Raw genomic sequence first — 60,948 nt, 5'->3', positions numbered from 1 at the left:
TGCAAATGCCCTCCTTTTTACTGCTCTCCTCTTCAATTCTCGGTGCTACTGGGACTGACTTTGGGCTATTCAATGTTGCTCTTTCAAAATAGGTTAATTATTTTTGCCTCTTGTGCTTGATCTTCTTCTAACAGCTGTCAATGCTCTTATCTGTGATCCCCTATGTTGGACTGTGGAGGTGTATCTTGGGGGGAGCAGTTAGGTTTCCACCTGACGATGTTCTTGTCTGGGAAGATGGATTACAACTCCAGTAACTGTCTAAACCAATGACTGCTTATCTCCATTATACACGCACATTAACACAAGAAGATAGAAGTAGGAGTTGACCTACAGGCCCCTTAAGCCTGCCCGACTACAATCATTGCTGACCTCAACTTTTTTCTCCATAACTAGTTCTCCACAACCATCAACCCTCTACCCCCCCCCCCCCCCACCACCCCTTTCAAATGTATCTACTTCTACCTTAAATATTGTCAATGATCTGGCCACAGATCTCTGGGGTAGAGAGTTCCAGAGATTTGCCACCCTCTGCAAGATGAATTTCTTGCTAGCTCCATTTTAGATACCTGTCCACTTATCTTGAAACTATATCCTTGTGGTGATACATCACAAGCCAACTGCAGGGGTCGACCTTTGTACCTGCAGGAAGAGCACTGAAGGACAAGGCAACACCCGGTCGGCTGCCAATCACCCTTCGGGATACAAGCTACCTTGAGGTCAGTCTCCGAGCCAGCACAGCTTCTCTCACAACCAGCTCTGTGGAAGTTTGTGTAGAAGAAAGCCTGTTGAACAGCCTTGATGTTTTGTGTCTGCTTTTCTGCTCGATAGCGCATCACAATCCTTGCGCTCAAGACTATCTTTCCCAACTATTGCTTTGACTTTAATCAAGGTTCCTGCCAAATTTCACATTCTGGGGTTCAGATTCAGGAATCTCGTGAATTAACAATGACCTATTCAAATCCCAAGACTCAGGTAACTTGACAGCCAAGTTAAAAAAAAAATCGGGAACATGAATAATGTCAAGCATGGTGCATTTCCAAGGTTTATGGATGCCATATACTTCCACTGCTCCTTTAATGCAGTAAGAGGTACAAAAGCAGGCCAGAAATCATACTGAACAAGAGGAAAGAACTGTATAGTCAAAGAGGAAGCTTGTAAGAAGCAGATTAAAGGAGTAGGAGAGAGAGGGATTGTGAAGGCACGCCACTGGAGGGAGAGTCAAGGGAGCTTAAGAAGAGGTTAAATGAAAGAAAAAGTGTGCAAGGATCTCCAAGATGGGTTTGAGTCAGACACAAGAGTTTCAAGATAAGGGACCAGTGCATAGTGAAGAGAGTACACATTATGGAAGAGGAGTTCTTAAAACACATTAATGTAAATAAATCACCAAGGCCTGATCAAGTGTATTCTCAGACATAGTGGGAAGAGGTGGTGTCTCAAGAAAGCAGCCTCTATCCTCAAGGGCCCACACCAGCCTCTTCACTCTGCTCCCATCAGGAAGGCGGTACAGGAGCCTGAAGACAAGCATCCAGCGGCACAAGGGTAGTTTCTTCCCCTCCACCATCACATTTCTGAATGGACAATGAACCATAGAAACTACCTCACTTTCTCTTATTTCTTTGAACTAATTTTTCTATTTTAAATGTAACTTTATAGCAATATTTGCACTGGTGACGTTGCTGCAAAACAACAAATCTCGTGACACGTTCATGACAATAAATTCTGATTCAGATGTTCTCTGGGGTCACCAGCTTAACATTTAACTTCCCTGTCCCCCTACCAGCCTCTGGTCTTCCTGTTGGTGTCAGTCAGCTTGAAGAAGACAGTGGTGTTATCCAGAGTGTTATAGTTTCAAAGGGTAACCCAATTGCCCTTGCTGTCAGTGTATTCACAGAGGTACACGTAGGCAGGCTCTGTAAATGTGACCTGCTTCTCCATACGGCTTGCAGCACTTGGTTCCCTTGCAGTCCTTGGACCAGAGGCCTTCCTGATTGTATTTCCTCCAGATGACTGCACTAAAGTGGACTGATTTCTTGCAGTTGCAGAACACCCTAGACGGCATACATCATATTACTCCCATTGCAAACACTGAGGGCCAGTGGATGTGAAGTCAAGTCAAGGCAAGTTTATTGTCATCCCATTGTACAAGACAACCCAACGAAACAGCATTCTCCGGTCCTCGGTGCAAAACATGCAAACGCACAACCAAACATAACACACTTAACAAACAATATATATGTAGAACAAGTATTCATATATACAAATAAATAAATAAGTATTCCTTTGTACATATGAGAGTCTCGGACAGTTAGTATGAGCAGTTCCTTTGGTCTATCAGCATTCTCACTCCCCGTGGGAAGAAGTTGGTTCTCAGCCTGGTGATGTTGGCTCTTGATACTCCTGTATCTCTTCCACAATGGGAGCAGCTGAAAGATGCTGTGTGGAGGGTGGAAAGAATCCTCAATGATTGTGCATGCTCTCTTCAGACAACGATCCAGATATATCACTTTGATGCAGGGTGAGGGAGATGTCAGTGATCCTTTCTGCCACTCTTAGGGTCCTCTGGATTGACCTCTGACCCATTTCTCTGCAGCAACCGTACCATACTGTGATACAGCCTGCCAGGATGCTCTCAATGGATCTCCTATAGAAAAGGATGGCATAATGGTGGCCAGTAGCCTTGCTCGCTTCAGTCTTCTCAGGAAGTGTAGTCGCCTTCCTGACAAGTGAGGAGGTGCTGAGTGTCCACAATAGATCACTAGTTATGTGAACTCCAAAAAACATGGTGTTCTCCATTCTCTCTACTACAGAGTTGTTGATGTGTAGTGGAGGGTGGTCGTACCTGGTCCTCCTGAAGTCCATCCTTTACATCAACCCTCGGTGTGCCTTTGGCCTGGTGGTTGTTCATCCACATCCCATGTTGTCATGACGATTCCAGCTTCTTTGCATCATCTCTGACATTTGTGGGTAGACCAACTAAAGGAGAGGTTTGCGAGCTCCCTAAAGTCCTTGATCATTCCCACAGCAACACTCAAAATGCACTGACTGTCACCTGGTTTCATGGGTTCCACTCTCTATGAGTTAAATAAGTCTTTGGTTTGGGGACTGGAATCTTTCCAGAGTTCATGAGTTCAAATCTTCCCAAACTACGTTGTAAAATTGAATTCAATAAATCAGGTGATTTGCTTACAAATCCAGGGAAGATGACAGGGAAAGCTGCCAGATTGTCATAAAAAGCACAACAGACTGTCACTCTCTTGGGAGAAGGGAACCAGCTGTACTTACTTCTTCTACCAATCACTCACACTCTTTCTAACCTCTGTAGGTCCTTAGATGCTTTCTATATATATTTATGTTGGGTTGCTATGTGTATATGTTGTTTGTAAGTGGGTATACTGTGTGAATGCACTCTGGTCTGAAGATGCACGCTGGCCTTTTTCAGCAAGCAGCTGCGCCCGCCGGATCTCAAATACAACGCTTTCGACCGAGAGCTCCTGGCGCTTTATTTGGCCATCCGTTATTTCCACTACTTCCTCGAGGGCAGGCTGTTCACAGCCTTCATGGATCACAAGCCCCACACAAGCACTGGCGATGGCCAAGGATCTATGGTCTGCCAGACAGCAGCGCCACCTCTCGTACGTGTCTGAATTCACGACCAACATCCGACACAGGGCCAGCAAGGACAATGTAGTGGCGGATGCGCTTTCCCGTCCAGCTATCAACACTCCCGCGCCCAGCCTGGATTATGAGCAACTGGCTCAGGCACAGAGGAACGATGCGGAGACACAGGCCATTTCGGGCCTCAAACTCAAGGACGTCCAGGTGCCCAGCAGCCCAGATATATTGTTCTGTGATGTCTCAATAGGCACGCCACGCCCGGAGGAGGGCGAAGGTCTTCAGTCTGATCCATGACCTCGCTCACCCAGCGGTAAAGACAACTGTACGGATGGTTGCAGAGTGGTTTGTGTGACATGGGCTGAAGAAGGAGGTGGCGGAACTGGCCAGGAATTGTACTAGGTGCCAGACCTCCAAGGTCCAACAACACACGCGAGCCCCCATCCAGAATTTCGACCCGGCAGTTCGCAGATTCCAACACATCCACTTTGATGCTATCGGGCCCCTGCCGGTGTCCAAGAAGGCTCGTTACCTCCTTACGGTGGTGGATCGGGCCACAAGGTGGCCAGAGGCCGTCCTGATTAAGGAGGCCTCCACGGAGATGTGCGCCAGGACGCTGGTCAGCCAATGAATCGCCTGTTTCAGAGTCCTGGCACACATCACTAGCGACAGAGGGGCGCAGTTCACATCTGCCCTGTGGACTCAGGAGGCGAAGCCCCTGGGGGTCAAGCTCCACCACACCACAGCATACCACCTGCAGTCCAACAGGTTGGTGCAGAGGATCTACAGGCACCTGAAGGCATCGCTTATGGCCAGGATCTCTGGACCAGACTGAGTGGACAAGCTATCTTGGGTCCTCCTCGGGATTAGGATGACACCCAAGGAGGACCTGCAGGCTTTAGCAGCGGAGATGGTCTATGGTGCACCACTTTCCCTGCCAGGTGAGTTTTTTGGCCCAGACCATGACACCACAGCCACCGACAAAAACCTGCTGGTGGATCTACGCAGGCGACTGGCCTCTCTAGCTCCTCCACTCCTGGCACGCCACGGCACCCGCCATTTCATCTCCCCAAAGAGCTCGACTTGGCCCAGTTCGCTTTCGTTTGGAGGGGTCCACAAGGTGCACCGCTTCAGCGACCGTATGAGGGGCCATACAAAGTCTTGCACCGGTCCGGCAGAACCCTGGACGTTGGAGGGAGAGAGGAACTTTTTATGGTGGACTGGAGCTGGCCGCCAAAGCGACAGGACGTGTAGCCCGTTCTGGGGGGGGGGGGGTTGTGTGGTGGTGCACATCCTCATGGTGAACCGGCCCCGCTTGTATCGCCACGGGGAAATGGCGTCGTCAGAGGTTTCTCTCTGACTCCAGCATCCCTTCCAGCGTGCGCCCTGGGCAGCGATTATGATGTCACAATGCACCAGGTGACTGAGCTCCTGCTGCCCTTAAATGGGCGCGCTGAATTTGAATAAAAAGTCGTTAACGACCCTCAACATGGTGGCTGTGTTTCTTCCACTGCTCACACCGCCGCACCAGCACGGTTAGCGTAGCCCAGTGGTTTTCAACCTTTTTCTTTCCACTCACATTCCACTGAAGTAATTCCTAGGCCATAGGTGCTCCATGATTAGTCAGGGATTGCTTCAGGTGAAATGTGTTGTGGAAAGAAAAAGGTTGAAAACCACTGTTTTAATCGTCCATAATTGCTTCGTCTTGTTCCATCACTCCGAAGGAAATGGGCCAATGACAATTTTCCTCAAGCAAAATGTTTGGGTTCTCACATACCACCTGAAGCAATCCCTGACTAATCACAGAGCATCAGGGACATAGGGATTCCTTCAGGCGGTGTGTGAGTGGAAAGAAAACAATTTGAAAACGTAGCAGTTTGTGCAACACTATTATTACAGTGCCAGCCTGATTCAAATCCGGCGCTGTCTATAAGGAAGTTTTGCGTTCTCCCCATGTCAGCGTGGGTTTCCTCCGAGAGCTCGGATTTCCTCCCACACTTCAAAACATGCGAGGGTTGTAGGCTAATTGGGGTATTTGGACAGCACAGGTTCGTTATTGTGCTCTATGCCTAAATTTAATTTTTTTTTTTAATTAAATGATCGCCAAGGTTTGCAACTAAAAATAAACTGAGCTGAACATACATAGATAGCCATTCAAATTGCATTCCTGCAGATATCACAAGCAGTACTGATAATGTACAACACTGCAAATCACTACATTACCATCAGTTCAAAAATTATATTTTTACATGATCTTTTTAAAGTTTATCTTTCAGATGTTTTAAGCCCCTGAACTGATGATTGGAGTGAAATAAAGCCTTGCATTTATAACACAACTTTCATGACCACCCCATCTCCCTTAGAACCTTGAAACATAGAAGGTTGAAAGGCGTGGTCAGCGTAGATGTAAAAAAGCTATTTCCCATGGTGGGAGAGTCTAGGACAAGAGAGCACAACTTTAGGATTGAAGGGCATCCACTTAGAACAGAGATGCAGAGAGGGAGGTGAATCTGTGGAATTTGTTGCCACAGGCGGTTGTGGTGGCCAAGTCATTGGGTGTATTTAAGGAAGAGATTGACAGGTTCTTGATTAGTCAGGGCATCAAAGCTTCTGGGGAGAAGATGAGGCAGTGGAGCCGAGTGGAAAAATGGATCAATTCTAGATTGAATGGTGGGACAGACTTGATGGGCTGAATAGCCTATCCCTGCTCCCATGTCTTTTTTTCATCGTAACAGGCTATTTCAGCTCATGAATCCGTGCCGCCCAATTTAGACCCAATTAACCTATACACCCAGTAGATTTCGAATGGTGGGTGGAAACCAGAGCCTCTGGAGCAAACCCACGCAGGCACAGGGAGAACGTATAAATTCCTTATGGTCTTATGATCCTTGGTGCTGTAATACATAAAGAACAACAACCAACATGTGCACCACAAGCTCCCACCAACCGCAATGGAATTGCTACCCAATAATCTTTCCTTTAGTGATAGAGTTTAAGGGCTCACAAAAAGACCAACACGTTGTAAAGAACTCACTCCTGTTCTTCAAAATAGTGCCAAGATATGCGTTTGTAAATGGCATATCTCAGTTTAAGGTCTCAGTCAATTAAATCCATTGTTATCTGGCTGTAGCAGAGAAGAGCCCACAAATGGCAGTAATATCACTGGAGATAAGACTGACTTGCATTGCTACACAGAACAGAGAAGAAGTAGAAAATCTCATGATATGATGTGAGAGTAAAATCTTGAGTCTCAACGTGGAAAAGGTGAAGATGATCGTAGACTTCAGGAGGACCAGGAAGAACAACCTCCACTCCACATTAATAACTCCATCGTGAAGAGCACTAAGTTCCTTAACTAGTGACCTATCATGAGCATCCATCTCCTCATTTGTCAAGAAGGTGCAAGAGTGACTGGACTTCCTGAGAAGACTGAAACGGATAAGGCAATTGGCCACCAACGTGTCAATCTTCTACCGGACCTCATTTGCGAGAGTCCTGGCCGGCTGCTTCACAGTGTGGTACAGTTGCTGCAGAGAAATGGATTGGACATCAATCAACAGGACTGTAAGAGTGACAGAGGGGATCGATGGAGTCTCCGTCCCCCCACCTCGCTCACCAAAATTGGTATGATCTACCAGGGTCATTGTTTGAAGAGGGTGTGCAATATTGCTGAGGACCCCTTCCACTCTGCACACAGTTTCTCCCGTCGGGTAAGAGATGCAGGAGAATCAGAGCCAGCACCACCAGAATGAGGAACAGCTGCTTCTCACGGGCAGTGAGAACGCTGAACGACCAAAGGACCTGCTCACACTGACCGTCCGAGACTCTCATATTTATGAAACAACATTTATTTGTATGTATGAATACTTGGTCCTGCATTTGGTATTGTTTGTCTGCACTTGTTGTCTGGTTGTGTGTCTGTGTGCTTTGCACTGAGGACTGGAGAACGCTGTTTCATCGGGTTGCACTCGTGCAAGCAGATGACAATAAACTGGACTTGATTTGAAAATATGGTGCAGTTACCAAACTTTCAAGGATATTTATGGATTAGCTTATCATCTACACTTGAAAAATCCCTATTTCCACCAAGATTTTTATTAACAGTGGTCCATTGTGCTTTTATGTCCACTGACTCTTGCTCTGGTGGCTTGCCTCACTTCAGACTCCCTGCTGGACACGGCATAAGGGTTGCTCGTTACGTTCCAAGCCACTTGTCCTCCTTATTTATGGAATAGCTTCTGACACTCTTCCTTTCTCTTTATTGGAACATTCCTTCAAATTTTTTTTGCCACGCGGCAAATAAAAAAAGTCTCTAGTAAAATAACATCAATTCCTCATTCTGAAATAATATTTTCCCCAAGGCTCCAAATTAAATTTCGGCAGGCTTTCCATGGGGTCCACATGCTGTGAGACAGTGCAGTCAAAGAGAAATAGTTTTACACGTGAGGCTGCAGTAGGACAAATGCCTTCAGTTATGTTCAAGCAGAAAATAAAAAATGATGGATTTGGATGAAGAATTCCGGAAAGCTTGTGTGGGGCATCAGTATGCTCTTGAACCAGCTGGATAGGTGCTACATTTTACATTTTAATATTCACTTAGAAATGCAGGCTCAATGGTTCATGTAGCAGAAATGTTGCGCTTCCTCTTGCAGATCTAGCTTCATTTGTGGCCTGCAGAGGATGGAGTGAGAAGACCTGGAGGTTGCATGGTGGCACTGACAATGGATGGGATCTCACTTTATCACGAATTACAGCAAAAAGCCTCATTGATAACAGTGAAGATTTTTTTGGGTGTATTTCATGGATTTTGGATTGCTGATCACAAAAATCACCTTAAAATTTTCCTGTCATGTAACGTTTATAAAAGATATGACAGGAAATCATAAAAATAGGTTACATTTTAAGTCTACTTCAAGCATGCAAAACCATGAAAGGCAGCGTGTCCTTAAAAATTCATTTGCACTTCCCTGCTGGTCTTGGTTCAGTCAGTGATGAACTTGGTGCAATCATAAAAAAGCGGTATCAGAACAACTGGAATCCATCAATGCAGGAGAACTGTTGTTGGATGCTGACAAGAGAGGCATCAGATGCTGAGTACAAATAAATTTCAGCAGCAAAACATTTTTAGGTCAGTTGAACTGACACATCGTTATGCGATTAAACATGATAAATTCAATACAAGTTAATTTAAAGTTTTTCCAACTTCCTACATGATACAGCAAATCTGACATTATCTTTACGTTCCCTATTTTTTTTCAGGATTGTTCCCTAATGCTTAAGATGCTAATAAGAATTGGAATTAATTTCATTAACGACCTGTTATTGAAAGAATCAGGGCCACAAATCCAATCACATTTTATGTATTTCCTTAATGTTTATTTTGCTATTCAGATGTTTTCATGGAAGAAGATAACAAAGTGCAATTAGCTGGTTTACTTAAAGAACATGGTTATTATTTTACCTCCGCTTCTCATTCCTTGTTGAGTTTTGATTACAGTAACAATAAGATTCTGCACAAGTTGGAGAAGCTTGGAGATATTTTCTGATTGATGACATTTAAGACTCTATGAACCAAGTTCATAGAAGAAATCATCCAGCTGGTTCAAGATAAATTCATTTAGGGGAAGGGGAACAAATATCTTTCTATTCAAATGATTCATGGCAGATCATTACTTTAACACGTGAGCTTCACTTTGGAGAGGAGCAGTCAGATGAGTCGTGGCTGTGCTTTTTCTTTGCCTCTGGGTCTTCACAAGCAGGTGGAGGCAGCTGCAGTAAGGTTCCATGAGGGACACTGGGATCCCCAGTGACAATTATCCAGTGATTCGAGTCTTCTTCAGCCCGATGGGTGTCGAGAAAGGTATGCGTAGTGATTTCATGCTCTCTTCCAAACATTGTCCTGCAAAAACATCATAAAATTTGGGGGATTTTAGATATGATTATTTATTCTTTTAACATATGAAGAGTATTAACAAAAATAAAATGTTCTCTCAAAACTGGGCTCACATGGTTTCGCTGTTAATTGTTATTTGTTTGAATAATTTGGGAGGAATTAATGCAGTCAGTGCAACAGATGGTGGCATTTTAATCACGATTTTTAATCAGTGCGGGTCCATTTTTTGCACTGAAGTACAAGCTGGCTGTGCTGACAGAAATAGACGGGTGAATAAATCCCAATCTGATCCTTCCCCTAATTGTATTTCTTTATTCCTCGCTGAAGTTTAAAGGGCTACCTTTTTGGGGTGACTTGGAAGTCACAAGCAAAGTTCTTCCCTAATTGCCCCTGAGAAGGTAATAGTGAGGCACTCCTTTGAACCACTGCAATCCCTGTCACTCCCACAATGTTGTTGGATAGAGTTCCAGGATTTAGACTCCATGATGAAGAAGCAATTCCAAGTCAGCATGATATGGGACTTGAAAAAGAACCTGGAGATGGTAGGGTTCCCATGCACCCGCTGCCCTTATCCTCCTTGGTGGAGGAGGATGTAGGTTTGAGCAGTGCTGCAGGCAAGTCACTGAAGCAGGCTTTGTAGATGCCACTTATTGCAGATGCTGTGCAGAAGGAACGAAGGGAATGAACTATGGGATGAAAATCTATTAGGATGGTTTATCATGCATGGTGCTGAGGTTCTTAAACTTGTTGGTTGAATTCAACAAACTCCATCAGCTTTCCATTGCAGATCTGATTAAGACTGGCAGGTATTAGGAGAAGCAATGGTGAACCTGAAGAATTTTTACAACAACCCAGCAGCTTGGTTGTGGGCCACTCTGACAGAGATGTTTTCTTAAAATTTCAGATTGCTCACTGAAGAGTGACTGTGCACGTCTGCAGCACCTTAGCAGAATCTGTATTCCTCACGTGAGCTCTGAAATCCATTGTTCATCTGTTGAACTTAGTAGAGCAATACCTACCAGAAAGAGTGATCCTGAAGAACTGCTAAAGCCTGATTTGTACGAACATGGTTGATAAGTACTTTTACATTTGCCTAGAAAAATCAGAAGTAATAAAATCACGTTACCAAGGCCACAACTAAAGCAAACAATGCACTTTGATTGATTTCTTTGCGGGGGGGGGGGGGGGGGAGAAGGGGGATTAAAAAACAGAAAGAAATGACTTACAATGTATACCAAATTTGTATGGAGAGCTGTGCAGAGTTTGATCTCTTTAATATCAAGGTGATATAAAAGCATTGAAAAATGTCCCTACATTCTAAGAATGTGAATGTGACTTTTGGGGTGGCAGGATATAACTGGTAGAGAGCCACGAAGATCCAAGCTTGTATCTTGGCTATTTACAACCTACATCTCTGACTGAGGTGAGAGGGCTGAATCTAAGTTTGTTCTTGAGACAAGGATGTGAAGAGGACAAAGGAAGACAGCAAAGGGACAAAGATCAGTTAGGTTATTGGGCAAGAGAAATGCCAAATGGTATATGACGCAAGAAGGCATGAAATGAGTCACCTGCGTAGGAAGATTGTAAAAGCTGAATATTTTTGAAGATGAGTGACTGGACCTAGTCATGCTGAAGAATTTCTTGGCCTTGAATAATTGGCATGTTAGTTGACCATAAGGATATTGGAATTTAAGAGTAAATTATGCTAGAATAATTAAGGATTCTGTTCAGGCTACACAATATATACTGTCTATGGTTCTGTCTGATCAAGGATAAGTGTATCTTAAAGGAAGTGGAAAGAAGACTTGATTCCCAGCATGACAGGGTTGTCAAATAAATAAATAATACGCACCTTCCAACCGGATGGCATTAATATCAACTTCCCCATTTTCTGTTAAATTCCTCCCCTCCCCATATTCGTCTGTCTCCAGTTCGTTTTCTTTCTCTCTCTCTCTCTTCCCTTTCCTCTGTCTCCTTTCACAAAGCCAAAATCAATTCTCAGCTTTCCAATTAACACCTTTTGGCTGTTGTCCTTCCCCCCTACTCTCCCCAGTCTTTAATTCATACCACTTTCCACTCTTTGCTTATACCCTGAAGAAGGGCTCAGGCCTGGAACATAGGTAATATATCTTTACCTCCTGTGGACACTGCGAGACCGGCCAAGTTCCTCGAGCATTTCTGTGTGTTTTTACACAGAATATTAGCCTTACATTTTCCTCAAGTTCAGAAGAACAAGATGATGTGAATTTATTGAAACACAATTTTTACAGTGTGAGCAGGAACCTCCTGGTTCCTCATGTTGGAGACTCCAAAACTAGAGTACAAAACTTGAGTTCCCTCTATGCTCAGAGGACTGGATGTAGCGTTGGTGAATGTCTTCATGATTGATTTTGATGACATTGTAGGTACGAAGGTGTCACTGGGATGAAAAGGTGAAAAATGTAGAAGGCTTGTGACCTTCTCTGCCTTCTGTTTATTATGTTCTTAGATTTAGATTGCTAGAATATTGATTCAGCATTGATAAAATTATGCAGAATGTATTAAATTTACCAATGTTCTCCACTGAAATCAAGGTAAATTATTTAATTGGAAAAATCACTTAATTGACTTAAATTTAAACTACATATAAAAATCACAAAATCAATGAAACCTTGCATATTTTTCACATCGACTAATAACGTTGAAAGCCACACTTAAGAGTTAGACCCTAAAACAATCAGTTTGTTTTATTTTGCAATTCCCATTGACAATGGCCTGTATTTTGGAGGATTACATAGTAATCCTTAAAAAGCATATTTTTAAAATGTGTCTTTGGCATCCTGGGATGATGCCTGTAAGAATTCCTTAATATTTGTCCAGTTTGATAAAAGCATAGATATGTGAAGCCAACAGTCCATTGAACTGATACATGGAAGAATATACATCGGAAAACGTGAAGGGCCCACTTGATCTTTGAATGTACAAGCATACTACTGTATTACTTTGTCAACAAAACAAATTCTGCACCAACATATCTTGCCTGTGCTAATGAATGCATTACATGAGATCCATGCCATGTTCAGTGTATAACAATGAGGTAAATCAAATACTGTATTTACTGATTAATTATTAAATTTTAAGTTTCTTACAAGACAGAAGGGCAAACCTACGTCAGCTCTCGGCACAATCCCATTAATCTCATTTCCCCGTTTTTTTTCCCTCCCTGCAGCATATTCTCTCTTATGCACCAGTCAACTCTCCTTGATTCTCCCATTGGACACCTACATGCAGGGTCATTTACAGCTGCCGACCAACCTATCAATCAGCATATCTTAAAGGTATAGGAAGAAACCAGAGCACCCAAACCATCTCCGGAAAAAAAGTGCAAAAGGATCAAATCTGACTTGCCGGAGCTGTAGCTGTTAGACAAAATGTCAGAATGGATAACTTGAGACTATTATACATATCTAAAGTTTAAATTATGAAAACTTTACTCTTTGGAATATTAAAGAAGGCTTTAAAGTTAAATTTAATCAATAATTCTCAATCCCTCACAATTTTAAAATGTCCATACCTGCACTGGGTATCCATCGTATTCAAGCCGCATCTGTGGGTCCAAGTATAAGACCTGCCAACAACTCAGGAAAGAGAGCTGACCTGTCAGATTCACAAGCTGCATCCGAGACTTTTTGGCATATTTCATAAATAATTTCATATCGCTTGTTAGATATAGCTGTAATAGAAAAAGCATTTGCAGCTCAGTCAGAACACGTAATGAAACAAACAGTTGCAAAGGTTTCCCTAAATCTTTTCTTCCAAGTATTTAATGCTAAATTTACAATAATTGTGATTTTTTTTTTGAAACATCAAAAAATGATTGCAATCTTGCATTAAAATACCTGGCCAGCCATCCCTTCCATTGTTCTGAGGGCAAAACTCTGTCCATATCGAAGAGGGTCACCATTGCAACTACCATCAACACTGATTGGGGAAAAAAAGGATGTGAGTTTATGAAACACAAAGAAATCACCAAAATTATAATAAAACCAAAAAGTGCTTTGCAATGCATTTTATTTATTAGCTTCAGGTTTTAAGTTAAGCTATTCAGTTGATCATGGCTATCCCTTGAGGTCAAGAAAGATGGTCTTGGTTCCATTTTCCACAGAGCGAAGATGCCTGTGCATGCTTTTGTTTAACATGTACTTGATGTTGCACTCCGAGAAGCACACAGTACTTCACAAATCAATCAACTGATTCCAATGGCCTGGAAACCACGATGATTGGAGATGATGGGCTTGTTGCCTTCATCCGCCTTCACAGCCGCTGAGTTCAAAGTAACTTCATCCACTTGTTCCATTGTTGAGGACTTGGTTGGATTGTTCTTTGTCAGGGATCTCATCCTCAACCTTATCGCCATGGGTGGCCCTGCCAGGAGCATAGCTCCAGACACCATTGCTCTAGGGATCTCAGGACCACACAAGGTGATAATCCACGGAGAAGTTATTAGAAACTATATTAGACAAATGTGTTTTCACTTTAAAAGAATTACAATGCAAACTACTTAGAGTTGATTGATGCATCAAGCTGCTTAATTTATAAATGGTGAAATGGCCATTTTATACATGTATACATCTAGTCGAGTCCACTTTGATTTTCAATACAATGGAGAAAGGGTCAGTGGATGACACTTCTGACCACTGATTCAAAGGGCTGAACAGTGTCTTTCTGAGCTGTGACCTTGCAATGGTTTACTACACTCATTTAGGAAGTGTTTTCTTGTAGAACTGCCGCTAATGGGATGACACAAGTGTTACTAATTTGACTCTTGCAAAGTCTGACACTCCTTTGCAAAATGAAATATCATCTTGTCTTCTAAAGTTTGTAAATCCAGCAGAACTTTCATGATTAAATTAAAATAATTAGAACAGAAAATATGCAAGTTCAAGTCATTTTAAGTTAAATTCACAAAATGTGAATTACTTTTAAAATAATTAATTTGGGTAGAAATTGTTTACAGATTGCATCTAAAACAATTGGAGAAATAATAGTCTTTTTTTTAGATTTCACATTGTATAAAGAAAACTAAGCAAGCTGCCTTTGAACCTCTTGCTTTTAGATCTTCTCTTGTTTTTTTTGAAAGGCACACATTGATTATTTCTCCCAAGCCTTCAGCTTGGCTTTCTTTTTCACCAAACTGACCTCATCAAAATTAGAGCCTCACCAGTAGTTCGGAAACTAGTCTTCACCTATTGGACAGATTGCAGTGATTTTTTTTTGTTTTAACTTAGAGACACAGCACAGTAACAAAGCCCTTCTGGCCCATGAGCGTGAGCCACCCAAATACATGTTTGGAGGGTGGGAGGACTCCGGAGCACCTGGAGGAAGCCCGTGCAGGTCGTGGGGAGGACATACAAACTCCTTACAGACAGCACCAGATTCAAACCTGGGTCACTGGTGGTGTAATAGTGGTGCACTAATCACTAGCTGTTCGGCTCCGAATCATGGGTCCTCTACCGGCACCACCTACGGCTCCTAGAACGCTTCCACCAGCGTTGTCTCCGCTCCATCCTCAACATCCATTGGAGCGCTTACACCCCTAACGTCGAAGTACTCGAGATGGCAGAGGTCGACAGCATCGAGTCCACGCTGCTGAAGATCCAGCTGCGCTGGATGGGTCACGTCTCCAGAATGGAGGACCATCGCCTTCCCAAGATCGTGTTATAGGGCGAGCTCTCCACTGGCCACCGTGACAGAGGTGCACCAAAGAAAAGGTACAAGGACTGCCTAAAGAAATCTCTTGGTGCCTGCCACATTGACCACCGCCAGTGGGCTGATAACGCCTCCAACCGTGCATCTTGGCGCCTCACAGTTTGGCGGGCAGCAACCTCCTTTGAAGAAGACCGCAGAGCCCACCTCACTGACAAAAGACAAAGGAGGAAAAACCCAACACCCAACCCCAACCCACCAATTTTCCCCTGCAACCGCTGCAACCGTGTCTGCCTGTCCCGCATCGGACTTGTCAGCCACAAACGAGCCTGCAGCTGACGTGGACATTACCCCTCCATAAATCTTCGTCCACGAAGCCAAAAGAATCACTAGCTAACTGTGCCACCTCAAATAAAGTGCTGTTACTTCATCCATTTATATATGTATTTTTTCACACGGTGACATCCATTCTTTAAACTGTGTCATTTACTAATGGAAAAATGAACATTACTCTGTATCTTTAATAAAGTTACGCTGTTAAATGTTATATTTTTATTATAGGCTTATGTTGTGATAGCATCACCAGTGGTTTATTTCTTAATTTTTTTAAATTTAGAGATACAGCACGATAACAGGCCCTTCTAGCCCACGCTGCCCAAATACAACAATTAACCTACAAACCCGTTACAATTTAGGAGGGTGGGAGGAAACTGAAGCACCCAGAGGAAACCCAGGCAGGACCCGGGGAGAACATACAAACTCTTTATAGACCCATGTCACTGTAATAACGTTGCACTAACCACTACGCTGACTGTGCCTCCTCTATTAATTCTAGATTCAAAAAGGACCAAACCGATAAAAGTATCTGCTGAATCTTTCCAGAATGTTCTGCTTTTATTTTAGATTTCCTACATCTGCAGTTTTGTTTAGCAAGTATTAGTGAAGAAATATTTTTCTGTAAAATATTGACTACTAATAAAACAATCACTTTTTGTTGAGTGTTATTGCAAACTAAAGACTATACTTGCCTTGTAATACAAAAAGTATTTCTGACACAGGGGGTTAAGTTCCTGCTGCCACACACTTCACATGGTGAATCGATTTGTCCGCTTCCCATAAATTTGCTTTGATCGACATTCATAGTCAATGCCATGGGGGCACGAGGCAAGTGGATGCGGCTAGTATGATTGTGTTTGTTGCCAGGATTAACAAGTAACACGAGGTCACCAAAATGAAGATATCCATCACAACTTTTGACAAGCTCAGTCTAAATAAATTAGAAAAGATGAACAATAACATTATAGATAATTATCTCTCCCCCCCACCCCCCACAGTTTATAAATAATATACTAATAAAGGCTCTTACTAAGAAGGGTTAAGAAGACACTTTAAGAAAGTCACCCCAATGGCGACCAGCATCAACCAGCTCTTCATCCTGGGTGACGCTATTGCTGCTTCACACACAACTTTATTCAAACAGCTGCTATGAGCAAAGCACGACCAAGGCATCCGCTGGCTGAATATTTGCTCCCATCTTCACCAAAAGCTTACGTGTTACTTCAGAGAATATTCACTTTTTACAATTTTAAACTTACTTTTTTCCTCGATTTTTTTTTGCCAGTTGTTTGAGGCTGGCAGTTCCTTGAATTTCAGATACCTGGGGATTTTCCTTTATCTGTTAATGAAAGCAGTAGTTTCTAATGTGAAGTAAAAATCAAATAATAACTGCCTGGAATTTATTCCAAATATAGAAATGCAGTAGAGCAAAATCAGCCATTTCAGTACCCTATTCCCGTATTCTCCTCATATTAAGGACAATGTCTACCTTATTCCTGAATGTATTTATTGACTTGACTTCCACAGCTTCATCTCTGTCTGGTTGAAGAAAGTTCTCCTGATCTTGGTTCTCAACACCTGATCCCACTGAATCTGTGACCCCCTCCTAAGTGGGTGGGAACAAGTGCCAGAGATGTGCAAGTGGATTAGAATGGAGCAAAAGCTGAAGCAGCCTGGGAGATAACCGAATGGAATCGAGAAAGCAGCAGAATGACAGTGAATAGATTAGAGAGTCGGCAATGCATTAGGTAGCAAACATGTGTATCTTCAAATTTACCAAATATATCAGTATGTCCAGTTAAAATAAAACATGTTTTTCGTGCATGGTTCATGGAAGAGGTTTGAACTGTAAACCTGGCACACATTACATAAAAGCTCCACATCACCGGTTTAACTAGTGATATGTAGGGAAAAAGCTCACCCAGAGTAAAATTAAAGCTTCTCACATGATAATTCTTACCTGGAACATGGGATTTCAACATAGTGACAAGACTCGACTGTTAAATTATTACTGGGTATCCCCTGTGGATTAACTCAGCCTTGAAGTTAACTGTAGCCTCTGAATGTATTATTTATACAGGTGATGCAATTTAGTAATGGCACTGGAGGGGAGAGGAGGAGATTAACCAGGAAGTTGCCTGGGATGAAGTGTTTCATTTAAAACAAGATCACTGGAGAGGCTTGATTCATTTTCCTTGGAGCAGAGGAGGCTGTTGGAGGTATATAATATTTTAAAGGGCATAGATAAAATAAATAGCATGAAACTCCTCCCCATGGTAGGACGTCTACAACTAAAGAGCATAGGTTTAGGGTAAGGTGTGCGAGGTTCAGAGAGGATCTAAGGAAAAACAATTGAACCTACAGGATGGCTGGAATCTCGAATGGCCTGCAAAGGTATAGTAGGTTATAGACCAGGTACTTCTGAATGAGATGAGCATTAATGGGTACTGCAGGGTCAGCATGGAGATGATGGGCTGAGAGCCTATTTCTGTGCTGCACGACTGACTCCATGTTAACGGAAGTGGCAAAACAGCAGAGGAAATTCTACTTGACACGTTTGATTTGTAAATTCCTTGCCCAACAAGGAAGGTGGCACTGATTCTAAAAATAGTGAAGGGCTAATAATAAGTAGTGGCACTGGGAATGCATGGCCAAGGGTGGTGGCAGAGGCTGATACAATATGGACATTTAAAAGACTCTTAGGCAAATGGATAGAAGAAAAATAGAAGGTCATGGGTGTGTGGTAGGGTTAGGGTTAGATAGGGAATGTATAGTTTGTTGTGTAGGTTTCTATCAGTCAGCACAACATCATGGGCCTTAAGGACTTTACTGCATTGTAATGTTCCATGTGAAATATGGAAGTCTGCAGACATTGTGATTGTAGTTAAAACATGCAGAAATGCTGGAGGATCACAGAGGTCTTGCAGTGTCCATATATATTACTGACATTTCAGGCCTGAGCCCTTTTTTAAGTTATAAGCAAACAGCAGAAAGGCATCAGAATAAAGACTGAAGAATAACAAGGGAGTGGGGGGAAGGAGTCCAGACCAACAAAAGATGTTAATTGAATAATGATGAGAGGAAAGGTGAAAATTGATTTTGGCTCTGTGGAAGGAAATAGGGAAAAGGAGAGGGAGGAGGAGGGAAAGGCAATGAGGAAGAAGGGGAGGGGTGGAGTTTAATGGAAATCAGAGAAGTCGATGTTAATGCCATCCAGTTGCAGGGAGCTCAGATGGAAGATGAGGTATTTCCCCAATTTGTGGGTGGTCTCAGTCTGGCAGTTCATGAGACCATGGACAGACATGTCAGCAAGGGAATGGGATGTGGAATTGAAATAGGTGGCCACTGAGATCCACACTATTACAGTAGGCCTAGCCAAGGTGCTTAACAAAGCAATCTCCCAGTCAGTGTCCAGTCTCTCCAATGTTGAGGAGATGTAACGTTTTATGTTCTGAGTTCTATGAAATAATATGTAAGCTTGTTGGCATTCAGGGCAAAACAGCCTGTTTGACTAGTACATAGTCTATTAGTTCACATCATTAACGTCCACCCCAACAATGCATCACCTCATTGTGATTTTTTTGACAGCATCTTCTAAACTTATAATTCCCACCACCCAAACGAATGAGGATAGCAAGAATATAATGACAATGAAGAGTTTATTGTCATACCCTTAAGTACTGATTCACTGAAATTCTTGCTTAGAACACTACAGCACAGTACAGGTCCTTCAGCCCTCAATGTTATATCATCCAAAATATTCCTTAAAACAAATATGAAACCCTCCCTATCCTGTAACTCTCTATTTTTCTTCCAACCATGTACCTATCTAAGAGCCTCTTAAATGCCCCTAATATTTCAGCCTCCACCACTACCCCTGGCAAAGCATTCCAGGCACCCATAACTCTCTGTGTAAAACAAACTTACCCCTGATGTCTCCCCTAAACTTTCCTCCCTTCCCTTTGTATTCCTGCCCATGAAAATGCCTCTCACAATCTTGTAGACTTCTATCAAGTTTCCTCTCATCCTTCTATACTCCAAAGAGAAAAATCCCAGCTCTGCTAAGCTTGCCTCATAAAACTTAATTTCCAATCCAGGCAACATCCTGGTAAATCTCCTCTGCATCCTCTCTATAGCTTCCACATCCTTCCTATAATGGGGTGACTAGAACTGAACACAATACTCCAGGTGTGGTCGCACCAGAGATTTGTAGAGTTACAACATGACACCTGAACTCAATCCCCCTATTAATGAAGCCCAGCATCCCATAGGCCTTCTTAATTATTGTATCGACCTGTGCTGCAATCTTGAGGGATATATAGATTTGGACCCCATGGTCCCTCTGTTCAACCACACTCCTAAGTAACCAACAATTAACCTTGTACTCAGTCTGGTTTATCCTTCCAAAATGCATCATCTCATGCTTATCCAGATTGAACTCCAACTGCCACTTTTCAGCCCAACTCTGCATCCTGTCTATATCCTTTTGTAACCTACGACAACCTTCAGCTCCATCCACAACTCTTCCAGCCTTCGTCTCCTCTCGTTGGCTGGTCCACATACTGTGTCAGGAATGCGTCTTGAACACACCTGACGAATTTAGTCCCATCTATCCCTTTTGCAGTCAGGATGTGCCAGTCAATATTAAGAAAGTTGGTTTCCCAAAAACAACAACCCTGCACCACTCCAAAATCTGCCTACTTGTTGCAGCTACTTTAACAAACAGCAAGTCTAAATTAAATGATCACACAAGAGAATTTAAGAATAATACAATAAAAGGATAGATAAATATTCAAAGTTACAGTTAGTACAAAAAAAGGTGGTATAGCCAGCTCTTTGGTGGTCCTGGAGTAGTGTTATGGTTCGGGAGGTAGGGGAAAGTTCAAAAGCCTGATAGTTGTTAGAAAAAAAAGCTGCTGTTGAACTTAGAGGTGAAGGACATTAGGCTTCTGTACCTTCTGCCTGAGGGTAGTAGCGAGAAGAATTTGTGCCCAGGGTGTTGGGAATCTTTTATGATGTGTTCTTTCTTAAGGCACAGATGTAGCTACCATCAGCTTCTCAAGCACAATGAGAGAATGTAAGAATGGAAAATGAATAAACGTGTGTGTGTGTAAACTATATTACATGTTATTCTAAACTTTTGTGGTTTCTGGTAATTTAATGATGCTGAAATACTCTGGACCCAAATTCCTGGAGGAAGTCAGATTGGGATGATCACTGGAGTCAGGGCTGACAATGGCAGCAAATTTGTCAATTTAATGTGTCTCTCTGTGAATCACAAGCAAAATCCTTCTCACCAATGAGAACATCTACAGGGAAAGCTGCCATCAGACAATGGCAGCAATCACCAAGGATCCACACCACCCAGCACATGCTCTACCCTCACTGCAACTCTCAGGAAAGAGGTATAGATTTGCACCACCAGGTTCAGGAACGGCTGCTACCCTCCTTCATCAGACTCCTCAACAACAAACTCAATCAGAGTTTAAGGAATCTTACACTTTGATTTTTTTTCTCTCTGTATTGCAGTTTGTTTACATTTCTTTATTTGTTTACATGTGTACATTATGTACAGTTTGTTTTTTTTTTGCATTACCAATAAGTAGTAAATCTGCCTCACTCACAGGAAAAAGGATCTCAGGGATGTATGTGATGACAATAAATCTGAATGTGAATGATGGCAAACATAACTTCCGTTTCTTCCAAATAAAATCCATAATATCACAGAAGGAGGAACAGGGATTGAGATATTTCTTCCTATGTAAACATTTTTGGCAAGATGAACATTAGGATGAACTGAGGGAAGCAAACACATCCATGCCAGACGTGGAAGGGATTTCTCAGTACTAAGTATAGCATCATAAGAATAGCAGGACCCTGAGACATTCTGTTTCTCTATGTTATAATATTTCATGCCAGTGGCGTACAAATGCTGCTTTTTCCAGTCAACGTTAACTGAAGGACCCAAAGTTATTTTCATTGCACAGTACTGAAGAGTATATTTACAACCTGGGCAGTCAATATGATAAAAGCCATTATGGCCTTTGATGCACTTTATTTTCTTCTATAACATAAGCTGAAACAGTTGTGTATAATTCTCCCCAACATTATCGGGGAAATGTAAATGGCTTTAAACATGGCCCTTCCAATCTGCAACACCATTAAATAGCAATGATTGATCATTAATATGTTACAGCCTATTTTTATCACCTCAAAAGCAAATAGATTTAAGCAAAATAACTTATTTTAGTGATGAACACAGATTTAAAGTGAACTGTTACAGGACTAAAATAATTCTAAACTGCACTCAATAACCAATGAATTAACTAAGAATTAAGATTTTTAAAAAGTGTTAATACTTGCAAGAGTTTACTCACCTTGTTCAGCAGATCATCTTTAAACGATCCTAGCTTTTGCATCAAAAGCTCACCACGTTCTTTCCTGTGAATGAAATCTTTAAGTATATCCTGTAAGATATATTTTTAAAATAATTTGTTTTCTGCCTTTTAGATCAAAAATATAAAACTTCAAGTCACCACACATAACTTTTCACATCATGCCTGAACTTCCAACCTATTGATTGACATACATTAGAGTTGTCCAACATTTGCTCATTCACAACTTCCTCCTTGAAACAGGCCAGGAAGCCATGTTGTTCATTGTCCATTCATGGGGATAATCAGAGACATGGCGGTGGGGGGGGGGGGGTCTTGTGTTTAAATGAAGGTCACAGTGGAGGAGAAATCTTTCTGTCGTTGCTACAGAGAAATCAGAGAAAAGGATTAGAGGTCAATCTACAGGACCATAAGAGTGTCAGAGAGGTTCACTAGAGTCTCCCTCTCCTAACACTACCTCCCCCCATCAATGTGATCGAATGGGATCATTATCTGAAGAGGGCACACAAAATCATCGAGGACCCTTTCCACTCAGCACACAGAATCTTTCAGTTGCTCCCTTCAGAAAAGAGATACAGGGCTATCAGAGCCAGCACCACCAGGCTGAAGAGCAGTTTCTTCCCATGGGCAGTGAGAACGCTGATCGGCCATCCAAGGAACTGCTCAACTAACCAGCCCAGACTCTATTATTCATGAAACAATATTTATTTAGTTATTTGTATAGATGAATACTTATCCTGCATATGAATTGTTTGTCTGTATGTGTGTCTGGTTATGTGTCTGCGCATTTTGCCCTGAGGACTGGAAAACCTTGTTTCGTTGCATTGTACTTGTGCAATCAGGTGACAATAAACTTGACTTGTGGTTTTGAGGCAAATTAAACTGCACTATCAGTCCCTAGGAAGAGGACAGGATGAGCTACAGCCTCAAGAATCTGAACATCTGGAAAGATCACCCAGATTTTCCAATGGATTTGTGGAAGCACATTGCTGGCTGTCTGAAGAAAGGCACAGAGGCAGTCAGTTCAAGCTCAGTCAGCACAAAGAGAGCTATAGATTTAACAAGCCATGAGGTTAGCCAAGGTAAGCTGCCACTCAGATTCATACAGATGCTATAATTACTACATAACAGTGTAAGGTTAGTCATCCATTCCTTGTATACCATGCCAAAGTCAAATTGAATTGGAAAATGACTCAGTTTAATTCCAATCCTTACTTCTTTCCCTTTTGGCACATCTGCTGGGGGCAATCTTTATGAACATTGACTAACTTTGCCTGACATAAGAGCTTGTTTGTCTTAATATACAATGGTGCTTGTTTTGTAGGGAGATGTCACTAACACTACTCATCCACATGGCAAGCATAACATCATGTGAATGTACTTTTAAAATCATTCTAAAACCTGTAAAATCAGCCTCTGTCCCTCTAAAAGCAGACTTCTTGCTATACAGAAAGAAACATTTGGGAGGATCAAATACACTGAAAACCCTGTGGGATTAAATTGGACTTTGTTGAGGATTCAAATCACATGGAATCGTTTATGTTGCTTTTGCAGAACAATCAGATAAAGTTTGATGGCTAAAACATACAACTGATGCAAAAGTAAAAATACTGGGCTGGAGAAACACAAACAGGTCACCTGCTCAGTTTCTCCACTTTACGTTTTTACTTCAAACAAGGTGTCTGCAGGCTTTCATGTTTTACTTACTTCTGTGTAATAATGCCTAATTCTAACCCATAGGAAGAGAAGCAATGAATTCAGTGAAACAGTTAAACTGTTAAGATTACAGAGTGTTATCTTAAGAGGTCGATAAAGCATCAAGACGAAGGTTGTTGAAGGACATGCTAGCTTCTGAATGAGCAATCAGCAAGCTTGGAGTAGAACAATTACATGGAAGATCTACAATCCTACTGATCTATGACGGTGCTGGCCTGGGTTCATCTGCGTCATTCCAAATGTAAATTAAGGGAAGACTAGGGCCTATTAATCCTCAAAAAGGTAACGTTTATGAAGGCAGATAACTTTTAAAAAATATTTTATTTTATTTTTTTTCATTCATATAACTAATGAACAATTATATAAAACAATTAAGAATTTAAAGTTAAGAGAGTTTCAATCATTACATGATGGTTATAATCCCTCCCCTTTCCTCCCATACCCTCCCTCGCTGAACCCCCCCCCCCCAAAGAAATTTATATATATAAAAAGTATAGCTAGTAATATAAAGAAAAGAGAAAGAAAATAGCTTCATGGATTGCTTGGAGAGTCGCTTTCTCACAGGACTTCAGCAAGATTGATATGATCAATTTAGGGAAGGAGATTGGCACAGGTCTTGAGAGGCTGGAAGAACACCACTGCATATTTATACCTAAAATTTGCATATATGGGCTTCAAATTTGCCAACATATACCATATTTAGTTCTCAAATTATATGTAATTTTCTCCAAAGGGATATAGCTTTGAATTTCTGCATTCCATCTTCACATACCCAAATGTGAATCCAACTTCCCTGCAATAGACTTCCCTGCCACAGTTAATGCAAATTTAACAAATTTCATTTGGTATATTGATAGTTTCAACTTAGGTCTTGCTTCTTCTATATTTCCCAATAAAAAATAAATTGGGTTTTGTGGAAATGTGATACCTGTAACTTGTTCTAAAAAATTCCCTAAGTCCACCCAAAAAAAGCTTCACCTTGGGACATGACCAAGTTAAATGCAAGAAAGTTCTTGTCTCCTTACCACACCTAAAACACTGATCCGATAAATCTGATTTCATTCTATTCAATTTCTGTGGTGTCAAATACAACTGAAATTATGGTAAACTAATCTATACCTTACATTAATATTATTTGTCATAAGATCGAGACAGAGATCTGATCATCTTTGCTCATCAATTATAATATTCAAATCCAGCTCCCACCTCTGTCTCGATTTATGGACTCCATGTTTAGTAGTTCCTGTTTATAATAAAAGATACACTGGAGAGGTGTAATGCACGTCAAAAGACTTGTTGATCCAAACCAAGGCTTTTATGAACTAAAAGACTGGACCATATCACAAGTAGGTCGACCAGTCCAGAATGACCTGGTCTGGCTAGGAGCAATCCTTTAAGACCTGCCAGTAGGTGTGGCTACACTCTCAGCCAATCACAGTCATCCTACACTACCATCTGTACATATACACATTGGTGATAGAATCTGTACTATCACATTAAATCCAGCTCCCACCTCTGTCTCGATTTATGGACTCCATGTTTAGTAGTTCCTGTTTATAATAAGATACATTGGAGAGGTAAATTTCTTAATATTTCCCCTCCTAATAAGAATCTCCATCTCACTACAAGAAGGTAACAGCTTCGCTGGACCTAACATCCCTCAAATATCCTCTCATTTGAAAATAATAAAAAAGTGTTATTGGATATTCCATATTTATTCCTTAATTGTTCCAATTGGCCTTGTTCATAACAATCATCAATATTTCTAATGCCTTTATGAAACCAAATTGATTAATTGGAAAATTGATTATCCTTTGAAAAAGGAACAAGGTACAAGGTAATTTTGAATGAGGCAATCTTGGGTGATATATTTCCTTTCATTCCAATTATGTCATTTCTCTTGTTCCAAACAGTAATCAAATGTTTCAACAATGGTGTTTCTTTAAGACTAATCATTAATTTTAATCCCATTTGTATATGAATTCCTCTGTAAATCTCTCTCCTATTTTATCCAATTCTATTTTAACCGATGCTGGTTTTCTGCACCTGCAGGAAAAGATGTGAGAAATCTCATTTGAGCTGCCTGTTAATAATTCTTGAGGTTAGGAAGCAGTAGGCCTCCCAATTCATATTTCCACATTAATATTTCCATAGAAACTCTTGACATTTTATCTTTCCAAAGAAATTTCCTTACATGTTTATTTAGTTCTTGGAAAAACCTTTGAAGTGATAATCTAGGTAGGATTTGGAAAAGGTATCATACTCTTGGGGCAGATGACCTTCTGAAGAAATTTTTTTGTAGCTATCTTCACAACATTGGGGAAGAAAAGAGATTGTTTGAAGGACGAAGTGCATGAAATATTTGATGGAATGAACAAGGTGATAGTTATCATTGGAGAACAATGAGATTCCAATTTTTGAAAGTCAGTATCTCATTGGGCTCAGACTAAATCTAACCTGGGCTGTTAAGAGAAATGAGGGAAGAAATAGTGAAGAATTTCCAGTTGCCCATAATTTCAGCCAAGCAACGATTTACATTATACAAAGATGGCAGTCAGCATTACATTGGTAATAGGCAAATTACTGGAAACATTTCAGTGTGAGACACTGTTAATCATCATTTAGAATGATCCTAAATTTAGGTGCAAGTTGATTGTAATCATTTTTTTTGTACTGAGGAAGTAAGGCTAAGAACATTTAATGTAATTCATATAGATTTTAACAAGACTTTTGATAAGGTCCCACATGGCAGACTAGTCAGTAAAGTAAAACTCCAAAATATCCAAAGAAAAAGATGAGCCTTATCTTTACTTAGCTTTGAACCGTTGAACCATAGAACACTACAGCACAGAAGCAGGCCCTTCAGTCCATGCTGAACTATTATTCTACCTAGTCACAATGACCTGCACTCAGACATAGCCCTCCATATCCATGCACCCATCCAATTTTTCCTAAATGTCAAAACTGAGCCCGGCTGGCTGTTCTTTACTCTCACAACCCTCTGCGTGAAGCTCCCCAAAATGTTCCCTCTTTCTCACCTTTCACCCTTAACCCACATCCTAAAGTTCTTGTCTCAGTGGAAAAAGCCTGCTTATGTTTAGTCTTTCTATACCCCTATATATATTTCTATCAAATCTCCCCTCATTCTCCAATGCTGTAGGGAATAAAGTCCTAACCTATTTCACCTTTCCCTGCAACTCAGTTAAAGTCTGGGAAACATCCTTGTAAATTGTCTCTGCGCTCTTAATCTTATTGAGAACTTTCCTGTAGGTAGATGATCAAAACTTCACACCACATTCCAAATTTGGTCACAGCAATGTCTTATAACTTCACCATAGCATCACATCTCCAATACTCAATACTTTGATTTATTGAAGGCCAATGTGTCAAAAGCTATCTTTACGGCCCTTATCTTCCTATGATACCACTTCCAGGGAATTTTTTGTGTAGTGACAGGATTAAAGAAGGAATGGTCAAAAACTATAATTGTGATGGAATGCATTTCCAGTAGACATTGAGAAGGACACAGCACTGTGTCTCTTGTTTTTTTGTGGTACATATGGATGATTAAGGAAAAAGTTGGGATAATGATTAAGAAGCTTGCAGAAAAAAGGCAAAAATGCTCTGTGTGTTTCATAATCACAAAGAAAAGTGAACCCTGCAGTAAAATATCATCAGTGGATAGAAAAGTGTTATTAAAATTCAATCCAGAATTGTGTGAAGTAATGTATGTCAGAAGGCAAAAAAAAAAGCCAAGGAAATAACCTCCTCCCTCACCACAGCTTGGGGCACCAAACAGGTCTTTCAAGTGAAGCAACACTTCACTTGCATATCTGCGGGAGTGATCTACTGCATCTGGCGGTCCCTTTGTGGTCTTCTCTACATTGGAGAGTATGGGTGCAGACTGGGAGATCGCTGAGCAACTTTGCTCTGTCTGCACCAGTGACAGAGACCTTCCAGTGGCCAACAACTGCAATTCTGCATTCCGCTTCCATACTTACATGGCCTCATGTACTATCTCACAAGACCATTCATAAATTGGAGGAACAACACTTGATTTTCTCTCAAGGTGCGCTCCAGCCAGATGGCATTAACATCAAAATCTTTGGTTTCTGCAAACCTACTCTCCATTCTCCCTCCCTTCCCTTTCCCCTTGTCTTCTTTCCCCTAGCTCCCCTTCCCTCTGTATTCTCTGAGCCATCCCTCCTCCTCCTCCCCCTGCTTGCTGGTGTGTTGTTAACCCCCCTTATCCACCAATTATCTCCTGCCTTTGGGACAGTGCTCCTCCCCACCCAACCCTCCCCATCACCTTTTTGTTCGGACGCCTGCCGACAATTTTTCATACCTTGATGAAGGACTCAAGCCCGAAATGTCGGTTATGTATATTTATCTTTGCTATTTAAAGAACTGTGAATACAGTTTGACCTGCTGTGTTTCTCCAACATTGTGTTTTTACAATAAATTACACAGAGGCCTGAAGGCAATTTTGGAGTTTTCAATTCCCTAAAGAGAGGCAAGGTCATAAAAAATACATATGGAATCTTTTCCATGAATAGATATAATTATGAAATGATGATGTTGGAATGGTATAAAACCTCAGTTTCATCATAGTTTTGGTCACCATATTACAGTAAAGTGTGATTATGCTGGAGAAGAATTTGTAAATTGGCAGCACTAGATAACATTATATTCAGAGAACAAATGGAGTTTTGTGTACTTTAAAATGTGTATTTAATCAAAATATATATTATGATAACCTGGTAAGAGCAGATTGGAAAAACTTGTTTCCTATAACACAGGGGTCAAACACTGGGGAGTATAAATTGTAGGTGCTTGTCAGAAGATTCACTGACGAGGGCTGGGGATTGAGAATTTTTTTTCTACTCAATGCTAGAATATGTGGTTGAAGCATAAAGCTTATATTGTATCTTAAAAGTACTTCGATGTACACTTGATGCCACAATTTACAAGCCAAGAGACCAAGGGCTAAAAAGTGAGATTAAGTTGGATAAAGGTAGAAAATGTTGGAAATGTTAAGTGTCACCAGGCAGCATCAGTGTAGAGTGAACAAAGTGAGAGGTGAAACTGCAGATGCTGGATTCTTAAGCAAACAGTGAGAAGTTCAAGGTACTCAGCAAGCCAGGCAGTACCTGTGGGTAGAAAATCTCAGTCAATCTTTTAGGTTGAGGGTAAAGGAGGAAGGGATGATATCAAGTATATCAAGTGAGAGGCTGAGAGAAGGGAAGAACCTAGGGAGGGACTAATATGTGATAAGGTATTGGACAGAGAGTGGAGGGAAAGACCACTGTGATGTGAAAGAGAATCAGAATTTGTCATGAACATGTCATGAAATTCGTTGAATGAGAATAGGTATAGACAAGATGGAAACAGTCCAACCAAACAGATGTGGGGGGTTATCTAAAATTGGAAAAATCAATATTCATGCTGCAAATAATAACTTAGGTTAATGATCTTTAATCAGAAGTGGAGATAGATAGGTTTTAATATGCAAAGAACCAGAAAGCAATTTTTCATTAAGTGGAAGGTTATAGATTAAATGGCAAAGGGGATAGAGTCAAGGGTCCTAAATTGAAGTTGAGATGTTAGTTCCAACAGTCATTGACCTACCATCTGTCCTTGATAAGTTCACCTCAATTCTTGGCATTCAGTGGAGCGGGTCTCCTGCTATTTGTACATAAATTGACTGAAAGGAATTGAAAGATTCACAAAAGTCAGGAATATCAAGGAGTAGCTGGAACTGCTGTGTTATTTCCACCCACATCTGATGTTTGTCATGAATTTTCTGTGAAATCAGTGCCTTCATTTCATTTGCAGAGGTGTCCAGCTTCTAATTCTAGAACATTTTGTATCTGCAACTTCAATTGGTTGATCTTGACTCGTTGATTTTTCTTGTAGCAAGGTTTCAATTGATACTGATGTTTTGTGCCCAGGCTAATTGGCATAACAAGGAGGATGAGACAGTGATTAATAATCTATCAAGTGACTGATCTAGCTTGGCCTACTGACAAAACAAGCTGCTGTTCCAGATACTTTATCAGGAGGTGAAGGATCCTGTTGAAGTTAACTTTCATCCTCTTGCTCATTACATCTTACCAGAGGGTTGAAATTTTTCTCATCCTGATGTTGAAGTAGTCCAGGAGCACTGGGATGTAGGCCAAGATTTTTACAAGATTGCTGCAGAATACCTCCATGGCCTCATCTGTAGCTTCTAGGTTTGGGCCCTATGCCCTATCATTGTGGTTCCATATGAAAGTGAGCCCCAAAAGGTCATACAGGTCACACATTGGCCTTGCACATAAAAGACTTTTAACCTTAAAACATCCAAGGCTTCCATTTTCTTCCAAAGAGAGTAAACATTACCTCAAGATACTATTCCTATCAGGTATTCTATACCAGACATTCTCAATGGGGACATTTAGGAGGTGAGGACATGGACTGAAATCATTAAATACTTTTTATGTTTATGTAGTCAGTAGGAGAAAAGTATGGAAGAAAACAACTAAACAACTGCTTCACAGGGAAGTGAACATTTAAACTTTGAGGAGGGTCCTAAAAGAACCATAGCCAAAAAGTTGAGAATTGAAGCTCTATTCTGTTGATGTCCTGGGGACCCCATCCAGCCACCAACTCTTCCCAAATGACTCCCCCACTGACCTCATCTCTCTTCTCTTCTCCATCCAGATCCTTTCTTTCAACAAATGTTTCCGAGCAGCCATTTCTAGCCACACCAATATCAAATATTAATAATATATCATGTTGTGGTGTGCTGTTAGACAGAACCAGACACACACAAGGCAAAGACTGAACAACAGGCTTTAATTAACAAAGACTTCCACAGAGCCAGGCTGGCTGTAACTCTGAGTGAGACTTTGGAGGCCAGCGCAGGCTTATATCCTGGAGGGTGATTGACAGCCGACCAGGTGGGGCTTGATCCATTGTCGACTGATTGACAGCCGGCCAGTGTTGTCCTGTCCCCCTTACACTCCTGCAGGTACAGAGATTGCCCCCTGAAGTAGGCTAGTGGTGTACCACCATACACGTATACTTTTAAAGTTGTCATTTCGCTCCAATGAGCTGTGACCATTTCTTTTTTAATGTCCTGAAGTAAAATTCATCCACTAGATGGAGTCTGTGTATTAATCATTGGATTCTAGTTTTAAAATGCAATACTGCAATTCAAGATATTTATAGTCTACAGGTCAAAAACTGAGAGTTTATTCACAAGGAACAATACGATATTGTAACATATTTATGAACAAATGTTTTAAAGTTGACAAGATAAGCATGAGCCATCTTGACAGCTTTCTCTCCTTTAAGTTGCAAAATTATGTTTGCAAGCAAATAAAAATGAATGTGGGAAGCAAAATGCAGAGTTCTGACTGCTGTAAACGAAACTGAAGTCCACTGAAAGATTCCCACCAAACAGAATGAAGGAGCAGCATCCTCCATAACATTTGGTTGGAGTGTCTGGTTGAATAATGGGTCAGTTTAACAAATTGTTCATTGGAAAATAAATGGGCTTTGTTATGGTAAAGTCTCGGCTAGATCAGTGGTTTTCAAACTTTTTCTTTGCAGTCATATACTACCTTAAATAATCCCTTACTAATCACAGAGCACCTATGGCATAGGAATTACTTAAAGTGGTATGTGAGTGTAAAAAAAAGTTTGAAACCCACTGTTCTAAGCCATGCTGTGCCAACTGTGGAAAAAAAAATTGGATGTTTAATTTGCTACTGGCATGGGAAAAAAGAACTTCTCGCAAAGATCTTCCAAAAGACTCACTGTCTGAGTGTCTGGCTAGTTTCATGGGATTCTGCATGAGGCCGCAATTTTACACCAACTGCAATATTCAGTAAAACATTACAAATTGTACTCAACAGGAAGTTATGCTCAGACATTGATTATGTACTTTACTCAAATTCAAAATATACTAAGTATATCTTGGACACTATTATGGGAATTTGATGAATTAAACATTTAGAATTGGGTGCGTCCCTGTTATAGATTGTGGCTGGTGAACAAACAACTATTTCCCGAGTAAACTCAAACAATTTCCAAAAAAGCTAAATTATAGAAATTGAGTTTTTATTCATCTAGCATAGAGGTGGGCAACTTTTAATTTTTAATTTAGTCATTCTTTCTTTGGCTTGGCTTCGCAGACGAAGATTTTTGGAGGGGTATGTCCACGTCTGCTGCAGGTTCATTGGTGACTGACAAGTCCGATGCGGGACAGGCAGGCATGGTTGCAGCGGTTGCAAGGGAAAATTGGTTGGTTGGGGTTGGGTGTTGGGTTTTTCCTCCTTAGTCTTTTGTCAGTGAGGTGGGCTCTGCGGTCTTCTTCAAAGGAGGTTGCTTCCCGCCGAACTGTGAGGTGCCAAGATGCACGGTTGGAGGTGATATCAGCCCACTGGTGGTGGTCAATGTGGCAGGCACCAAGAAATTTCTTTAAGCAGTCCTTGTACCTCTTCTTTGGACATACAGCACGGTAAAACAGGTCATTTTGGCCCACAAGTATGTACTGGGGTGTAGGTAAATTGGGCAGCATGGACTCATGGGCCGAAATGGCCTGTTACTGTGCTAGATGTCTAAATTAAAAATTGAAGTTTTACAGCAATTTGTCCTGTTTGTGAAGTTGGAATTTAATTTTTTTTAAAATCCAAGAGCTCCAATCAGATAATTGTTCACTAATCATTTTGCACTAGGGTTACTATTGCTTCTAATTTAATTCTATTTAATTAATTGTGGTGTTCCCAAGAGCTTGGTACTCAGATCATGGCTTTTTTTTCTCACCTACTATTATATAAACAAATAAGTGTGTGTGTTTGGCTCATAGTAATAAGGTGGTGTTATGGACAGGTATGTGGCAGATGAAATTTAGTGTTAAATGTGAAGTATTTTGGCAGGAAGAATGAGAAAATGCAACATAAAGCAGAATTCACAATTCTAAAATGGGAACTAACCTGAGATCACTTCTGCATTGTTCATTGAATATAGCAGGGCAAATTAAGAAAGTGGTTTGTAACACCTCAATGGATCCTGAACTTTAAGCAAAAAAGTCATGATGAACCATTGTGAAACACAGGTTCAGCCACAATTGGAGAATTGCATCTACTTCTGGTCAACAATTCTTGGGAAAGAAAGAAAGGATTTAGAAATGTTATGGAAGAGATTTACTAAAATTATTCTATGGATGAGGGCTTGCTGTCTCTTTGAGTATAGACAGCAGAAACAGGGTTTGCTTTCCTCAGAGCTTATGATGGGGTCTACTAGAAGTACTTAAAATTATAAAGTCTACAGCCAGGATAGAGTGAGACAAAGTTGTTAAGATGGTGAAAAGATAAGTGAGGGGGAAAAAAATTACATGGCAAGTGGCTATGTCATGAAATAAATTGCTAGTTTAATTATTGCATTCAAAAAGTATCTGGCTAAGTGTACAAGAGAAAATAATTTTCAGGATTCTGAGGAGAAGGTATGGAAGTACGACTAACTGCATTGCACTTAAATGGAACTGGAAAAGGATGAATGGACTCTCTGTGTTGTAACTATTTTGGTCATTCTGTTATCTTGATAGGGTTAGAGCAATAAGGTGAAACATGAAAGTCTGCAGATGCTATGATTGTAGTAAAGACTGGAAGAACTCAGCCAGTTTTACAGCATGCATAAGAGAAAAAGATATATTGCCGACATTTTGGGCCTGAGCCCTTCTGCAAGGAATACGCAAAGAATAAACAAAAAATAGGAAATCTCAGAATACAGACAGTGATGGTTTGTGGAGGAGTCCAGACCAACTAAAGGTGTTCATTGGATATGATAAAGGGAGAGGTGAGAATTGATTTTGGCTGTGAAAGGAGACAAGAGGGAAAAGGAAGAGAGACAAAGATGGGGAAAGGAAACAGGGGAAGAAGTGGGGAGGGGGTCTTAACAAAAGCCAGAGAAGTTTATGTTAATGCCACCTGGTTGGAGGGTGCCCAGAAATAAAATGAGGTGTTGTTCTTCCAATTTGCAGGTGGTCTCAGTCTGGCAGTGCATGAGACCATGAACAGACATGTCAACAAGGGAATGGGATGGGGAATTGAAATGGATGAAACATAGGATTAAAAGGTTAAGGATAGGGTTAGATTTCAGGACGAGGAAGACACGATCAGAGTTAAGGTAGTAACATTACAGGGATCAAACTAAGGCACAATATGTACTGATGCATGGGTTCAGAGAGGTAGGGCTGACAGGCAGATATGTTTGAAGGACTGGGTCTGAAACAGTCAGAAAAGGATCAAGAAGTCAGGATATTGGGTTGCCCAATAGTGCCAGCGTTAGCATTAGAGCTAATGATGCTTTTTATTCTCCTTGTTAATGGGATAGAGTCAAGGAGATAGGAGTAAAACACAAAATTCTGTAAAACACTGTGGTTGAAATAAAAACACAATGCTAGAGAAACTCAGCAGGTCAAACTGTGTCCTTCATATAGCAAAGAAAAATATACATAACTGATGTTTTGGGCATGAGTTCTTCATCAAAGTATGGAAAAATGTTGGCAGGCAACTGAAGAAAAAAGCTAAGGATGAGGGGTAGGGGGAGGAGTAAAGTCCCAAAGGCATGAAGCAATAGGTTAGCAAGAACTGGAGAAGTTGATGTTAATGCCATCTAGCTAGAGAGTCACCAGATGAAAAATCAGGTGTTGTTCCTCCAAATTACAGGTGAAGGAGATTGGATCAGGTTTGGTGAGATATGATTAGAGGGCTGCTTTAAGTAGAGATTTAGGGCCAAATTATATGATAAGGATTATAGAGATGGGGCATCATAGTAGAATTGGGTTTAGACAGGAACAGAATTTCAGGCCTGGGATTGATTTAGGATTATGACCCTAGGTTTGGGGAAAGAATCAGATAACAGATCAACAAAAGCCCAGAGATGAGAAAAATGGCGCAAGAGGTGATAACGATCATTGGGATAACTGGAGAATAAGGTAAAAGATAGGTGTGGGTAGGATGGGGGTGATTGGATGAGGGAAATGAGATGAGAGTTAGGGTTAGAGTGGAGGGAACGAGTAGGACAGAGAGGATTGGGACAGGATGAGGGAAATGAGAGTTGGGGTCTGAGTGGAGGGAATGGATGGGACAGGAGGGGATTGGGGCAGGAGGAGGGAAAGGAGATGACAGTTAGGGTCAGAGTGGGGGGAATGGGTCAGAGTGGGGGGAATGGGTCAGAGTGGGGGGAATGGGTCAGAGTGGGGGGATTGGGGTGGGACAGGAGGAAGGAAAGGAGATGAGAGTTAGGGTCAGAGTGGAGGGAATGGGTCAGAGTGGGGGGATTGGGGTGGGACAGGAGGAAGGAAAGGAGATGAGAGTTAGGGTCAGAGTGGAGGGAATGGATGGGACAGGAGGGGATTGGGGCAGGAGGAGGGAAAGGAGATGAGAGTTAGGGTCAGAGTGGGGGGAATGGATGGGACAGGAGGGGATTGGGGCAGGAGGAGGGAAAGGAGATGAGAGTTAGGGTCAGAGTGGGGGGAATGGGTGGGACAGGAGGGGATTGGGGCAGGAGGAGGGAAAGGAGATGAGAGTTAGGGTCAGAGTGGGGGGGAATGGGAGGGACAGGAGGGGATTGGGGCAGGAGGAGGGAAAGGAGATGAGAGTTAGGGTCAGAGTGGGGGGGGAATGGGTGGGACAGGAGGGGATTGGGGCAGGAGGAGGGAAAGGAGATGAGAGTTAGGGTCAGAGTGGGGGGGGAATGGGTGGGACAGGAGGGGATTGGGGCAGGAGGAGGGAAAGGAGATGAGAGTTAGGGTCAGAGTGGGGGGGGAATGGGTGGGACAGGAGGGGATTGGGGCAGGAGGAGGGAAAGGAGATGAGAGTTAGGGTCAGAGTGGGGGGGGAATGGGTGGGACAGGAGGGGAATGGGTGGGACAGGAGGGGATTGGGGCAGGAGGAGGGAAAGGAGATGAGAGTTAGGGTCAGAGTGGGGGGGGAATGGGTGGGACAGGAGGGGATTGGGGCAGGAGGAGGGAAAGGAGATGAGAGTTAGGGTCAGAGTGGGGGGGGAATGGGTGGGTCAGAGTGGGGGGGGAATGGGTGGGTCAGAGTGGGGGGGGAATGGGTGGGTCAGAGTGGGGGGGGAATGGGTGGGTCAGAGTGGGGGGGGATGGGTGGGTCAGAGTGGGGGGGGGATGGGTGGGTCAGAGTGGGGGGGGAATGGGTGGGTCAGAGTGGGGGGGGAATGGGTGGGTCAGAGTGGGGGGGGAATGGGTGGGTCAGAGTGGGGGGGGGATGGGTGGGTCAGAGTGGGGGGGGGATGGGTGGGTCAGAGTGGGGGGGGAATGGGTGGGTCAGAGTGGGGGGGGAATGGGTGGGTCAGAGTGGGGGGGGAATGGGTGGGTCAGAGTGGGGGGGGAATGGGTGGGTCAGAGTGGGGGGGGAATGGGTGGGTCAGAGTGGGGGGGGAATGGGTGGGTCAGAGTGGGGGGGGAATGGGTGGGTCAGAGTGGGGGGGGAATGGGTGGGTCAGAGTGGGGGGGGAATGGGTGGGTCAGAGTGGGGGGGAATGGGTGGGTCAGAGTGGGGGGGAATGGGTGGGTCAGAGTGGGGGGGGGAATGGGTGGGTCAGAGTGGGGGGGAATGGGTGGGTCAGAGTGGGGGGGGAATGGGTGGGTCAGAGTGGGGGGGGAATGGGTGGGTCAGAGTGGGGGGGGAATGGGTGGGTCAGAGTGGGGGGGGAATGGGTGGGTCAGAGTGGGGGGGGAATGGGTGGGTCAGAGTGGGGGGGGAATGGGTGGGTCAGAGTGGGGGGGGAATGGGTGGGTCAGAGTGGGGGGGGAATGGGTGGGTCAGAGTGGGGGGGGAATGGGTGGGTCAGAGTGGGGATTGGGGCAGGAGGAGGGAAAGGAGATGAGAGTTGGGGTCAGAGTGGGGGGTGGGATGGGGGGGGACAGGAGGGGATTGGGGCATGAGGAGGATATTTGGGCCCAGCTCCCGAGTTTGGGTTCATTATAAACCAGTGAGGGCCCTGGGTTTCCTCACCTGATCCAGGGCGATGTCCTCAAACCAGTTGTGGAGCAACACCGACGGGTTGTATGTTCTTTCGCCCATTTTCAGCCGAGGGGCGCCTGCGACCGTCCGCGGGGCCAGACTCAGCCGCGGGGCCTGCCGGGCAGCGTCCCATCCCCATGGCAACCGGCGGCGGCGGCGCGTTGCCCAGGGCGACGGCCGAGCGACGAAGCAAGATGGCGCCGGATAGCCCGTCGTGGAGGCTTCACGCTGGCCGCGGTTCAGCGCTCTTTGATGAGGTGTTCGCTTGAGGGGAATTCTTAAGTGGGGTATTTGCATGGCTCCGGGGCGGGGGTAAAGCGTTCGACCCTTCACATAGATTCTAGCCCCGCTGCAGGCCCTCGGGCATGGGACCCGACCCCCCCCCCCCCCCCCCGCACCCCTGTGTGGTGCTGAAGGAGGTTTGGACAGTGCCATGGGGGTGGGGTGGGGTGGGGTGGGGTGGCCTGGAGTGTCCATGTTCCTTCTGGAGTGTGTCTATTCCTTCTCATGGCAGGGTAAGTTGGCAGCAGTGTCCAGAATGTATGTACTGTGACAGAGTATATAGATATGTTTTGGGGAGATAAATTGGGAAATGTTTGTTAGAGTAGGTCACATACAAACACTTTAAAACAGATCTTATTTAAAATATTGGAGCTCTGCCAATATCAGGGCCTCCAGAGCTTTCGCAAGAGCTTTGAAGAGTGCTCAAGAGACCTCACTAATGGATTATTGTTTACAAAAGGCAACAGATGAAAGATCTTGAAGGGGCCGCAGATTGTCTGGAAGAGAACTTGTTGTTCTAGGAGGGTCATTTGGTTTTGCAAGCAGAGAGAGTCAAACGGGCTTTCTCTCTGAGAGAGAGAGAGACACACACACACAGACACAGATCACTTTTACAGTGTTACAGCCAGCAGAAGCCGCTGGGACTGGAACAGGACAAGCTGGCAAGCTTGTGGAAAGCCCATTTGGAAGATGGGTTCTTATTTCAGCCTGGTCAAAGCTCTTGTGGTTCATGCAAGAGGAGAGGACTGGCCGTCTAATGTTTCACTTGGAATAAGAGAAACAAAAAGGAACTCTGTGATGACCTGAAAGAAAGAGGTTATCATCTGGAGAACCCTGAAGGGGCAAGCTTCGTCATCAGGTCACTGGAGTGGCTGATGGAAGTACATCAGTTGTGGGTGTCCTGGAACAACAAATTTCTCTGTGAAAACTGACAAGAACATTCCTGAGCAGTAACCATTTACCTTTCAAGTACCAAAGCCTGGTGAACTTTATAAATGTTAAATTCTGTGCACAGTATAAGAGTTGCCTGCAACCAGTAAATTTGGAGGAAATGAGAAGTGAGTTTGGACTGTGAACCAAAGAACTTTTCTGAACTTACACACACGTGCGCTTAGAATTAGCGGAGAATTGTTAGGTTAAGTAAGTCAATAGTGATAAGTTAAAATTTGATTCTATTTTCATGTTTAAAGATAATTCAAAGCAACTTTAGTTTAAGTAACCATTTGTCTTGGTGAATATCTATTGCTGCTGGGTTTTGGGGTCCTCTGGGCTCAGTTTAATGGGGAACCGAAAACACGAAGGGAATTCTTCCACAATACACAAATAAGCTGGAGAAACTCGACAGCGTCCATAGGAAGTCAGAATTCTTCCGCTCAGTGACCACTGGGAATATTGCGATTCATTTGAATGTGATCTGCACATGAGTTTTTGTTTTAAAGACCAGTTCTGGTTTATTGCCATTCACTGTGCTGCAGGATATTTCCATAGGCTAGAGTGAAGTGGTTCTCAACCTTTTTGCTTTCCACTCACATACCACTTTAAGTATTCCCTATGCCGTGGGTGCTCTTTGATTAGTGAAGGATTGCTTAAGATGGCAAGAAAAAGTTTGAAAACCACGTTTTAATTATACCTATATGTGTACTGTTTCATCACTCCAAAGGAAATGGGTCAATGACAATTTTTCGCAAGCAAATTATTTCCGTAATAATTGGGTTTAGAGCAGTGATTTTTTTTCAACCTTCCCTTCCCACTTACAGACCACCTTAAGTAATCTCTTACTAATCACAGAGCACCGATGGCATAGGGATGACTTAAAGTGGGATGTGAGTGGAAAGAAAAAGGTTGAGAACCACTGGGCTAGTGGATAACATGACTGGCATCTCTGTTACTCCAGCCTTGGGGCATCAAAAGAGCCTTGGGTACTCTGACATGAAACAAGCAAGAATTTTGGTGCATATGTGCAATGTATATGACAATCATTATCAATACAACCAGGGCAGGCAATATCAGTGGACAGATAAACAGTTAACATTTCATATTCATGACCTTTTCAATACAACTGGAGAAGTGAGAAATCAAACTGCGATTCAAGTGCATTCCTGAACCACGCCATGGTGCAACCAGTCAGTATGCTTTTCACAGTGCATCTGTTGAAATTTGATAGACTATTGAACAATGTGCCAAATCTCCTCTGAGGCTTTTGTATGCTTTCTTCATGGTTGCCTTTGTGCTGGCTCCAGCAGATGTTCCCCAATATGTGGACTCGCAAGAATTTGGAGGTAGTAACCCTCTCCACCTCCCCACCAGTGTGTAGTCCCTTGGCCTCCCCCTTCCTAAAATCTGCAATAAGCTCCTTGATCTTGTTCAATTTGCAACCACACAACCATTTCCTTGATCTCCATCCTGTATTCCGACTCATCAGTTCCTGTCAACAATGGTGGTTGGTCTTCAGTAAATTTATAGATTGCATTGGAGGGAATGGAGAGGGGACGAAGCACATCACCCTGAAGTACCCCTATGTTGTTAGAAGTAAATCACGAAAATCTGTAGACACTGTGGTTGAAGTAAAAGGACAAAATGCTGGAGAAGCTCAGCAGGTCAAACAGGGCTCTTTACGTAGCAAAGGGGAAAATACCTAATCGACGTTTCTGGCTTGAGCCCTTCATCGATGTATGAGAGAATGCTGGCAGGGGTCCAAGCAAAAAGGTGTGGGGGGTGGCAAAGGCAGGAGATGATAGGTGGAGAGAGAACATCATCAATGAGGGGGAGGAGGGATGGCTGGGTGGGTAAGGAGGAAGGGAGGGGAAATAAAAGGCAAACAAGCTCAGCAGAAAGCAGAGATGTCAACATTAAAGGCCATCTGCTTGGTCAGTGAGGACCATAAACACAGCAAAGTGATTGGAACCATCAATATATTTATAATCACATTCTACTCTGGGGGGAAGAAATGTAGGGATGTAACTTTTGTTGGGGGATGGGAAGACAGCATTATGATTCCAAATTTTTAAACCAATATTTCCTTGGAGGGCATTTAATGGAACAAAAGCTGAGGAAGTTGATTCCTGGGATAACTTGATTATCACATGGATAGGTCAAAAAGTTTTTTATAAAGTGAGAAGGAATCACAATGAAATCGACACAATTTTATGAAAGTTTAATGGGATAGTAGCTCATTGACATCTTGACACGTTACAAGCATGGTAAGATGGATTAGTCATTTGAGACTGAGTTCAGAGGAAATTTCTTTGTCACAATGGTCATGAATTATGGGCATTTCTCTGTATGTTCGAGGCTGAGGTGGATTATTTTTGTACACCGCGGGAATTGAGACTGGATAGAAAAGGTCAGCTTTGATAATAAATTGAAGAACGTGCACGGCGACTGCTCCTATTGTTCATTGGTTACTTAGTTTCATGGAGTTAAAGCAGAGCATATCATTTATTTCTGGTTTGACTACATATAATTTCCCTTTGCTCTTCTACATTGAACCTGATAACTTCAAATGATTAGCTATGAGGTTAATTGAAGTAAAGCAGGAATAAGTTGGCGGTTAGTGTCCCACCCATCATTGAGAGACAGGAAATCTTCCATTATTGTTTGCAATGGCATTTACATTAAAAAGAATTACCAGTACAATGGAAGTGTTGAAAAAAAATGACTTCTTGTTCTGCAAAACCTCATCAGTGGAGCTTTTTGCTATCAAGCTGAATGAGGACTTTGAGCTCTTATCTTGGGAGCTCAGGAAACCCTATCCCATTATTGTGGGATTGTTTCAAAGCAGCAAATTTTCTAAAAGACCCAGTGGAAACTGAATGAAATGTCAGATATCAGAATATTCCAATTAGTAATCAGCCTTGCAAATTACCTTGCCAAACTACCATTAGATTCAAAAAAAGGGAAATTTTGCTCCAAATCTCCCCATCATCCTAAACCAAAGTGATATGAACATAAAATATGAGTCAAGTACAGCTGGAGTCTGTGAACGGCTCTCGAATTATAATAATTTTAATGTTTCCTTGTTCTGTGGGAGCTGTTGGCATTTCAGATGATTTAATCAGAATCAGAATTTATTGTCATGAACACGTGACGGAATTCATTGTTTTGCCGCAGCGTCACAGTGCAAACATTTATATAAATCACCTGACAAAATAAATAAAAATAGTGCAAGAAAAAGTCAATGTGAACCAGTATCTGTGGTTCATTGTTCCTTCAGGAACCTGATGGCGTGGGGGAGGGGGAAGGTGTCCTTGTGCTGCTGAGTGCTCGTCTCCAGGCCCCTGCCCTGCATCGGACTTGTCAGCCAGAAATGAGCCTGCAGCTGACGTGGACATTACCCCTCCATAAATCTTCGACCGTGAAGCCAAGCCAAAGAAGAGCAGAGTGAAGAGGGTGGTGGGGAAGCTTGACAGAGGCTGCTTTCTTAAGACAGCACCTCGATGAAGTGAAGTCTGGTGCCCGTGATGTCACAGGCCAAGTTAACATCTCTGGAGTTTTTTTTTCTTGTCCTGAGCGTTGGCACCTCCATACCAGACGGTGACGAAACCAGCCAGAACGCTCTCCACGATGCACCTATGGATGATAGAGGTTATTGTCATATACATTGTACAATGTATATAGGCACTGAAATTCTTGCTTTGCTGCTGACAAACAGGTACCTCATTAAAAAAGCAACTACAATAGTATATTAATAAATTACTTTGCAGCATAGAACAGGCCATTCTGAGCCATGCCACCCAATTACACTCACGTGCCCAATTAACTGGCTAACACGTGAGGAAACTGAAGTGCCCGGAGGAAATTCACGTGGTCACAGGGAGAGCATACAAACCACTGTGCAGAAAGAGATAATAATTATAAAAGTTTTAAAAAAATGAAAATCTCCACACACCGTGGTGAAATAAAAACAAAATGCTGGAGAAACTCAAGCTGGTCAAACAGCGTACAAGGTACTTTGATGAAAGGCTCAGGCCTGAAACATTGGTTATTTATCTCTCTCTTTGACCTGCTGAGTTTCTCCAGCATTGTGTTTTAACTATTTACAAAAGGTAATAGATAGATAGATAAATAATAAATATTCACTTAACATAGGCAAGAACAAAAATGCCATTAGTGCTGTCTGTGTAGTTTATGATCAGAGAAATTAGGGGAGATTCAAGAGCCTGATAGGCATGGAAAAAAACTGTTCTTGAACAGTGTTGGACTTCAAGCTTCTATACCGTCTTCCTGAAATTAAGGTAGCAGGGAGAAGATTGTAGCCAGTTTTCAATGCCAAGTTAGGAGTGCATTCTTAGCCCTCTATCTACACACTTTACTGTGTGGCTCGGTACGACAATAACACGATCTACAAGGAGTCATGTGATGGAGTAGTGGCCGGTCGGGGAACTCCAGCCCTCTCCAGAAAAGTAAAATAAAGACAGTGAAAAAACGAAGGCACAAACACAAAAAACCAAAATAAAGCAAAAATAAAGGTGTGGAGAAAATTGCAGCGAAAAAAGAAAAGTCAAAAGCAACGGGAAGAAGAGAAGAAGAAAGGACGTCGGAAGAAGAAGGTGAAGGCCTTACCTGTCCGAGGAGGCCCGCCGCGGAGAGAGAAGCCCGCTCCCTAAGGTCAGTTGAAGTCCCGAACTCGGGACTTCAAAAATGGCTCACGGAGCGTGCATGCGCGATGCGCAAGACAAAAATAACACTGACGGGAGGGGGGACCAGCTGCGGAGTCGATCTCCACAGCTGAGAATGACAGCCACAACAAAACAGCAAGAGGAAGACACAGAAAATAACGAGAGCAAGAAAGAAGAGAGTAAAAAGAAATCAAAGAAACAACAGATGACCAACCCAAAGGAAGAAGACCAGCAGCAAGACACTTCAAATAAAAATAAGAAGACCAAAAATACCCAACAAAATAAAAACAAACAACCCAACAAGAAAACCAGAAGAGACAGAGGCAAAGGAGACAGATCCTGGAATGGACTCAGAAGAAGAGGAAGAACACAGAGAAATGGAAGATGAAGGGAAGGGCAAGACAATGGATTTTTTTTTTAAAGAATATATGGAATCAGTAAAAGAATGGCAGTCACAAAAATTCAGTGAAATAAAAAGAAGAGTAAAAAGTACAGAAGAAAAAATGAATAGATTAGAGATGATCATGTCAGATATAGGAAAAAGAGTGGACAAGGTGGAAGAACTAGAAACAGCTATAGAAATGGAAGTAGAGGACTTAAAAAAGAAATTAGAAGAATCTGATAAAAAAGTTAGCTCAGAAGATAGATATAATGGAAAATTATAGTAGAAGAAACAATATAAAGATAGTGGGCCTAAAGGAAGATGAAGAAGGCAAGAATATGAGAGAATTTATAAAAGAATGGATCCCAGGGTCCTAGGAAGACCAGAATTACAGGAAGAAATGGAAATAGAAAGGGCACACAGAACATTAGCCCCTAAACCACAACCACAACAAAAACCAAGATCCATTCTAGTAAAATTCTTAAGATATACAACAAGAGAAAATATATTGGAGAAAGCAATGAGGAAAATAAGAGAAGACAAAAAACCACTGGAATACAAAGGTCAAAAAAATTTTTTCTATCCAGATATAAGTTTTGAACTCCTGAAGAAGAGGAAGGAGTTTAATGCAGCAAAAACGATCCTATGGAAAAAAGGATATAAATTTATGCTAAAGTATCCAGTGGTACTTAAAATAGTTATTCCAGGGCAGCAAAACAGACTATTCTTGGATCTGGAGGAAGCAAGAAAATTTGCAGAACAACTGCAAAACAGACAGAGAGAAGAAGATATGTAATGAGAACAAAAATGACCACAAACTATATGTATGTGTGTATGTAGGTATATATATATATGTATGTGTATGTGTGTATGTATATATTAAAAAAATAGAATATAGGTAAGAACTAAGAAGGGGAAGAAAGGAAGTATGGGGGGAATTAAGAGAGTGACCTTTGTTGTATATGAAAATTAAAATCTTTTCTGGGGGGGGCTGGGTGGGGAAGAGTTACGGTCACTGCGAAATCAGTTGACGCTTGCGAGTGAATTCGGAAATCCAAATGGAGAGGGGAGATGTGGTTGCCTGACAAGGGATAAAGGGCAACTCAGGAAGGGGAGGGGATAGTGGGGTTAAAGAAATTTTAGATAGAAGAATAAGGGAAATGTTTTATGTTTTAGAAATGTTGTCTTATAAAGTGTTCAAAAAAAGAAAGCAGAAATGGATAAGAAGGAAAGGTGATGATGAGGAAATGGAAAGGAAAGATAAACAAAGTATGAAATGGCTATGTTGAACTATATGACTTTAAATATTAATGGAATACATAACCAAATATAGCATTCGTACAAGAAACACACTTAACTGAAGTGGAGCACAAGAAATTAAAGAGAGATTGGATAGGACATGTAACAGCAGTGTCATATAATTCAAAAGCTAGAGGAGTAGCTATATTAATCAGTAAAAATGTACCAATTAAAATAGAAGAGGAAATAATAGATTCAGCAGGGAGATATGTAATGATAAAATGCCAGATATATTCGGAGTTTTGGAATTTACTCAATGTAGAAGAAGATCAAAAATGTATGCAAGATATTTTTTTGAAGATAGCAGACACGCAAGGAAACATACTAATAGGAGGGGATTTCAACCTTAATTTGGATTCAAACATGGATAAAACTGGGAAAAAAATTAACAGAAAGAACAAAGTAACCAAATTTATAATTAAATCGATGCAAGAAATGCAACTTTTGGATATATGGAGGAAACAACACCCAAAGGAAAAGGAATATTCATATTATTCGGGTAGACATAAAACATACTCAAGAATAGACCTATTCCTGTTATCAACTCGCATGCAAGACAGAGTTAGGAAAACAGAATATAAAGCTAGAATATTATTGGACCACTCACCCCTGATATTGACAATAGAGTTAGAGGACATCCCTCCAAGAATGTATAGCTGGAGATTAAACTCCATGCTACTTAAAAGGCAGGATTTTAGAGAATTCATTGAACGACAAATTAAAATGTACTTTGAAATAAATACGGAATCAGTGAAAGATAAGTTTATACTATGGGACACAATGAAAGCGTTCATCAGAGGGCAAATAATAAGTTATGTAACCAAGATGAAGAAGGACTACAATCAGGAAACAGAGCAGTTGGAAAGGGAAATAGCAAATATAGAAAAAGAATTAGCAAGGAAGGAAGACACAACTAAGAGAAGAGAATTGGCAGATAAAAAAATAAAATATGAAACACTACAAACATATAAGGTGGAGAAGAACATAATGAAGACAAAACAGAAATATTATGAACTAGGAGAAAAAACGCACAAAATTCTAGCGTGGCAGCTTAAGACAGAACAAACTAAGAGAATGGTATTGGCATCAAGGAAAAAAGACAAACAAATCACATATAATCCAATGGAGATTAATGAAAACTTCAGAGAATTCTACGAACAATTATACCAAACCTGAAAACGAAGGGAAAGAAGACAAAATAGATGAATTTTTAACTAAAATTGAACTACCGAAATTACAAACAGAGGAACAAAATAAATTAACAGAACCATTTGAAATAGTAGAAATACAAGAGATAATAAAAAAAAACTACCGAATAATAAAACACCAGGAGAGGATGGATTCCCAATAGAATTCTATAAAACATTTAAAGATTTATTAATTCCTCCTCTCCTGGAAGTAATCAACCAGATTGATAAAACACAAAGCTTACTAGATTCATGCAAAACAGCAATAATTACAGTAATACCAAAGACAGGGAAAGATTCACTCGCACCAGCGTCATATAGACCAATATCTACTTAACACAGATTATAAGATAATAGCTAAATTATTAGCAAACAGATTAGCCGACTATGTACCAAAAATAGTAAATCTAGACCAAACTGGATTTATTAAAAAAAAGACAAACAACACAATATTTGTAAATTTATTAATTTAATTCATGCAGTAGAAGGAAATAAAGCTCCAACAGTAGCGGTTGCTTTAGACGCAGAGAAGGCCTTTGACAGAGTAGAATGGAATTATTTATTCAAAGTACTACAAAAATTCAGCTTACCAGAGAAATATATTAATTGGATTAAAGCATTATATAAGGGGCCATTGGCAAAAGTGACAGTAAATGGATATATATCAAAACAATTTAACTTAAGCAGATCAACAAGGCAGGGATGCCCACTATCGCCCTTATTGTTCGCGTTAGCCATAGGACCACTAGCAGAACTGATAAGAACAGAAAATAAAATAAAAGGAATAAAAATAAAAGACAAGGAATATGAAATCAGTTTATTTGCAGATGACGTTATAGTATACTTAGCAGAACCTGAAATATCAATAAAAGAATTACATAAGAAATTGAACGAATATGGAGAAGTGTCGGGATACAAGATTAACGCAAATAAAAGTGAAGCAATGCCAATGAATAATACGGATTTCTCAAAATTTAAGAAAGAATCACCATTCAGATGGCAAATGCAAGCAATGCGATACCTAGGTATACAAATAAATAAAAACCTCGGCCATCTATATAAACTCAATTATTATCCACTAATGAAAAAATTACAGGACGACTTAGAGCATTGGAAAGACTTACCACTAACACTAATAGGAAGGATAAACTGTATTAAAATGAACATTTTCCCAAGGATACAATACCTATTTCAGGCATTGCCAATACACTTGACAGAGAAATTCTTCAAGGAATTAAAGAAAATAATAAGGAAATTTTTATGGAAAGGGGGGAAACCGAGGATAGCACTAGATAAATTAACAGAATGGTATAAACAAGGAGGCTTACAACTGCAAAACTTTAAAAATTATTATAGAGCCGCACAATTAAGATACCTATCAGATTTTTATCAAACAAGGGAAAAGCCAGATTGGACTAGATTAGAACTAGATAAAATAGGGGAGAAGATACCTGAACATATATTATATAAATGGGATGAAATATTGGTACAACGTAGGAATTCTCCAGTATTACATCATCTGCTCAATATTTGGAAGAAGATTCATGTAGAAAGGAATAAAACAAATTACCAACTACCAAAACTAATACTGACGCAAAATCAGCTAATCCCTTTTACAATAGATAACCTTTCCTTTAGAGAATGGGAGAAAAAAGGGATCAAAAAAATAGAAAATTGCTTTTTGGGAAATAAATTATTATCCTTTGAACAAATGAGGGATAAATATATAACTCACGATACAGTGTTGGTATACTACCAACTGAAATCCTACTTGAAGGACAAATTGGGAAGCAGTCTGAGGTTACCAGAGGGAAGTAATTTTGAATATATGATTACAGACACAATGATAATCAAAAAATTTGTAACAAACATGTATATTAAACTACAAGAAAAGGAGAATAAGGAAACAAATGGTAAAACTAAACAAAAATGGGAACAAGATCTAAACATAAAGATAAAGGAAACGGGAGAAGTTATGCTCAGGAACTATGAGAAATACAATAAATATGAGGTTACGTATAATACAATATAACTGGATACACAGGCTATATATTACACCTCAAAAGTTAAATAAATGGGACCCAACAGTATCTGACAGATGTTTTCACTGTAAAAAGGAAATGGGAACAACAATTCATGCAATATGGACATGTGTGAAAGTGAAAAAATTTTGGGAAGATCTAAACCAGATATTAAATAAAATCACAAAAAGCAATATACCAAAAAACCCAGAGATCTTCCTCCTAAGTAACATAAAAAACAAAGAATTTGGACTTGATTTGGATGGTGCACAAAAAAGATTTGTTAGGATAGCCCTAGCTGTAGCAAAAAAATGTATTATGTCAGCCTGGAAATTAGAAGATAACTTGAGAATACAACAATGGTATATAGAAATGAATTAATGTATTCCATTAGAAAAAATAACCTATAATTTAAGAAATAATATTACAATATTTGAACAAATATGGGAGCCATACATGAAGCATAATAGAGAAAACCTACCGGGGACATCTACCACCTAAAATGACAGAAGGAGAAGAGAATGAAAAGAACTGACTCAGTGGAAGTTCTTGTTTGTTTTTATTGAGTGACAACATTGTTTGACAGGTTTAATGTATCCTATTTTCTGAACTTTAAATGAATGGGAGGGGAGGTAGGGAGGGAGGGAGGGGAGGTAGGGAGGGAGGGAGGAGAGGAGGGGGGGAAACGACACTGTATATGTTCAAGAGGGAAAATGTATGTATCTTGATCAATGTGGTTTATAGTGTGAAAAATAAAAAATTTTAAAAAAACACGATCTACAAATTTGCTGACGATACCATCATGGTGAGATGTATAAAGAAAGGGGATGAGTCAGCGTGCAGGAGGGTGATTGAAAACCTGGCTGATTGGTGCACCAACAACAATCTTGAACTCATTGTCACCAAAACTAAGGAGATGATTGTGACTGCAGGAAGGGAAAGCTGGAGGTGTACAATCCAGTGATCATTGAGAGATCAGAGGTGGAGAGGGTGAGCAAATTGAAGTTCTTGGGAGTCACTCTCTCGGACGATCTTTCCTGGACCCAACACACCAATGGCATCATGAAGAAAGCACGTCAGCACCTCTACTTCCTCAGGTGTTTGCAGAGGTTGAGAGGTGACTTAATGGAGGTGTACAAGATTCTGAGAGGCACAGATAGGTTGGACAGCCAGCACTATTTTCCCAGGTCAGGAGTAGCAAACACCAGAGGACATCTGTACAAAAAGTGAAGGGAGGAAAGTTTAGGGAAGATATCAGGGGTAAGTTTTTTTTTAACCCAGAGAGTTGTGGAATGTCTTACCTGGGGTGGTGGTGGTGGAAGTTGAAACAGGACGGGGATTTAAGAGACTCTTTGACAGGTACATGAATGGAAGAAAAAGAGGCTTATGAAGTAGGAAGGGTTTAGCTTTTTTTGGTTGAATATATAGGTTGGCACAACATTGAGGGCTGAAGGGCCTGTACTGTGCTGTAGTGTTCTATGTTCCTATACACTTCACCCACCACATCCCCTCCCTGATCTGATTCTATCTGTTCTTCATCTCTTCCTTTATGCTTCCCATTATCTGCTTCCTTTCTTATCAGTCTTGCACTTGCAGCCTTTATGTGCCAGTTTCTCACCCTCAGTCACCCTTTTCTTTGTCTGCTTTCACCTATCATTTACCTGCCTGTTTCCCAATTCTGCCCCCTTCCTCCTCCTCCCCCTAATTCCTTCTGCACATCAGCCCTTAACCCTCCTCTGTTCCCCCCCCCACCCCTCCTCACCTGTTCTCCAACTTTCTATCTTCTCTCTCCACTTTCCATCCTGATGCAGGTTATTGATCTAAAACCTTGGTAATTTCTTCCCAACCATCCACTCAACCTGCTGTGTTTCTCCATTTGTTTGTCTTTTTGCTCTGGATTATAGCATCTAAGGTCTATTGTGTCTTGTCGGACTCTGGCTTTACCCTACCCTTAATTTAGTCTGTGTCAACTTATACAAAATGAATAGTACATAAGCATATATTCTACATATTTTCTATGATTAATTAACCCCTATATTCCAACAGTCTCCAGCTTCCTTTTTCTAGTTTTAAATTGAATGCAAGGAACAGGACAGAGGAGGGCTATTATTAATTTCACTATATTAATGTTTAATTTTTAAAAGAATTTAGATATACATCACGGTAACATGACCTTTCAGCCCACAAGCCCATGCGCCTAATTAATCTACACCCCTGGTGCGTTTTGAACATTGGGAGGAAACCAGAGCCCTTGGGGAAAACCCACACAGACCCAGGAGAACGTCCAAACTCTTTACGGACAGAGCATATTCAAACCCTGGTCCCGATAATTGGTGCTGTAACAGCATTGCACTAACCGGTACACCAACCGGGCTGCCCTTTATCAGAGCTTATTGTTATTAAAGCTAACATCACTAGAGCAATTGACATTGGTTTTTAAGTTTAACTGCAGGACCACAAGCCTGCTTAACTTCCTGCAGCTCCCCATTGAAATCAAAACATATCAGAGGAAATCATATCAATGTGTTGTACGTGGCTGAGTAATTGGCAGAAAATCTAGCATTGTGGAGTGCCAACATATAGCTGCGCTCTTGAAATAAATATTTTATTTGTTGAACAAGGAAGGTAGTTTTTGTAAACTTTGGAGGCTAAAACTCTGAGGGTAGTTACGAGTAATCTCCACTTGGGGTCTCTACCTATTAGTTCAGCCCGGGTGACACTTTTACTGTGGTACTTTGGAAGTTAAAGGAGACCAAGAGAGGGAGGTTCAGCAAGAGCAGGATCTACACACCCTCCCCCAACCTTTTTTATTCAGGCATCTACCTGTTTTTCCAGATTCCTGATGAAGGACTCAGGCCTGAAATGCTGATTGCCTTTTACTTCCTATAGATCGCTGCATGCGTTGCTGAGTTTCTCCAGCACTCTTATGTACTGTACTTAGACCCCAGTATTTGCAGATTTTTTATTGCTTAACAGGGGTTGATAGGTTAATTGGGTGACTAGAATAGGCTTCTACTGTGCAGTATTGTTTTAAATTTTTTTAAAAGTTCTCCACGTGGTCTCAGAAGATTCAGTGGCACAAAAGCTATCAAATTAATTAATGCTATCAAAATTGCCATTCCCATCAATCCCTCTGCTTGATAATCCTTCCAGGTCACCGGTAAAGATTTTTTCACGTATTGGCATCCTGAAATGTATAGGTGACTGCTGCCAAGATTTAATTTTTTTAAAAATTAAACATACAGCACGGTAACAGGCCATTTTGGCCCATGCCGCCCAATTTATACCCCATTAACCTACATCCCCAGTACGTTTTGAACGGTGAGAGAAAACCAGAGCCCCCAGGGAAAACCCACAGAGATGGGGAAAATGTACAAACTCCTTACAGACAGTGAGGGGTTCAAACCCTGGTCTGGTCCTGATCACTGATGCTGTAAAGGTGTTGCACTAACTACTTTGCCAACCATGGTTGGCACCTATCAGAATGAGTGAGCACCGAGGTACACAGCTTCAAATGGATTTTCCAGTTGAAAGGTGTTTTCATTTGTAAGCATATAGTAATTTCCAAGTATGTTAGCAAACTTCAAAGATGTCTTCATCATCCAATGTTAGTGTTGTGAAGCCACAAATAGATCTCTATGCACGTGTACTGGATACTTATAATGGTTTCATTTGGTGTCAGTCTGTCGTCCCAGATCTTGTTGGACTTCAATATCCAATTGTGATTGGTCAGGGAATAGGCATCCCATTTAAAACAAAGCCAGTGAACTGTTCTTAAGTGTTTTAATTTTAATTAAAAATGTTAATAGTATTTTTGTTCTGGTTTTTGGATGCTAAAGCAAGCAATTTTAATCTATTAAGTAGTTTTGGTTGCTAGTAAACCTGAAGGATGGGATTAACTGACAGTCAGATCTATTTCTGGGGAGTGCCATCTTCCACTTGTACAGTGAAACCCATTATCTGGAATTCAAGCAACTGGCAGCCTCAAGCAACCAGCCGAAAAAGTCATGGAAAATAAATCGTTAAAAACTACGGAAGATTAAAATTGGTGTACCTTACCATTAGTTTGCTGATCATGCAATCTCAAGCAACCAGAAAATTCACTTATCCAGCAGCGACCAATTCCCATAGGTGCTGAATGACAGGTGTTTTACTGTACATGGAAAGTCTCTGTATTACATTACTCTGGAAGTTGCCTTCTTGACATAAGAGTACAGCAAGGCGCCTGTTTCAGCTAAGTATGGGTTTCAACAGCAAGCAACTGGTGCTTGCAGGCAATTTGTCCATCAGCAGATACATGTCATTATCAGATCCTATCTCCCAACAACTACACCCCTATCCTCATGTACTGTACACCTCAATTAGTCACCCAACAAGGAATTCTACATCTATAAGTACTTGCGCTTAACATTTTTATGTCCACTACACCGAGAGACATTTACCACATCCCACAGTTTACACACATGCTCAGCTGTCCAATTGTGCCAGGAACATTGCTCAACAGATTGCAGTACACTCATCTATGCACATTCTTTTCTCTTGCAAGACAGGTGACACTATTGCCGTCAGAAGCAGAAACAACAGCAACAATTACACTGGACAATAAAGATATTGTTTCCGGAACAATTTTGGGTGTATTTTATGGATTTTGGGCTGCTGATCATGAAACTTTTCTATCACATACTGTTTTTAGATATAATCTACTTTTGTGATTTCTTGTCATATTTTATGTCGACCGAGCATACAAAACCACGAAGCGCAACATGTCATTGAAAATTCATTTTCTGCATTCGCACTTGGACATACTCTCTGCTGATCTGGGTGCAGCCAGTGACAACATGGGAAAAGGTTTCACCAGGATATTATGACCATGGAAAAGCAGTATCGGGGCAACTGGAATCCATCAATGCTGGCCGACTATTGTTGGACACTGACACAAGAGGCATCAGATGCTGAGTACAAATGAAAATTAGCAGCAAAACATCTTTAGGTCAGCTGAACTAACGAAATGTGCCAACATCATTATGCGATTAAACGTACTAAGTTCAATTTAATGTTTCTCCAACTTCCTACGTGATACAGGAAATTTGAAATGATTTTTGTGTTCAACTTGAAGTTGTCCATCATTATCCCTAATATTTTTCAGGAAGCAAACCTTTTGAAAAAAAATTGTTGTCCAGTGTATTTCATTCATCAACTCAGTTTTCTGGATGAGAGAGAGTGCTGGCCATTCCAGCAATAGGGGTTTGCAATATAATGATCGTTGAAGACCCGCAAATCACATCCAGGTCAACAAATCTGCTGCTGTTGAGGTCTAGTGCAATGGACAAGAGTACTGGAGAAACTCAGTAAGTCAGTCCAAGATCAGTCAATGTTTCATTTCTGGGCCTTTTATCGAGATGAGAAGGAAGGGGTCCAACATATATAAATGGGGAAAGAAGCTGAGGGAGGAGCCCAGAGATGACAGAAGGTTTAAGAGGTGGAGTGACAGGTAGAGGGACCGACCACTAGGAAGTAGGGACAAGAAAATCCCAGAGAGGGATAACACTATAAGCAGCAGGCAGCAGAGCATTGGGTTTGTACTACAAACAGGAAGTGTCTCATTCTTGTTCTTAGGCAGGATGTAATTTAACCATTTCACTGATGTATGGTTTGACATTCAACAATGGCGCTTAGTCATATCTTGATCACCATTCTCAATGTAAAGTTTACAATGAAGCCATTCGATAGAAAAAGAAGACAACAGAAATCAGTCCTTTATCTCACTGGACAATCATCAGTTCTGTTCTTAGTCGTGAGAGGAAGACCTTATCTGCCGGTTTTCATGAAGGGTCTTCAACCTAAAACATTGGAAATTGCTGAGACTCGCAGCAATATTTGCATTGGCTGAGGTTCCAGAAGACTAGAGGGTGGCTAATGTTAAGGCCTGTGAGAACAAGCCAGGGACCGAAAGGCTGGAGTGAAAGTTACTGGAGAGGATTCTGAGTCACACTGGATCAGTCTCAGGACTGATTGGCAAAGACTAGAGATACATAGCATGGTTTTGTGAGTGGATATCATTACCTCACAAAATTTGATTGAGTTGTTCAAAGAGGTAAGAAAGAGGAATAATGAGGACAGGCAGTTCCCACTGAGTAGGGTAGTCCTGAAAATTAGATCACATGGGATTTAGGATGAAGTAGCCAATTGGATTCAAAAACTGATTTGATAGGAGTCAGTGGATGGTTAAGGAGAGGTTTTTTTTAACAGATTGGAGGCCTGTGACCAGTGGTGTTCAACAATGTTGGATTCACTGTTGTTTGTCAACTATATTAATGATTTTGATGGCAATGTAGTTAATGCGGATGGAAGGTCTGCTGATTGCGTTGATACTGGACATTGAGAAAGGTCAAAAACAAAGACTAAAAATGCTGGGAAACTGAAGCAATGCATAAAACGGTGAAGGAACACTGAGGGTCAGGCTGCAACCAGGGAAGACAAAAGACAGTCAATGTTTCGGGTCAAAACTCTCCATCATGACTGGAATTGATGAGGCCAAAAGCTATTGATAAAGGGTAGGGGAGTGGGAAGTGCACAAGCTGGCAGGTGATAGGTGAATATAGATGGGGCAGGGAGAAGAAATAGGAGAGAAGCAAGAAGCTAGGATGTGAGAAGAGGAAGATGGATTCTGATAGGAAGACAGTAGATAAAGCAATGGAGGGAAGAAGGTGTGGAACTAGAGGAAGGATTACAGTAGGATCTAGATCAACTGGGAAAGCTGGTCAAGAGTAGAATTTAACCCAGACAAGTATGTAGTCTTGAATTTTGGTAAATCAGACCAGAGCAGAGCCGAGATGGTGAATGGCAGGGCTCTGAAGAGAGACCTATGGAGTAGGGACCCTGAAGGAGGAAATGCAGGTAGATAGCAATGAAGAAGATGGTGGGCATGCTTATAAGTTGAGATATGGAGCATTGTGAGCTGTTCTGGTCACCCACCTATGGGAAGGATGTCATTAAGATGAAAAGGCTACAGAAAAGATTCAAGAGAATGTTACCTGGCTAGGAGGACTGGAGTTACAAAAAGAGGCAGGTTAGGCTTGGACGTTTTACTCTGATGTGTAGAAGGTTGAGGAGTGACCTTACAAAGGTATTTAATATTGTGAGGAGCACCGATAAGATAGTCACAGTGCTTTTCCCAGAGTTGGCAAATCCAAACACTAGGGGCATAGGTTTAAAGTGAAGAGGGATCTGAGGGGCAGCTTTTTCACACAGAGTGTGGCGGGGTGTATAGAATGAGTTGCCGGAGAAAGCTATAGAGGCAGATACAATTGTGACATTTAAAAGGCATTTATACAGTGTGATAGTACAGATCTATCACCAATGTACAGAGTGTATATAGTTACTGTATCTAGACTGTGCTTACAGCGATTGGCTGAGAGCTAAACCACGCCTATTGTCTGGGCCTTAAAGGGTTGTGTCCCTAGCCAGGTCGGATCATTCCGGACTGGTCGGCCACCTGTGAAGAGCTCCTGTCTTTTGCTAATAAAAGCCTTGGTTTGGATCAACAAGTCTTTGGTTCTTTCGATGAGCTCTACAATTTTATTAGCAAAAAGAATTTTTTTTTAAAGGGATGGAGCGTTTAACTCGGCCAGAAAAACTTGATATCGACCCACAGTCAGCTACAGCCTTCAAAGCCTTTAACTTCTGGCTGCTGAACTTTGAAAACTTCCTGAGATTCATTGAGGTGGAGGAGGATAACCAGTGTCTAACAGCATTGCTGTCTATGGTGACCTTGAGAGTCTACGAGAACATCCAGGATGAGACCACTTACACCGCAGCCATAAAGGTACTGAAAGAACTATATAATCAACCGGTGAACAGAGTTCATGCCCGGCTCGTACTTGCGTCGAGGAACCAACAGCCCGGCGAGTCCAGCAGGGCATATTTACAAGTATTAAAGGCGTTGGGCAAGGACTGTAACTGTGTGGACAAAACTGCTGCCGAGATCACAAACGATCTCGTCCGGGATGCCTATGTGGCCGGGCTCCGATCGAACGAAGTGAGGCTGCGCTTGCTCGAACAAGGGGTAGAAAAACTAGAGGACGTGGCCCGGATTGCAATCACAATGGAAGATGCAGCCTTAAAGTCCACCGAGTTCTCTAGGGACTGGACCCCTCGTTCTGATGTGAGTAGAGTGCCCTTCTACCCTACCACCCCCCGAGATACTGACAGCCTGTCGGCTGCTGCTACCCTGCCCCGTGCGAAAACAAAATGTTATTTCTGCGGGAGAGACAAGCACAGCAGGCCCCAGTGCCCAGCAAGAAAAGCCAGGTGCCAGAAGTGCCTTAAAAAGGGCCACTTTGCTGCAGTCTGTAGGTCTAAATTGGCCGCCAGCAAACACAGTGCCTCGTGTGAAGCCCAATCGCCATTATCCCATTCAAACTCTTCTTCCCCAGAGCTCTCGTCCAATGAGAGTGAGGGCTCCCCTGCACGGCAACGCCTGACGTCACGGAGACGCCGAACCCGGAAGGGGCAGCCCACCCTCGCGACCATGGTGTTGGCCCGCCTCTCGACCCCGTGCGGAACACTCGACCCGGCCTCGGTCCCGACTGTGGCTACTGTTGCGGCTGCCGACGCCACCGCTACTGCTGCCTCTGCCACAGCCACCCCCGCGGCCAACCAGGTACTCACCCTAGCGTCCATCACTGACGACCGCCGGGGCCCGACCGCCGCGACCGACGACCTACCCACCGCCAACCGCGAGCAACTACAAACCCCACTACTTACCTTTCATCCGCCGACGCCGCCACAACAGCACTTCCGGGAAGTCCTCCAACCTGCTCCTCCAGCGTTGACTACGTCATCCCGTTGCGTGACATCATCGCGCGAAACTCCCCTGTCAACTGCTTCAATAACACTAAACCAGCAATGCTCTCATCCCCTCACCAGAGTAATGGAACTGATGAAAGTGTATGGACACTACACCAATTGCTTATTTGACTCTGGGTCAACTGACAGTTTTATCCGGCCAGATCTGGCCCTCCGTTGGGACTTGACATTATCCCCACTACCCAGAGGATCTCATTAGCGACGAGGTCGCACTCGTCCGGGATAAAGGGGTATTGCATCGCCACGCTGGAAGTACAGGGCGTAACGGTTACCCACTTCAAATTATTCGTCCTTCCCTAATCGTGCGCCCCAGTGTTGCTGGGATTAGACTTTCAGTGTCAGTTCCGAACGGTGTCCCTACACTTTGGGGGACCCCACGCCCCCCTCTTGTCTGCCATCACCCCACCCCTGAAGCACCCGAGCAACCCGCCCCCGTGCCCCGGGGCCAATCCTGCGGCCTTTCCACACTCCGGATTGCCCCGCCAGCACTCTTCGCAAACCTCACCCCTGGCTGGAAGCCTGTGGCCACCAAAAGTCGGCAATATAGTTATGAAAACAGGCAATTCATTAGGAGTGAGGTGCGTAGATTGCTGGATGAGGGCATCATCGAACCCAGTTCAAGCCCCTGGAGAGCCCAGGTGGTGGTTGTCAAGAATGGGGAAAAACTATGGATGGTGGTCGACTATAGCCAGACCATTAACCGCTTCACGCTCCTGGATGCGTACCCCCTGCCACGCATCACGGATGTGGTGAACCAGATCGCCCAATACCGCATATTCTCCACCATTGACCTACGTTCGGACTACCACCAGCTCCCGATCCGCTGCGAGGACTGACCATTCATGGCCTTTGAAGCAAATGGGCGGCTATATCAATTTCTTAGGGTACCATTCGGGCTCACGAATGGTGTCGCGGTCTTCCAGCGGGAAATGGACCAGATGGTGGACCAGAACGGGCTAACCGCTACCTTCCCGTATCTGGACAATATCACCATCTGCGGCCACGATACGCAGGACCACGACGCCAACCTAGACAAATTTCTTCAAACTGCCCGTCAGCTGAACCTGACTTACAATTTGGACAAGTGTGTCTTCCGGACCACACGACTCGCTATTCTAGGTTGCATGGTGGAGAATGGGATAGTCATGCCAGATCCTGACTGCATGCGTCCCCTAATGGACTTACCCCCGCCCCCCCATACCCAGAAAGCGCTCAAACGCTGCCTGGGCCTTTTCTCGTATTACGCCCAATGGGTTCCACACTACGCCGACACTACGTCCTCTTATCAAGACCACCTCCTTTCCCCTCTCAACCGAAGCCAGAGCGGCTTTCGATCGAATCAAATCCGACATCGCTGCTGTGACGCTGCACGCGATCGATGAATCTGTCCCGTTTCAAGTCGAGAGCGATGCATCCGACTTCGCCCAGGCAGCCACCTTGAACCAGGCCGGTCGGCCTGTAGCCTTCTTCTCCAGAACCCTCCGGGGTCCAGAGAGTAGACACTCCTTGATCGAGAAGAAGGCCCAGGCCATAGTTGAAGCAGTGCGTTGTTGGAGACATTACCTCGCTGGGAGGCGCTTTACACTGTTGACTGATCAACGCGCAGTCTCCTTCATGTTCAGCAACACCCAGCGTGGTAAGATAAAAAAATGACAAAATCGCCAGATGGAGAATCAAACTCTCCACCTTTAAATATGACATCCTGTACCGGCCTTGTAAGCTCAACGACCCGCCTGACGTGCTCTCCAGGGGGACGTGCGCCAGCATACAGATGGACAGACTACAGAAACTCCATGAGGCACTCTGTCATCCAGGGGTCACTAGGTTTGCCCACTTTGTGAAGGCGCGCAACCTATCCTACACAGTCGAGGAGATCCGCTCCATGACCCGAGCCTTTTCGGTGTGCGCTGAATGCAAGCCCCACTTCTTCCGTCCGGATAACTCCCACGTTATCAAAGCCACCCCCCCCTCTTCGATCATCTTAGCGTAGACTTTAAGGGGCCCCTACCGTTGACCAACTGTAATACCTACATCTTTACGGCCATCGACGAGTACTCCTGCTTCCCGTTTGCTGTGCCCTGCCCAGACACCACTGCTACCTCAGTGATACAGGCCCTTCACAGTATTTTCGCCATCTTCGGATACCCCAATTCCATCCACAGTGATAGGGGATCCTCATTCATGAGCGCAGAGCTGCAACAGTACCTTCTGGAGTGTGGTATCGCTTCAAGCAGGACCACGAGCTATAACCCACGTGGTAACGGCCAGGTCGAGAGGGAGAATGCCACCATATGGAGAGCGGTTACACTGGCTCTCCGGTCTAAAGGTCTCCCCCACCTCTCACTGGCAGGAGGTTCTCACTAGTGCCTTACACTCCATCCGCTCCCTCCTATGTACTGCAACAATTGCCACCCCCCACGAAAGTCTTTGGTTCTTCCTTTTCCTGAGGAAATCCGAATCAGGAACCACTGTACCGGCATGGCTCACCGTCCCTGCCCCATCCTTTTGCGACGCCACGTCCGGCACTCAAAGAACGGCCCCTTGGTCGACCGAGTGACTCTACTCCACGCGAACCCACATTACGCCTACTTTGAGTTCCCAGACGGGCGGGAGGACACTGTTTCAGTGCGGGACCTAGCTCAGGACGCGGTAGACCCAGCAAACCCCCCAACCCAACCTTCCCCAACTCTTTATTCCCCAGGCCCTGTGCCGCAACAGAAAGACCAACAGCACCCCAACGACCCGGGCCACCCTGCCGACAACACGACTGGGGAATTGAGCGACGGAGCAGTCGCACCCGACGAGCCCGCTGGCGACACCACTCCAGCGACCCCAATCCTGGCACCACGGCGGTCACGCCGGATGGTCAGACCCCCTGACCGCTACAGTCCTTGACCTACCCCTTCCTTTCATTCTCTCCCTCGTTTTTTTTTTCCCGGGTCAGTTCTCCAAGAAGGGGTGAATGTGATAGTACAGATCTATCACCAACGTACAGAGTGTATATAGTTACTGTATCTAGACTGTGCTTACAGCGATTGGCTGAGAGCTAAGCCACGCCTATTGTCTGGGCCTTAAAGGGTTGTGTCCCTAGCCAGGTCGGATCATTCCGGACTGGTCGGCCACCTGTGAAGAGCTCCTGTCTTTTGCTAATAAAAGCCTTGGTTTGGATCAACAAGTCTTTGGTTCTTTCGACGAGCTCTACAGACAGGTACTGGGATCTGAAATGGTGGGATATGGGCCAAATGAAGGATAATGGGACGAGCTCAGATGGAGAACTGATTGGCATGATTCACCAGCTGAAGGTCTGTGTTCTGTGCTGTACAGCACCATGAATCAACTTCTGTTTTTATTTCAGATTTGAGGCAACTGCAATAATTTGATTTTCAAATCCAGGGTTCGGTCAGCATTCTCAGGCAATGCAATCCAGAGTTGGTGGTGAGGGAAATTTACTGATATCGTAGATGAGAATTGGCGTCAGAAAATGGCTGCCAATGGCCGATTCGAATGCTGGCAAAGGCCTACAGCTGTTACTCCAGTGCAGCGGGGAAGGGAAAGGCAGAGGAACCAATGTACTGGATCGCCAGTATCATGTCTCCTGAGTCACTGATTAATCGCAGTTGCTTGGTGGTCAGTGGATGGATCGAGATCTTGGGGTCACTTTGTAGGCAGGGATATTTCAAGTGTGTTGAAAAGGTCACTTATTGTAGTGGGTAGGTGGATGGCAAAAAGCAAAGGAGAAGTAAGTCACGAAAGAAAACGAGCATAACAAGGCCATTTGGCCTTTGAATTAGCGTATGGTAGAAGGCCCTAATGACCAATGAAACCCATGCCACCCAATTATACTGAATTAGCCTGTACATTTTGGAGGGTGGGAGGAAACCAGAGCACCCGGAGAAAACCCACACAGATCACGGGGAAAGCATACAAATTCCTTACACACAGAGCCAGTTTCGAACCCATTGCACTAACCACTACGTTAACTGTGCTGCCCCCATAGCACTTGTTTTCCCTTAACATCCAGAAATCCATCCATTGCTATTGCAAATGACTGAGCCTCCACTGGGGTAAAAATTCCAAAGGTTCACTGCCCTCCGAGTCCGAATCAGCCTCCCCTTGTTCTGAGACAGAAAACCTCCAGTTCTGGACTCTTCAGCAAGAGGAAATAGTTCCTTGCTTCCAGCTGGTCAAGCGCTGCAAAAATCTTGTAAGCTTCCTCTTTTTATTCTGCCAATGGAATCAGTCAAGTCACTCTCTCCGCAGATGATGAATCCACGATTCTGAAACCAGTCCCATAAATCTTTGCTGTACTCTCTCTAAAGACATCCTCTTTTAGGCAGACAATTCTCCAAGTGCGGTCTCACCATGGTAATTACAGTAAAGCAATTATGTTCAAATTCTCTTACAATAACAGTGAGGATACTGTGATAGTACAGATCTATCACCAATGTATATAGTGTATATAGTTACAGTATCTAGACTGTGCTTACAGCGATTGGCTGAGAGCTAAGCCACGCCTACTGTCTGGGCCTTAAAGGGTTGTGTCCCTAGCCAGGTCGGATCATTCCGGACTGGTCGGCCACCTGTGAAGAGCTCCTGTCTTTTGCTAATAAAAGC

At 42.6% G+C, this 60,948-nt stretch overlaps 1 protein-coding gene across 8 annotated transcripts; it reads right to left on the bottom strand.

Moving 5' to 3' along the window:
- Positions 1 to 8,961: 8,961 nt before the first annotated feature.
- On the bottom strand, positions 8,962 to 36,809 carry cfap161 (cilia and flagella associated protein 161). 8 transcript variants are annotated; one of them, XM_069910643.1, is made up of 9 exons: positions 36,669 to 36,748; positions 32,619 to 32,699; positions 22,116 to 22,284; positions 21,904 to 21,993; positions 16,219 to 16,457; positions 13,384 to 13,465; positions 13,059 to 13,217; positions 10,525 to 10,598; positions 8,962 to 9,511 (listed from the first exon to the last, which is right to left on the bottom strand). In XM_069910643.1, the coding sequence occupies exons 3-9, from the start codon at positions 22,191 to 22,193 to the stop codon at positions 9,301 to 9,303; spliced, it is 933 nt and encodes a 310-aa protein (XP_069766744.1). In that variant the 5' UTR covers positions 22,194 to 22,284; positions 32,619 to 32,699; positions 36,669 to 36,748; the 3' UTR covers positions 8,962 to 9,300. The 8 variants fall into 8 exon arrangements, with proteins under 8 accessions (XP_069766744.1, XP_069766743.1, XP_069766746.1 ...); XM_069910642.1 differs by lacking the exon at positions 32,619 to 32,699 and having other exon boundaries at positions 36,669 to 36,758; XM_069910645.1 differs by lacking the exon at positions 32,619 to 32,699 and having other exon boundaries at positions 21,904 to 21,967; positions 36,669 to 36,758.
- Between the last annotated feature and the right edge of the window lie 24,139 nt (positions 36,810 to 60,948).

This window comes from Narcine bancroftii, chromosome 14, assembly GCF_036971445.1.
Source record: "Narcine bancroftii isolate sNarBan1 chromosome 14, sNarBan1.hap1, whole genome shotgun sequence".
In the NCBI taxonomy this organism is placed as follows: domain Eukaryota; kingdom Metazoa; phylum Chordata; class Chondrichthyes; order Torpediniformes; family Narcinidae; genus Narcine; species Narcine bancroftii.
The sequence above is the reverse complement of the archived record's forward strand: the minus strand, read 5'-3'. Positions and strand labels throughout refer to the sequence as shown.

Bases quoted from the DNA above. Each gene is read 5' to 3' on its own strand.
- cfap161 (XM_069910642.1), bottom strand. From the start codon at position 22,193: ATGGACAATGAACAACATGGCTTCCTGGCCTGTTTCAAGGAGGAAGTT. The intron at 16,458-21,903 runs GTGAGTAAACTC...TAATTTATTTAG, and splicing joins AAGATGATCTGCTGAACAAG to ACTGAGCTTGTCAAAAGTTG. The intron at 9,512-10,524 runs GTAGGTATTGCT...ATGTTTTTGCAG, and splicing joins CTTCAGGATCACTCTTTCTG to GACAATGTTTGGAAGAGAGC.